Below are 53,697 nucleotides of genomic sequence, written 5' to 3' on the forward strand. Positions count from 1 at the left end.
ACCCAAGCATTCATAGCTGCAGTAGAGGTCACACTTGTAAAATTATGCGGCCTAGACTGCGGGTGCAAATGTTGTGGGGCGACAGGACAAACTATACTGCCTCTGTTTAGGAATTGAATTTTAAAGCAGCAATAATGAGTACTATTTGGTGCCTGTGAACGTTACGCCGGAACTAACGTAAAACAAAATATGGCATGCAGCGAGAAAGCATGTGCTGAAGAAATGGAGACAAAAAAAAATCGGCTGATCCCACACCCATTGGATATCAGTTTAGGCGGAGCTTTCATAGAGGTTTGGGAGTAGCGTTGTTGTTGCTTAGCGGCCATTTAAAAGTAGACATATAACCCAGGTGGAGACGTCCACTGGGAACCACATCTCTCAACATAAACGTGTTGCGCTCTCTCACGAACATGACACGCATCACGATGAAGGAGTGACGAACATGAAACAACTTCAACGACATGAAGATAGCGGTCTGACGAAGACTCAGTGACGACAAAATGCAAGACGACACTGGAATCGCTACAACAAAATTACCGCGATGAAATCACCCCAAAGCCGACACGGCGGCCTGATGACAAGGGGATCTGGACGTTGGATTGGCGACGTTGGTGAAATGATGGTGATATGACGACCATGCAATGACTTGGCCGAAGTGTCGACGATGGTATGACGACGATGGTGTGACGTCCACCACATGACGCCCATTTGGTCCTGACTCGTAAGTGAGGAAGCTGGAGAGACGACACTCTCGTGGTGACGCACTGATGCCGATGGTATGGCGGTGATGTCATAACGGCGATGATGTGACGAAGAAAATGACAACGACGAAGGTATGGCGACAATGGTGTAAAGACGACTGTTTGATAACAATGACACCACGACAAATGCGTGTCGAAACGAGGTGAAGACACCCCTGTCACTACTACAAAATTGCCATGATAGAACGACCACGACAGCTCGCAGCTATCACGACGCGATGACGAAAAGGACATAATGGCAAACAAAGGACGATGACAGATTTATCACGACTCAATGACGACTGCACAAAGACGGCTGCGTGATGATGTTGTGACAATGCAGTCACAGCGAAACAGTGAAAACGGTGGAACGATGGCGCGGACATGGTACAGAAGTAATGATAACAATGGCATGAAGGCAGTGAAAAGACGAAGGTGGTGAAACAACGATGCCATATCATTGTTCGAGATTACGTATGCGCGAACGCGCATGAGTTGCCGCTGGGGTCCACCCTAATTCCGTCCAGTAACGGTAACTTCGGCCACGGTAATTCGCACTATTTTTAGTGTTTGTTTATACTATATCAGCTACCATGGAATTCCTGAATTCTTATTTTATGAGGTGTTAACGCTTTGTCCGGCACTGGTTAATCAGGCTGCCCTCATTCACTTTATATTCCGCGTTTGTTGGCACTTTGTCTACGACCGTAAGGTGCCTTGATTCACATTATGCCTGGTGTTTCCTTACGCTACGTCCAGTACCACACTCCCTCTTAATCTTAATTCACAGTATATCTGGTGTTCTTGCACTACATCACTTGGTATCATGGATAGTCTCAATTCTCACAAAACCCGGTGTTTGCACTACGCATGGTACCATGGCTCAATTTATTATGCAAAGTATCACGTGTCGGTTTGCACTATGTATTTTATGTACCATACAATCGCGGCGCCCCGGTTCGCACTCTATCTGTTCTTTATTTGCACTATGCCTCGTACAGGCCAACTGGGCAACACTAGTCAGCAGCGAGGAGGAGAGATAATAGTACGACGGGAAACCCGTCACGACGGTGGTGTGGCCCTCGCATTCGGCAAAAGCTGTTTCGCAAGATGCATCTAGTAGCAGCGGGAAAGTAGCTGGAAGAGGTAAAGAAAGCTTCGGTGTAATAGAAATGTTCGGAAGAAACGAATGAAATATACTGCAATAATTCATTAGGGAAATCTTCTTGAAGCAGCTGAAAAATTGTCTACGGTTCCACGAACATCCCTAAAAGATGTCTTGTATGGAGAAAAGTAGGCCAATTCATCTAAACGGAGCTTCGAAAGTATTTTGCTTAGGCATAGAAAACTGTGAGAGAACAAGAAAAAGAAATGCTCGATCGTCACAACTTCTCGAGAGATGGGGAACAGATGGGGGCGACAGGCAGGCCCTGTGAAATGCTTAGTTCCGGTTCGCTTTTATGATAGCAGTTTTGATAGCTGGGGTAGTCGGTACAGGTGCACTGATACAAATTACCTGACAAGAGTTGACGCAAATAAGGAACAGGACAGATGTCCGTCTGTCTCCTTCTTTCATTTTGTCCCATCTTGTCGCGCAGTTCCTATCACTGCTTCCATCTATGATAGCGCACACCCATTCCGGAGGATTAGTGAAGAGGTTGGTATTAGGAAATTGGATTTAGTGCCAAATCCGTATATGTGTTCAGGAAGAACTGAATAAAACAGAACATGTAAAAATACTTAGAAAAATTGCTTTAACGCTGCTAAAAGTATGACCACGACTGCGCAAACATCACTGCGGCGGTTTTCAAGGGAGGAGGCTCCCCAGGGAACAATGTCCACCACGTGAAAACTTAAAGCATGTTTGTCGAAACCGTGATTATAAAATGTCTTTTATTGGGATAGCCATTATATGGACACTATTCAGGCGCATTTAATACTTCGGCGTTGGCGTCGCCGTGAGGAGCCGCACAAATTCCAAGGGCGATAAGATCGTGGGGATAAGGGGGATAGATAAGATAAGGGGTAGGCAGAAAGTTAGGTGGGCGGATGAGATTAAGAAGTTTGCAGGGACGGCATGGCCACAATTAGTACATGACCACAATTAGTACATGGTTGTTGGAGAAATATGCGAGAAGCCTTTGCCCTGCAGTGGGCGTAACCAGGCTGATGATGATGATGATGATGATGATGATGATGATGCTGATGATGATAAGATCGTCGCTGCGCGCCGTATCCTGTACATGGGAGGGAAAACGTGCGGGGGTGAGCCGGCGATCGTGGCTCAATCTCGCGCGCGCAACGAAAGAAAGCAGGGAAGAAGCGCACCGCCTTCCGTCGCGGTCAAGGGTTCGGGTGTAGGGAACGGAGGGGGGCGGGGGCCTTTTACTCCGCGCGGCCTGGGCGGCAGCGCGCGCCCGGCCGGGTCGCGTTATCTTGAAAGCCATGTGCGACGGGTACAGAGGCCACGCTGCGCTGTGTTTTCGCGATGAAGTTCACTTGATGGGACAGACTGCGTGAAGGTCAATTCGCTCGCCGCTGCTTCCGCGTTTCCACACTGCAGTGATGTGACAGCGAGTTCCTGCGGTCATCGAGTGAAATGTATTCATGCTTACTTGCGCGCGCGTGACCGCATGTTTGTTAATTTAGTTAGCATGCCTATGTTTACAAGTTTATACAGCCGATAAAAATACTATCCTTACTTCGTATAGCTAGCTGCCCATTAATTAGCTATCGCAATCGATGCTTCGCCTTTCGGGTGAAGCTGCGACTTTTTTAGGACGAATAAAGACGAGCGCCACAATACGAAAACGTGCACATGGTATCCCTTGATTGGGCGCTGAGGGGAGGGCTGCAGGCCAGCCCTGAGAAAGTACAACTTTAAGACAACTTCACGACAACAACAAGTACAAGACAACAACAAGTACAACTTTGGACACTGTAAATGGGCAAAATTACTTAACTTTTTCTGTGACGTGCGCCGTGCTCAATTCGTCCTCTTCGTCTCCGCTAGAGTAGTGCACTACAGACACCGCTGATACTTTTTGTGCGCAAACAAACAGGGACGAAGAATAGGGGCAACACAGCGACGAGCGCTTTAAGCGCTCGTCCTTGTGTTGCCCCTATTCTTCGTCCCTGTTTGTTTGCGCACAAAAAGTATCAATATGAATATGTTCCAACTAGGCCGACTCGCAGTTAGACACCGCTGCCTAGCTCTAACTCGAGGTTCGCGCGAACTTGAGAATTCGAACAAGATGGAACATATGTTACAAGACGTTACAAAAATGCGCGCATTTTGTACTGTTATGAAGAAAAATTTACAATCGATGGCTCATAGGTGCATTATGGGTCAGAATAGCCATGGCGTGGGGTCCGCACTATTGTGGTGGCCTGTCTGGCTTGGGACGGACAGGCCGGCACAATCGCAGCTCAACGCAGAGCTGCGGTAGCTTGACAAAGGTGGTCGCAATGATTGCTGCAACATAAAGAGGCAAAGACGATTCCAGTCGGGTTGTAAGCTGTAGTTGGGGCTTTCTTGGGTGCTGTTGCGCTGTGGTAGGATAAGCCACAAGACACTTCAGAGGAAAGCAACTATAGAAACCGGACAGCGTTTCTACTTCGCCTTTCCGGACATGGAATCCGGCGGCTTTCCGGTGGCTTAAGAATGCCACATGGAACGCAGCAGCTACAATGTCGTCGCCTGCATTTGAGCTGGTCAGAGGAGAAGGGTCGAGGTGGACGATCTCGGCCTTGCTAAAGCACATCGCAGCGTCGTCTATCTTAGAGCCAGCTAGTGTTGCGACCGAAGTGGGAAGCTCGTGATGACGTGGTAAGGCACCCGTGGGAGACTCGGTTGATGTAGTGATAGCGAAAATCTTAACAGCGGCATGTTTTCTTTGCTTAGTCGCATGAGACGAAGAAGCACCTTTTTGAACGATCCCCAACCCAATCAATGTCTTTGGGGTGCTCGAACTAAGACATTGCAGATGCATTGTGAGCGAAATCGCAAGAAAGGAGGAGGCATGGAAAGTGCGCTGGCTCAGCGAAGAGGTGCAGTAGACGCCACAGCTGGCGGACCAGTCTCGCTCCATTGTTTCCGCGGAATGTCATGGGAAAAATCCGCATCGGTGCGAGCACCAACATCTGCAAAGAGCCTTTTAGCAGCTGTAGCATTGCCACGGTGTCGACATGTGAAACCATGCGGTTCCAGTCGAGTGCATCTAAACGCGGTGGCGCGCAGGGGCTTGCATGTATGGCTGACGTTACTGAGAAGCTGTGGGCGGACCAAGTGAGGACTTGATGGTGCCAGAAGTAGAGCAGAAGGTTGTGAGTACTCATGCGATGAATGACACAAGAAATTCACCGTAATAACTCCACTAGTGTCTGAACCACTGAAGAGACATTAGCCCTTACGCATTGCTCACCATTTGCTTGTGATGGAGAAATCGTGCTCGTTCAGCGGCTCCTTCGGAGGTATGAATCGTCCGAGGTGAAGCCGCATGCTACTTCTCTGGTGGGATGGTACGCCGATGGACTCGGAGAAAGTGCTCATAAGATCAATGTACATGTTTTCACTAGATGAAGGAAAGTGAAACCGAGAAAATGTCAGCGGGGAATCTTTCATTTGAAAAGGACGTATCGTCAGAGCTGCGAAGACAAGCGATTCACGTACAGCAGCATCTCCACTGGCACAAACCACAAAGGCAGGATGGCGTGGATGGTGCGGAAACAGCTGCAGACACCATGGGGCTGTGTAGCTTTGCGCTCGGTTCTCTCTTCTGTCCCTTGTGGTGTCCTTGCTCTACTAATCGAACTTTAAAGCATGTTTTGCCAACAAGCTCAAACTAATGTGCTTCTATCTTTGGAAAGCGCCATTTTTCCGGCTGGTCCATGGGTTTAGGTGGGGCTCGGTTGCAGGTTGCGGAGAGTTGGTTCTTATTGGTGCACGTAGGTCGGGCGCCTGTGATCACCGATTATGTGGTGGCCATGGAAATGGGCCACTGTGCTTATGGCGGGAAAACGCTTAGCCATGGTGGAACATGGGCGCGATTATCGGCGGCTTAAGAGCAGGAAAGATGGCGAGCGTGTGGTCGACCACGGAGCGTGTTCTGTGCCACGTGCCTGACCGACTTTGTTATCTTCAACACCGCTGGTGCGCTGGCACCACAATTTAATTGCTGCTTGATGGATACTTTGCCATTTCATATAAAGCGTAGCATGAAAGTGGGTAATGAAAAAAACAAAGCCAGAAACGCGATAACGTACAGAATATGAACTCAAAGAGAGAGAGAGAGAGGAAAGGGGAAAGGCAGGGAGGTTAACCAGTGAAAAAGATCCGGTTTGCTACCCTACGCTGGGGAGAGAGGGGGAGGGGGAGGTAAAGTGGTAACAAGGTAGGGACAAAGAAAGAAAGTCTGAACAGATGCTGATAGTGCTGCAAGTGTTACTGTGGTGTGCGGTGACAGTATGCGGTGACAGTGACCTATTCTGATATGAACTCAAAGAAACAAGAACACACAGGGAAATATATATATGTATATATGGACACTGCGTGTTTTAGCGAACCGTTTCCCAAATATTTAAATATGACCTGTGGCAAAATTCTAGTACATGAGCTGGTCTACCCGAAGGGGCCGACATTACGTACTTACGTACACAAAAAATTAAATTCATAATGAACTAATTAAATAACTAATCGTTTTAACTAATTACCTTTTGGAACACATTGCAATTTATAAATTCTAGTCGGGTAGTACGAAGGGCGGATCCACTTGGAACGTTTCACAGGTTGACACACACAACTCGCTCATATTACACATACTCGCTCATATTACATATATTTCAATTTCGTTACCTCTAATGCCACTGAGTAATTTTCGTTCAAGGATTGGCAACAACTTAAGTAACCAATAAAGCTTGTCATACGCTTGGGACAGCATAGTTCGATTGTCGGTAACTTTTAAAATGTACTGAAGCCATATTTTCTTGCCATCCTGCGATTGGTTTACCTGCCGCACATGACAGCAGTAAATGAAATGAGGGCATTGCAGATCTTATCCTTTAGTTATTGGCAATGTTTCGATACCGAGCTTTATGGCTACGTGACGAAAACGATATATCCTCTCTGTCAATAGATCATGGCAATGTTGGTGAGGCCGCGAAGATTTTGAGAGCGATTTTAGCATCGAATTGAAATATAGAATTTCGTAGTCACGTGTGGTTGCTAAGTCTCTTTTTCTTTTATGCGCGCCAAGCGTGTGACACAGTTTTAAAGTGACGCTCCCATTGCATGTTACCTTTCACTTTACAGGAACTGGTTTTTGGTTCTTGGCTGTTGGCTGGTGGCTGATTGCTTATCGAGCATAAAACTTGGGTCACTGGCTACGTGCAACTGGACACGTGGGACTAGGCACTTGCCAATGGGTATGTGATCAGTCTTGGAGAATCAGACTTGGTCAAATGGGCGAGTGAGTAGAACACGGATAGACAGGAAGATCGAGCAATAAAAGGAGAAAAAGTTGCCAACAGAAAATTGAAGAAGTAGGCTACAAATAAACGAAAGAGTCGGCAACAGAAAGAGCCGAGTGTGAGTAGAGATGTGATGGGAACGAAATTGGCGCAGATTACGAAATGAGCAGCCAGCGTAAAGATAGGTAGAAGTGGAGAAGAAGGAGAATTCAAAATATTGCAGTAAACATGAAAGAAAGCTTCGCTCGTCTTGGATTCATGCACTTGTATTTATTCCGCCAATTTTATTTATAACCTCAAAGATGTCTGTCAGTACTATTTGTGTATTAATGCACAGCTTAAGGATTGAAACAAAGCGCACTGACAACGTAGACAGTCGCCAAGTTTCCCGGTCCAATCCTATTTCCCGGTCCAGTCGCTATCAATACTCAGTCCAATTGTAACATGTTGTGCATAAGGTCAACGTGACAAAAAATTCTCCATTAGCGTCGTCATCAGCCCTTCACTCCATAAGGGCCTTTAGTTTGCTGGCCTTTATTTTTGCTGCCACAATTGAAACAGGGTTTCGGCGTTTTGGGATCTAAAGTGGAGAGAAAGAAAGTGTAAAAAACTTTAGCTGAAGGAGCAATAAACATTGTGTATCAATAAAGACGGTGTTTCCAGTACAACCGGAACAGCGGGCATTATTATTTATTTATTTATTTATTTAGTTATTTAGTCATTCATTTACCCTCAAGGCCAAAGCATTACAGAGGGGAGGGGGCAGAGAATAATACATAGTATACAATATTATGACAAAGCATGGCAAGGCATGGTAACTCCTAATTATACAATGTTAGCTAAGGCAGATTTAAAAAGGGTGTTGTCTGTAATGGAAGCAATGTCGGAAGGAAGGTGACACCAATCTTGCGAAGTTTGAAGTAATAAAGAGTAAAGAAAGGTTTTAGTATTCCATGGCTCGAGTTAACAAAACGTGGCCGTAGAAATGACTGCAGCAATTTGTATTGCAAGACCAGAACTATGGTTTAACTTTTGATTAACAAAATATGAAGAAGCGTAGTAAAGTTAAAGTTCTCAAATACTGCGCTAATATTTTGATAGTCCGGTAGCCTATAAAGTTAAGGTGAACTGGCCAAGCGTTCAACATTATTATTTAACTGAAAATTGCGCTTGAGAATACAAGTAAGACACAGCAAAAGTACTTCAAAGCGCAGCACCTTGTTATTCTATTGCTTTCTTCACTTGCCTTTGTGTTCTGCGCGCCGCTTTCAAATTGTGCGAAACACCCAGTCCAAGATGTAGTACTTATATAGCTTTGCATTTTTTGTAAACTGTGTGATAACTAAAACAAATTGCCCAGTTGTTGTGTATTTTGGGGTTGCATCAGTTTTAATAATCTTCAGAAAGACATAGACAGAGAGAGAGAGAGAGAGGAAAGGGGAAAGGGATGGAGGTCAACCAGAGAAAAAGATCCGGTTTGCTACCCTATGCGAGGAAGAGAGGGGAAGTGTAGGTAAAGTGGTAACAAAGTAGAGGTAAGGAAAGAAAGGAGCAGAGACACACAATCACAATCGGTCACTGTCACGAATACCGTCATCGCACAGCACAGTGACACTTGCAGCACTATCGGAATCGATGTATCACCTTTGGGGGCAAGCAGCGACTTCTATACAAGTGAAATAAAAATGTTATTCCGTTGGTTTCCTAATATTTTACCGTGGGTCATTATAAGTTTGCTTTTGATAGTTGCAACTAACAAGGAACTATTCTGTTGGCTTTCCTCTCTTCTTATCGCTCATATTGAAGGCGAGTACTTTTTTGATCGGTCACTTCGATGCCTAGCGGATATTGATACCAAAGCATGAAATGACCCATTGAGCTGAAAAGTCGGCGTCTGTAGCTGCGAAATGGCGCCTAAATTCCCATCGGCTGCGACGCCACGTCACGAGGGTGACTCCACGGAGCAGAGCGGGCAAAAGGGTGTTGCGGGAGGGGAGAGCGCATGACCGCGACGCCATGGCAACAGCGCGTCTCGACAGAGACGACCCAGCAACGCCATTCCGCGGGGCGATACGGATACGTCATAGGGGGAGGGGGCAGGAGTAGTCACGTGACTCGCACGTGCTGTTGCAACATTCTCGCTCTCCAGAGCCGGCGTAGGGGTCCGTATCTCTCTGTCTCGCGCCTTCTCGGCTTAGGGCCCATTTACGCTCGAGCCGCCCATCGCCGCAAGCCGCACCGCACGCGTGCGGTCGCACGAAAAAGTGCACATGTCGAACACTTCTGCACAAATTTCGCTTTACAATGTGAACGGTTTACACTGTGTAGGCAGTGTGAACGGAAATTTGTGTGCAAGTGTTCGCTATGTGCAATTTTCCGCGCGACTGCACGCGTGCGGTGCGGCTTTCGTCGATGGGCGGCTCGAGCGTAAATAGGTCCTTAACTGCTGCGCTCGTCGGCCGCCGTTGGTGGCCCCTGCTGCTTACTCGGTCTCTCGTCGCACAGGACGTCGGTGGTATGCGGCGTTGGCACCGCAGGCTGCTGCTCCTCGCTGGTTCGTGTAGTACGTACCGCTGTGGTACGGCAATGGCAGCGGAAAACTCAAACGGCAGCTCAGCGGCATTCCATTTGACAATAATGCTTTCGCATTCATTACTCATAAGAACCGCTTAGGTGCCCTCGGATTTATTAATATATTGAGTACGGACTTCGTCACAATTCACACATGAATTAAAAAAAAAACATCTTAAAGCATACCCTGTTGTGCAATCGTTTTGGGCGATAGAGTATGTCTATGAACTTAAGCGGTTTTGGTTCAAACTAGCAAAAAATATGAAAAATAGGCGCCGACAAATCTGTCCGTTAAGCGGTTTTAACCGAGAGCGATAAGTGAAAATAAATGTACCAGGTTGGCAGTATGGTAATGCCTTCTCAATGTAAACCAGCGTACGATTCCATGCAAGCAGCCTGGTGAAATTAGGATCACCTGCAACCCAGGCTATATTTACACAAGTCTGAATTGCTCCCATTCTTATCCGAGCGTTACGAAAATGAGAAGTGGGGTGGTGGAGTGACGGTGACGTTGAAGGATGCTAACGTGGGGTCACATCTACATTGTCACACTTTTCTCTGTACTTATTTAATAAACTCTGTACCCACTTAATATTAGAAAGAGACTAGTTCAATTTGATATCGACTACAAGATACATTCTCTTAATTTCTGCATTCTCAAAGTGTCGTATAAACCTGTTCCATTAGTTTACCACATTACAAATCTTTTTTAAAATTGCTTAATGGGTGCAAATACGTTGTACACCACCAAAATGTGCAGTCATACAGCCTGCTTTAGCGCGTAGAAGGCAGGTGAAGGAGATATTCACTGAATAAATAGGGAATACATAATATCAAACAAATATGAGAACCGGGACACAAACATTTTTCAGGAGAGGAGATGAGTGTACCAAAGATTAGAAAGCAATATTTTTGCTGTTGTAGATAAAAACCGAGCAAATGAAGCCAACTTGTAGTAGAATAATAAATTAAACAATATAACCTAATTATAAGCTACGCAAAAAAGCGTTGGTTATTTGAACTTTTTTTTTCTACCTTGAGAAATCGAGTATCAGTGTTCTTGTTTTTCTGTTATCACGCACCATGTATGGTTGGAAGCCATGCATTCCGAGAGCCACCTAAAAATTGTTATTGAAAAATTTCTGCAATGACCATTATTACTCTTTGCTAACAATTTAAGCGCCTCTCATGAACCATTTTCTTATGGTCTCTGGTACTCATTAACGAGAAACAAAACGGTAACACCCAATTCTTAGTTTAACACAAACCGCATTGCATTACCTGTGATATTGCACAGGTGGGTGAAACATTTATACAGGGGCTTTTCGTGGTGTCCGCGAAATTAGACTGCATATAAAAACTTTCACTTACGGCTACATCTTTTCATGCAGTCTTCATGCGAAACGAAAGCGTTGTCGTTTTTGCCACAACTCTTTCCTTTAATCAGAAAACAATTATTCCTTTTGGGATCGAAAAAGAAGCGATACAACACGAAGTAGCAAACTCCTGGGCTTTGAGGCAGGCTGCACACAACTTTTCGCTGGCCAGGTGCTGCAAAATAAAATGGGAATGGAAAGTGAATCAGTAAAAAGTAATATCACATCACACACCAAAGGGAAAAAGTTATGAGCCATTCCACTCTGGGAAGGTGAATGACCAGCGAAGTGGTTTAGCGCACGACACAGAGGTGACACAAAATTTCGAACAAAGGCACGAACACATTTACTATCCTGATCTGCGGTCATCGTGACGATATAGGCACGTACGCACATGCGCGTATCACCTCTTTTAATGAATGTGTCCGTCAACACCATGAATGGCTCCTACCCCTTTAACCAATGGCTCATATTCCAGTAAACGTGGCTTCCCATTACAATGACAGAGAAGAAGTGATGGACAAAGGTTTAGTGATACGAAATACGTCGAGGTCGGCCTGAGGTACATTCCTCTTGCAGGCTACTCTGCGTTGGGGGAAGGGGAAGAGAAAAAGAAAGATGGAAGAAAAAGGAGCATTGTGGGCGACGATGATGAGGAAAGATGTAAAGCATATATTAAGCTGTTTGGACAACTTAAAGCCTACACTCCAGGTCCATGCTTTTTAAAAAATGTCAAGTGAAGCCTGGATAGCCTTAAAACTCCATTTAACGTCTGTCCAAGGGCCTAAAACACCGTCTTCCGACAGAGGTGGGGTACCGAGGCACGTAAGAACATTGCTCAACTTTTGACGCTCTTCCACGTACTGAGGGCAGTCACATAGCGCATAACCTATCGTCACTTTCAAATTGCACAGTTCACAGTGGTGGCTCGGCGCGTCGCATGGGGTGCGCGTACCCGCGCGTAAACGCCATCACCAGCCTAATTCTGTTCAGAAGGCTGGCATAGCTGCGTTGAATTTTGGGTGGTAGTTTAAAATTTCATGCTGGGGTCCAATCTTTCGAGTAGTCTGTGGTGATTATCCGGATTGTCTTAGTGCTTTTCTGTCTCTGTTAGGATGACACTTGAGAGAAGGCGGTTGGTGTCCGCTCTTCAAAAAGGAATCGCAAGCAGCGGATTTGGTTTTTCGAGTGCCTTCTTCGCTTCGACACCCGCCAGTTCATTGCCGCGTGCACCACAGTGACTGGGAACCCACTGAAATATAATGTCGTGGCCGTTCCCTTCCGCTAGAGTGTATAGCTCGGCAGTCTGAAGAGTCAATACCCTGGAAGAGCTATCCTTAATTACGACTCTAAGTATCTACAAAGCTGACTTCGCGTCACTAAATAATGTCTATTCTTGATGAGGCTCTTCCCAATATAGTGCACTGCCTTTGTGGTTGTCGCTAGTTCCGTGGATGCTGGTGTCCACTTGTTTAGTAAACAAAACCACCAAAATGACTTGATGCCAAGGCAAGACGAAAGCCGCACGAGACGCATACGGTGAAACCGATGCATCTGTCTATACATTCACTGATGAGGCAAGTGTTAGATGTCTGAGGCCCACGGTAAGTTTTCGCAATTTTCTAGAAATTTCTGTAATTAGCCGTGGAGGAATGTCAGCAGGTGCAAAGTATGATGGTATGGCAGAGTCTTGGCATGAAATTGCTCTCGGAAAAGTGTCGATAAAGCGTGGTGTAGACAGGTGTAAGGTGTAGCGGTGACGCGAGCTTCCTGAATTGTGCCCTAAACTGAAGTGCAACGTCGAACCCCAAGACACGTTCTCAGCATCCGTGTCTGAGCTCTTTCCAGCGTACGCAAACATGACGGGCTCACACCTGATAAAACAGGCCTGCTATACCGAATGTAGCCGACGTAGCGAGCCTGGTGAAGCCAGAGTTGCGAATGCTCAAATGGCCCAACTTCATACCGATCAGAAAGCGAAACACCTGAGCAAGTCCAGGTAATTTCTTCAGTGACATTGTAAAAATAGTAGTGAAATTCTGCACTGGTATGATGGGAGGCCGTGGAGTCATTTGTGGATGGAGACGACGATGACTAATGGGTGTGCATTGAGGGGCGCTAACGAGCCAGCGCTGCAAGGGGACGATGACGCTCGAGCCATTGTTGCTGATAGTTTTTTTGAAAAACGGAAACAGCTGAGGAAGAAGACGAGAATTACGAATGCACGAACAGTAGCACGGGTCCGTTCGCTTAGTCGTTGCCGAGAATTTCCACAGCGAAGCTATATCAAATAGCTCAGACCCGGGATTTCATGGCGTCGTCGTGTAGAAACTATCATGTCGGCTGATCCTGGTAGTAGTGCAGAAAGGGTCCAAGGCAGCGCTTACGGGGGTATAAGCTATTCGTTGTCTTTGCGTGACAGACACATTTAATAAGAGAGGTGACACGTGAATGCATGTGCGTACCTATATCATCACGTGAACCACAGATCCGTACAATAAATATGTTCGTACCTTTGTTCAAAGTTCTCTGTCACCTTGATTTCCTGCACTAAACAGCCTCGCTGGTCCTGCAGCTTCACAAAGTGGAACGGCTCATGAATGTTTTAACAGTACTTTTTTGGAAAAGTTGTGCAAACCGTTTTTTTTAAACATCTGTTTTTACCCTTGGGCCTGGGACCTCTTTGAGCCCACAGGGTTATGTGCTATTGAGCTTGGACCCTTTCTGTACTATCACCAGGATCGGCCAACGTCATGATAGTTCCGCACACTGACGCCATGAAACCCCTAATCTGAGCCAAATACAGCTTCGCTCTAAAAGAAAACCCCGAAGGAAAGCAAACCCAACCACACCAGTATTTTATGATTTGCGATAAGTTCTCATGACTCATCAGAATCTTAGTGCATGAACAAACAGCCTCTCAGCCGCACCCCCCGCAAGTGTGCTGTTTGGATTAACTGATTTTTAAGAGAATGTTTACAGGTCTTATAGTATTATGACCTGTTTCGGATGGCTGTAAGTGTTGAATGCTCAATATTATGCTGTGTCTGTTGTTAGATTGCATTTCGCGTCATCAGAGACAAAACATTTCACAACACGTAGTCAAAATTTTTGTGACTCGCATCAAGGTTCCGATAAATTGTGTGTAGCTACGCTTTTAACAGTTGTCGATGTTAAAGAGCAAACTTTGTTAAACACCTAAAATGATAAAAAGAGCAAATAGAACCGCGTCCAGGTTTCCTCGCATGCTTACAATTTGAAATAATAAAAGTATTCATGTGGTAACTACATAATTGGAACCATTTGCGTGGTTGGGCTACAGTGTGTTAGTTATGTAGCGTTGCCAGAAAAATTATCACTTACGTTTGCAAGTCTCGAGACATTTCTGCTCTGTTGCGAAATGGTTCGCACCTCTTCCGCATTCACCGTGGTTGAACATTTTACAGAAGCCATCTTGAGGATCATGATACCAAGCACGCGTTTTTGGTTGACAGCTGCCAGTAATCGTGTTCCTTAAACACAGCTCTTGCTTCTGTCCTGTCGGGCCTGAAGAGAAAGATCGCATTAAAGTCTAGGGCACTTTAAGCTCACTAAATACCTGATTGTAGTAGTTCAACGGAAATACCAAAATTTGTGTTGACACACACACACACACACGCACACGCACGCACACACAACAAATAATAAGAATAGATAAATAATAATAATAATAATAATAACATTAATAATAAATTATATATATATATATATATATATATATATATATATATATATATTCTTTTATCTCTTATTTGAAGAGGCTGAGAGTGACAGTGTTCACAAATAGCCAGTCAGCTTTGTCTCAACGTTAGCCTGGCGAAACCACTCGCTGTCATTTGTGGTCGGAACGGCACACAGCCTAAGCAAAAAAAAAAATTTACCTGCCAGAGGCAAGTGGCTAGAGCACATGTGCAGAAGCCGAACCTGTCTAAAGTGCACAAATTTCTCCTCTACATTGAAATGTAAATGGAGCGTGTACTTACGTTGGCAAGCTTCGTCACATTTTTCTTTCGATATGAACTGGTTGTATCCAACGCCGCATTCGGTGTCCTTGTATTTTACGCATGCATTGCTGTTATAGTGATAATACCAAACGTTTTTTAAGGGCAGGCAGTAGCCGAGGACCGGTGGTTTCGAGCACATCAATTGCGTTGTTTCCGGAATGGCTGTAAAGTTGCACGGAATCACATCCACAAGTCACATCCGTAAGTAATACGTGGCGGGAGGGCCTTCAATGTGAAAGTTTTGATTGGCCATTGACTTTCCTAAATTTTTTTGTCGGGCAAAATTATCAAATCAAAGTGAGACCACAAAAGGACAGCACTCCATTGTTGAAGAATCTCAACTACTGACAACAGGTAGACGACACTTTTTTTATAAATAAAATTTAATTCAACCTGGTCATATTCGCAGCACTAACTTGTCCTACAATATAAGAGTTTTCCTGCTCAGTAGTTATAAATGTCTATCGTATAAGTGTTAACAATGAAATGTTCTCGGCCGGTGCATTTTGATCTGGTAAAACAACCTACCCTGAATGCGCATGCCGGCTATTCATTAAAGATAGGGAACAGTAGTAGCTCAATATTTACCCCTAACGTTTGGCTATATATCATAAACGTGCTCTTGTCGGTAATAAAAATTCTAAACGCAATAAAACAGGTAGGCTATGGAAACCCATGTGACAAAATTTCTGCTGAAGCACTCAAACCGATACATCCCCATAGCAGCTCCCTGATTAGGGTCTTAAGACCTGGAATGCATGTTTCCCTTAGGCTGTGCAGTTTAACACCAGCAGCGACATGCCTTGGGTTTGATGACGATTTGAGCGATAAATGGCCAGAGAAAAACAGGGAAATAAATTATTGCCAAGATATAATGTCTTCTTCGTGTTGCTCCAGGAATTGAGCTCAAAGTTTTCATTTCACAGTACACATACTTCATGAATGGAAAATTAATGAATGTCCTGTCGTCAGCTGTGTTAATGCTGTCGTACATGTCCCACCATATTTGATGTTTTAGGAGGCGCATACAGAATATAAATGCTGCGAGAGGTCGCAAAAGATTATGTACCCTATATTTAGATTATCGTATTTGTTTTTTTCACTCAAAGAATGGCATCGGGCTTCTAAATAAATTAAAAAAAATTATTAGCTTGACGCGCAGGAGCTATTTTCAAAAATATAGGCAGAAAAGATGGCCGCAGTCGGGTAACGGCTGGTGGCTGAAATGTAACGAATAATAGACGCGGGCGCACTCCTCAGTAGCTACCGTCATGAACATACGCAAGTGCACAGTGTATTTTTCTTTCTATCAAGAGGAGGTGAAAACAAGAAACCAGGTTTTTAAGGCACCTAGTGACGCAGCAAAAGTGATACGCATCCACATTCGCAAAGTATTGATGGCTGTTAATATTTGTCATTCCAAGCAACAGACTTCGTTCCGAAGCTCACATTTTTCGGAGAACGCCGTTCTTTACTGCACGGAAATGAAGGAACTAAGGAGAGGTTGGAAAAAACAATTCTAAACATCTTACTGAATTTTCGAACACCAAGTTAGCTTAAAGCGTGAATCTCACATTTTCCTTCAGCAAGTCAACGTTCAGTGAGTGGCATAATTAGGAAAACAGACATGTTAGCACTTGCAACGACCCTGTACAGTGATGACAAGCATAGTTAATTTTATGCTCTAGCGTTTGAATACGGTAAATCAAGGTTACCACGGGCGGAGTTAAACTATGACTGAAAAAAAAGCACGGTCTCTATAAAAAACTCTCTTATTTAAAATGAATAACCAACGATATCCGCCCTAGTCATAACAATTCTAAAATGAGTATTTGAATGGCACCGTTGAATTAAAGAACTAACAATACCACACCGTGAACGCAAGCCACGACGATGAGGACGAACAGGCCAGATAGATGCTTCATTGCGATGCGTATGTTGCGACGTCACCTGAAGAGTGCTGCCGCCTTGAAGAAACGGAGACGTTGCACTGCCCCGGATTCGTCATACTCATTGTTGTACGTGTATTCTTCTCGTCGATGGTCTTGAAGCACTGGTTACTTTTGTTGACCAAGCCATGATTGTTAACGAAGATTGAAGAGTTTCAGGAAGTGGCCGCATTTGCATGTACTGATGCTGAACAAAGGATATTGCGGGGCAACGTTTGTGCATAGATTTGCGTAACGAATGCATAGAGAACTTTTTTCCTTTGTGAAAACGTCATTGAAATGAGAATGCATGAGAATACATGGCACTAACCATAACGACGAAAGTTATATACTTAATTCCATTCGCAGGAATGAAATTCAATGCGCAGGAGAGTAACCTAGAAATCTGAGAACAAAAAAAAAAGAAATAGGACATACTCATATGCTGCTTAACTCTGCTAATTGCAAAAGTGGCTAGAAAGCGATTGCTAACACAAGTTTGTAGTTGACACTAACAGGCCTTGTCATCGGCCATTCGGGAGAGCTTCACTTTGCATATTTCTAGACTTCCGTGTGCGAGCTACCGAACTTCACAGCTAGCTTCGGTGGAGGATGTCTTGTTAAAAAAAAAAGTCGTCGCAAGCAGAGAACTACAACGAAACAAAAGGAAAATAATAAAATGTCATTGTGTATGTTCACAGGGTGGCCCATTGGTTTAAATGTGTAGCCTGAAAGTATGAAAATCAGTCCGTAAGATGCTTCTTGAAATGTTCTGTAGGAGTTGCGTATAAAATTATTTGAAGAATTGGCAAGTCATACATCTCCCAAACAAGGCGGCGCTTACACGAGCGCTTGCCCGAGCACGCCATCTCAATTAAGAGTGGCCCCGGATCGAATCTGCCGCATCCTTGCAAAGCTTACATGTATGAACCATTGCTGGCGAGCACAGACATAGTAATAAAAAGCAGGAATAATGTGGCACGTGAAGTGGTGGAAGTGTTTACGTGACGCAGCGTGACGTAACGTAGCGTAACGTGATTTTAGTAATGGATAGATCTGCGTTACTTTGTTGTCACTTTAGGTGAGCGAGTTTCGTTTTCTTGGTGATAAAGTAGGCTAGTTTTAGTGTGCCCGCTCTGAGTTGTAGATATATTGCACGGCTTAGGCATTAATGTTTCAGTTAGAAGTCAACACTCGTCCTGTGGTTTCCTTTCCTCTGGGTTTGTTCTGTTACGCTGTCACATGCCAATAGAACCATGTCAACTAGCCCAGCGTTCCACCTTGCTGGAATTTAATTTTGGTTGTCATAAGTTACGGTAATTTTGGTGTCAAACTGTTAATTCATTCATTGTACTGTTGTGTGCATGCGTGATGCTAAATGTACTCAGACGTCAGAAAATTAGCTATATTGCACAGATGTGCATGTCCGGGTCTATTCTCTGTTCGTGTCTCTCTTTGCGCCAAAAAACGTTGTTAGGTTTGTTGAACAATGGCACATACCCTGTGAAACATACCCAGTGCCCCAAGTTCGCGGGAAAGATGTTCACTGAAGGGTGACGCATATTCATATATAAAGTGATGTGATGTGGTGATGAGCACATGCCCACTCGAGCGGCAGAGGGATTCAACGAAGAACAGCACTTACCTAGTATCGTACACCAAGTAACCAAAGTTGGCGGGAAAATAGGTAAATGTATTAACCGACATGCAAGCAGATGCGGAAAGTGCGTGAAATTTCAAATAATGCTAATCATAAATAAATTATTCTTACGTCTTTCCCCATTTTACGTATGTGCAATGTTTGTATCCCACAAACACAATTGTTGGCGGCACGCTTTGCTTATGCCGCCTGCTATGCTGTTTTGAGGCTATGCCAGAATGCGTTGTATGTGGGTCCACGTTCAATAAGATCTACGCAACAGACACATTGATGGTTGTAGGGGTGATATTGATACAGGCTGGATACAGGCTCTCTCAACATCGGCTACAGCATTGCCTGTTCCCACCTCCAATGTAGAGACGCCACCGCTTTCAGTGTCTGCGCCACTCTAACTATTGCACAAACGAGCGTTATCGGCACCACCTAGCGCGTTGGTTTCCGCGTGTGCCAAACAATGGTGCATTTATTTGGTGCATACTTTTTTTTAGGCACTTATTTGGATACCAAGCTTCCTTGCCTATTGCCCTTATTCCTATCAGCAGCTGTATTTATGTATCAATGTGTTGATTAATTTATCTCTTTGTTCAATTACAGTGGAACTTGCAAAGGAGTGGGTACAATATTAGTAAATGCAGTACAACAGCAGCCCTGTATACATTATCTCTATGAAACAGCTTAATGTATTACCTTGGTACATTAGAAGGTATGTGCGTTTGGAGGAAGCAGCAAGACTACTGCAGGTTTGCAGGTACTGCGCGGTTATAAATCATTTCACGCCGAAGAGCAGATATGGGCTCACGGGCAGCCCTATATCGATAAAAAAAACTAAATTTGGAAGGAATGGCCTCCCGGTTCTTGACGTGAGGTTGTTCTCGCCTTTGTTTATGGTGATCCTTCTCTTGCAAGTTTCGCGTAATACTTCTTTTTGGGAGTTTCTCCACACGTGGCAAAATTATAAGCCGGATTCTTCAGACTTACAGCGCTTGAAGTTGCTGTAGCGGTCAAGGACAACTTTCCTTTTTTATTATGCGTGAAGCTTTTATTCGTCCAATGAGAGACCACATCAAACCCGACGTCACACAGCTTGTGACGATGCGCGCACCTCCCCATGGGACCGCTCGATGGCTGCAGTTTACTGGGCGCCTCCTTCTTCCACTCGCCGGTGCGAGTATAGTGCTCAGAAGCGCTAGGTTGTCTATACAGCGGGCGCAGGCCTCTGTATTTGCAGGTACAGCAATGACCCTCGAAGGTTTCAAGCGGAACACTAGTGTAACAATCCAAAGGCTCTGCATAGGCTACACAAGTATGCGATGCAGAAGTGGCGAGGTATGAGACGATGCAACGGCCCGACGAGGTACGCGAGCACACAGACCGCGAGGTTTAAGACACGCGACGCGAGGCAGAAGAGCGGTGGTGTGCCAAGCGAACGGCCACTGAGCGGGCAGCCGAGACGAAGTCGCACTGATTGGGCGACCGCCACTTGTGAAACGCGGATGGGTACTTTCAAAAGTAACTTTGTCGGATAGGAATTTTCCTTACGCGTTTAGGGTCTGTGTCCGCCTATGATTCTGACCGTCGGGGTGTGGCAGACCCGTGCGCTTGCGGCGCTTCAGAACGAGTGTTTGAATTTACCGCGAAGACGTGAGTTCTTTTGGGCTTTGCGCCAGGTGGAGCAGAGAATGCTTCGCGTTGACTCAGATAATCATACCGAGGATGGTTTCTGGCGTAATTCGCCTTTGTGTATGGCGTTTGTGGTAACTGAGTCTTTAGCTGAACGGAAGGCACAGACCGAACGAAGGACGAAAGGAACCACATTTACCGCTTTCACTGCTCTCTCAGCAAAATAAATTGGCACGCATACGACGCGTTCTCTCAAAGCGTGACCTACAGCTCACCACTATCGTTGAGAAATCAAGTGCTCAATCGTTGCAATCTACCGGAACTAACCAGCAGGGTAGAAACGTGGAGACTAGCAGTAGGCGTAAACGTAATGTACAAGCAGATTTTACTGTGAGTAAATGATAAGTGAGTAGTCTACGCATATCATTGAAGCAATATTAGTGAAGCCACAGATCTTGTAGGTGTACAGCCTTATTGTTAGCAGCCTTCGAACAAGACCTAAGCAGATGACGCGCGTTCCCGACCGTTGTCTCTACGACACAAGTCCCAGCACTCCGTGGGCGATCGAAATGGTGTATGTAAGCAGTAACGTGTATATAAAACAGGGTGCATGCAAACAGTGATGTTAACCAGTTTATTTTCTGTTTAACGCTCCTATACCTCCGAGGAAACCGAGATTGATCAGTCACTCTGACAACGCAAGCGCAGAGACCTCCCGTCATGTCCGTCTGGCAGGATATCCTTTGTCCTGTCAGTTTTCTTCGCGATCAATCTTCCCGCGAACCCGCTTCGTCTGTTACAACCCCGCTTCGTCTGCTCGGCGAGACACTGACTACAAAGACAGAGGAGAGCGAGACAAAGAAGCGAGGTCAACGTGTTGCAGAATCTGCATCCGCGCCAGCTGCCTCGTTGGAAGAAACTGACGCATGCCTGCATCGCTCGCAATCCCACCGTTGGCACTCTGTGTTTCAGTCTCCATAGCGACAGCTTTCTCCGTGCTAACTCCCTTGCGATTATACCGAACATCTTCGCTTGATTAACCACCAGTAACTTCGTGTTTCAAAGCGATGCAGCATTAAGAACCTTGCGTACAACCACTCTAAGGGAGAGTCTTCGGCAACGCTTACGAAACAACGGATAGCGCGTTGACGACGAATCCAGTGGGGACCAACATGGCAGTATTACGATAGCAATCGCGCAGGGATATTAACAACAATGGAAAAACTCGTGATGAAAGCAGCTAATGAGGAGACGCGATGTAGCACTTGCCTTGAACGCAAGGTTAACATTTTGTTGGCGATTTCAATAAAAAGGGGTGTTAGAAGCATTGTGAATGAACATCAGCGTGTGATTTACTTTAGCTCCATCGATTTGTACTACCATACACTGTGTGAGAGAGAATAACTTCGACGACATAAATGATGAATGCATGATGCAGGACAGGTTGTGGACCCAAGGTCGAGGTATCGCTTCGCAAAAGTGCCCGAATTGCGATATTTGGAAGCATAAGAACATTTTTTTTGTTTTATTTTACTCACTGCATGTTGTCTTTTGCACTGTGTGTTGTTTTGAATTTCGTTGTGTGAATCGGGCACAGCGATGCCATTGTCGCCATGGCGTCATCGTCTTTTTGTTGTGGTCGTAGCGCCATCGCCTTACAGTTGTCATCTTGCCGTCGTGGTCCAACTATCGTGGTCATTCTTGCATTGCCATGAGTGGGATGCATGGGATCGAGTGCAACATGTTTATTTTGAGCGAGGAGCTCCCCGGCAAACATGTGTCCAATTCTCTATTCTCAAATGTATTTATATAAGCGCGATAAGCAAGAACACTGTTTTCGGGAAACAAAAAAGAAACAATGAAGCCTTTGCTTCCACACATTCTCACGACGCGTGGGATTCACATTTTTTAACTTGCTTCGATGAGCTGGGTAATTACGCACATATTAGGACTGTCAATATATAGTGGCATTTCTTCCAATTGATGTAAACCGCATCATGCATCCCGCATACAACCGATTCCGCATAAAAATTTTCCAAGTTTTTCGAATGTACTGTGCATGCCTCCACTTAATCACGCTACACGGCATATCTTTTTTTCGAGTACGCAGATATTGGAAAGACCTCCAACTCAAGCAGAACCCGCAGTGTATTAGCAAATCTGCAGAAATGTTCCGCAATGAAAGCCCGTGCTCCCATGCTCTGTCATTACCGCCGCGGTCTTTTTGGCTAATAGTATTCCTACCACAACTGAACTTGATAGGCCCTGCCCACGACTTAGGCACCCAAAAGCCCAAGATCCTTCTTCCAACAAGAGGACAGCTTCTGTGGTATTGAAATGCGTCAGCACAAGCTAGCCATAATTCAAAAAGAGAAAGATACATTTATCTGTATTAGCGACTTTTGTCCGGACATTTTGATACATATATTTGCCTTTTTTTTACTGCGCAAGAAATACGAACACACTAGCCCAGCAAGAAGCAGTGAGGAAGAATACTACAACAAAGGTGACATTCGGTGAATCACATAGAACTCGTTGCTGTAGAGAAGATGGCGGTGTTAGCTGTGACCTATTAAATAAATTCAGTTCACTAGGACTCGCTGAAGTCGTTGACGTTCTCAATGCAATGCCACCACTTTTGTTTCTTTTAGCAGGAAAAGACAGAGTCGCTAAAATGCGAAGTTGTTGAAACGCTCTCGCAAGGCGGCCCTCCAAATGCAAGAAAAATCTCCCAAACGTTACCACTGAAAGGCAGTGTCCCGATATCGTACCAGAAAGCGATACCACTGCGCTTCATATATAGTGGACCGAATAACTAGGCCTGTGCACAGCATCTGATGCTGGTGCTGATTACAAGACCTAACCACCATCTGTCACGATATAGACGTCATGTGCCCGAGAAATTAGCCGCTAAAACACAGCGAACATGATTTTAGTGTAGGTGTTTCGGTACAGTTTCCAGAGTATTTCATAATAATAATAAGAAAGACAGTCCGTGCAAGCATGCAGCGCTTCAGGACGACACTGGCGAGGTGGTTAGTTTTACAAGTGGCATTCAATATATTTATTTTTTAAATTACAATATTAGGGCGCACGGCACAATAGTGTCTCGCACTCGTATGGGTGGTGGACCTGTTCCGACTCTAGTTATGTGCTCGACCATTTACAGTAACCGCCGATCCCAGCGGTCGTCTCGGTAGCTGGGCTATCTTCAGGAATACACATACGCTGTGCTCTGCGAGTTGGGTCGCCTACAACAGGACGCCCACTGCCTGTCTCCTTATCCCATTGATGTACCGCATGCTTTAGTGGATTCCGCACCGATCGGTGTTCTTTTGCTCTTGGTCTTGAAAAGGCATTGGTGCGTAACAACAGCGCGATGAATCGTTGCGGCAGCTGATCCGACGCCTGCTTTCTGATCCGTCCGACCCATCCCTTCGCATAGTTGTGCTGCAGAATGACACCCAGAATGGCACCCCGATGGGCACGAGCCGATAATTGTCATTCCGTCACGTCTTCGACACACTGTACTCCAGCAACTGCACGACGTTCCCACCGTTGGGCACCTTGGCGTCTCTCAGATGTATGACTGCTGTAGGCGAAGTTTTTTTCGGGCGTGCCCTTAACCGCTTTGCTCGCCTCTATGTCGCCCCATGTGAGTCGTCTGAACGCCTGAAAAAAAAAAACAGCTATGCATCTTGTTGGTCTGCTGCAGCCTCTATGCATACCGACCAACCCTTTCGTTCGCGTTGGTTTTCATTTTCTCGGGTCATAGCCTGTATCAAATGCGGAAAATAAGCTGATTGCCATGGCTACGGACAATACCACCCACTATGCCATTACTAGAGCCCTACCCATCAGCTGCGCTGCAGAAGTCACTGACTTCTTGTTTCCACATGTTATCCCTCACCAAGGCGCCGTTCGGCGATCGCGGCCGATACTTTCTAGCCAATGTCCTCCGCAACTTACGTCGATCATACGCAACTGAAGGCAAGCTTTCTACAGCCTATCACCTGCGAACTAATGGTCTTACCGAACGCCTGAACAGCACAATGAACCGTCATGTATGTTTCCTCCGATCAGCATGGCTATGACACCCATCTACTACAACAAAGGTGACATTGGGTGAATCACATAGAACTCGTTTGTCAAGTTTGCTTGCAATTTCTCGCTCCACGACACAGCTGGCTACTCACCCTTCTATCTCCTATTCGGTGACCATCCGACGTTTACTTTATAGACTGTTTTCCACCACTTGGACACCCCGATATAGTGTGCTCGTGACGCCATAGCCACCGCGGCACAAGCACGCCACAATGCCCACCTTTGTCTCTCCGCCTCACAGACACGCCAGAAGTTCCATTACGACCGACGTCATCATGAAGTGGACAGCTGATCAGGTGCCGCTGTCCTAGTGCCGTCTCCATCTAAATGTGTTGGTCTTTCAGAAAAACTACTCTCGCGGTTCTCCGACCCTTGCCACATACTCCACCAGGTGACTCCTGTCACATATGAAGTGGCTACTCTCGACGCAGCCGCGCCAGCGCATTCCTTTGACGTCATCTGCGTCTATCGCCTCAAACCACACCTTTCTGGGACATGTGAACCGCACCAATAATGCGCTTCTTCCGCCCGGTGGTAATGTAACAGCGTGTAATGTTGCAAGAAGAGGAATTGTATTCAGGTCTGAAAGACAACGCGGAAGCTGTGGGACTAATGCTATTCGGCATCTGTTGGCTCAGCCATTAAAGAACTACTTAAATATACTTACGCTTCTTCCCGTAGCAATACGATCAATACGTTAAGCACATATTTCATGCATAACTTACAAGTATTAAATCACTCAACCTACACGGCCATGTATGATAAATGATCTTCAGATTTTTCTATACAACATACTACGCCTCCTTACTCTTTAAAGTACCTTGATAACATGTCCTGGACTGAGTTTATATGGCAGGCTATGTACAAAGAAGCACCTCAATTTATTTTCACTCAACGTTTTACTATGATTTACTACTAGGGTAAAAATAGCTTTCTAATGTTGTCACGTGGTAGTGACGGCGAAGAAAGAATCAGTACGGTGGAATACAAAACTAGCTTTTATTGGGCGAACCTGTGCCCACAAAACAGGCTACACTTATAGCACAACGAAAGCGGCGAACACAGTCGGCGATCGTCGAAAATCTGATCAGCGGGTCAAGCGCGTCGGCTTTTATAGAGCAGTCGTCGAATGTTCCAGACTAATCGTTCGGACCCGCGTGCCATCCACAAAGTTCTACACCATTCGCGTTACGCGATGAAATCAGATAACACATGGTTCGGCGACAACAGACAGCGGATAGAAGCATCGATAACTTTCCAGAGACTTCGGATACATGCAGGCGCGTCCCGCGCTGTGCGATAACATTTGTTAGGTGGCGAAACCTGGTCGCTCGATAAAGATAAGTACAAGTGTCAATACCCCCCTCCTAAAAAGCATCGACCCGATGCTGCAAACAAACGAAGGTAATAAACAAAAGCACTCGTAGCAAAGAAAAGAACAAAAATGGCGAAGTTTGTCAGCGTCCGTAAAAGGGTTTAAGGCGCACCAGGTGGACCACTTCAGATCGTGCGCGGCGCCGCTGTGAATGCGAAATGCCGTCTGGCACGACCTCATAGTCCAGAGCGTCAATACGTCGGATCACCTTGTAGGGTCAGAAATAGCGTCGGAGTAGTTTCTCACTGAGTCCTCGTCGGCGTATCAGGGTCCAGACCCAAACACGGTCGCGAGGTTGGTACTCGACGAAGCGTCGTCGGAGGTTGTAGTGTCGGCTGTCGGTCCTCTGCTGGCTCTTGATTCGCAGGCGGGCGAGCTGTCGGGCTTCTTCGGCGCGCTGGAGATAGCTAGCGACGTCAACATTCTCTTCGTCCGTTACGTGCGGCAGCATGGCGTCGAGCGTCGTCGTCGGGTTCCTGCCGTAAACCAACTTGAACGGCGTGATCTGTGTTGTTTCTTGCACCGCCGTGTTATAAGCGAATGTTACGTACGGCAGGACGGCAACCCAGGTCTTGTGTTCGACGTCGACGTACATCGCTAGCATGTCGGCGAGGGTCTTATTCAGCCGCTCCGTAAGACCATTCGTCTGCGGGTGGTAAGCCGTTGTCCTCCTGTGCCTTGTCTGACTGTATTTCAGAATAGTCCAGTACTGAATAGTCCTAGAATTATTAGTCCTAGAATTAATAGTCCTAGAATAGAATTATTTCACTAGCTTCTGGCTAGTGCTCTGCGTTTTGCCTTTCCAGAAAGCACGTCTATGCCGCAGTTACTTCCAGGACTGATTACAGGACTGACGCCTTGCACATTGATTTTAAAAATGTTTTATAGAGGAACATTTCTGCGAGCGTGGACAGATTGCTTTTATTTCGGCCCTTTTACTGCTTGTTTCTTCTGCTCAGGTTGCGGTTCCGTCTTCTCTTTGCATTGTGGACAATTCCTGGGTAATCACGTATCTGTAGTTGAGGGAATGAAAGAGTTAGTATGTCAGCGCATTCGAAAAAAAAATCAGGACACTACCGGCGATGTTGAAGGTTTGCGTCAAACCGAGCAGTACATTGTTATCACATCCACCTTTTCTAATGTAACTGTGGGAGGCAATGGAAAGAACAAGTTTTAGCGTGCCACATCTCACGTGCTTCATTTACTTCAATTATACTAAATTTAAAGGTTTACGTAAACGAATAGGAAGAGACTGAGAAGTCGTCCCGACATTACCAGTGCTCGATTCTTTGAACTGAAGATATTCAAGTCACCCTCAAGCAGAAACAATAGGAATCATGGAACTTTCTTTACAGTTCTCACCGCTCGACACTTCTGTTGTGGTGGGGCCGAACTGAGTGTTAAGGGGATGCTGAGAAATAATCCATGAACAGGCCACAAAATATAGTAAATATTTGCTTCTAGTAATTACTTGCGTTTACGACGTTGATAAAGGAAGAAAATTAGGCAATTTCTCGTTGGGTAAAATTCTTGTTAACTGCTAAGTGGACTTCTTATCACCTCATGCTCGAATAATGAGCACCACGTGATCCACAGAGTTTAGCACATTTTACGTTTTGTGCACTGTTTCTGTCACACTGGGACAAATAAACGGCTGCCAGAGACGCGTTGCTCGAGCTAATAGACCAGCATTTCGTTATCACCTTTCCTAATGACAATTATGAAAAATGGAAAACAAAATCTTTGAGTTAAAAGTTTTCTGAAATAGAGTTCAAAGTGATAAATTTATGCCAACACATACATAAGAAAGCAATAAATTCTAGTGACCTAAGATTTCTGACATCGATTTCAATTGGGAGCGCTAAAAATTTGCAAGCAACGATACACTTTAAGTCATCAGCGAGTCTTGGTTTTATTAATCGAACACCTCTGGACCAACTGACTTATCGAAAATTTGAACAGCAAATGAGAGTTCGCTGAAGTTCTTTGAATTAGATTTGAAGGGATCTGAAATGCTAACCAGTGTACGTTACCGCAGTAGCACGCATGTTTCGTTAGGTTAGGTTTTTTTAGTTAGGTTAGTTAGGTGATTATTGTCTCGTCAGTGTGCTTCGTCAGACTGCTTGTTCACCGAAATGATGGCAGAACCCAGGATATGAAAGGAAGGTAAAATGTTAAGTTTTCAAGCTCAGAGATGGCTCGTGCACATGAGTGCCGTGGGCACCATGTTAAATCTGTGTTGCGCTTGAAACAGAAAAAGCTTTACATAAGTAAGCGATGAAAATATCAACAGCCCTGCGATTGGCAGCGAGAATCTGCTTGCACATTAGTTATATTCGCACTCTCTCTTTTAGAATGTGTCACAATCCTTTTTAAGTAAGAGAGCTGAACACCAGTTGCTGGCCGAATTACTATAATCATTGTGGGAGTGGCTTGTTGGGCTAGTTGGTACATGGTTATAATAGAAGAATGCGAGCAAACTTGAAAGTTGCAAAAATCGAGAAGCAGACAAAGACAAATCGACAGGAAGGTGGCTAGTTTCCTGTCGCTTTGTCTTTGTCTGCTTATCGATTTTTTCAACTTTCAAGCTTGCTGGCATTATCCTAGTATATAATCTTTATATATAAAGCATGCACTCCTAATATTTAGGCTGAAATTTCATCAGCTATCTTAAATACCTTAAAATATTTAAATGTTTCCAAGCCTTGCTTAACATAAAAGCCAACAAACAATGACACCAAGGTCAACATAGGGGAAATTACTTGTGCTTAATAAATGAAAGAAAGAAATAATAAATTAATGGGAATGAAAGTTGATAAAAAAGAACTTGCCGCAGGTGGGGAACGATCGCATAACCTTCGCGAAGGGTGTGGGAATGTTCGCCACTTGCGGCAAGTTGCCTTTTCATCTACCTTTATTTCCATAATTTTTATTGTTTCTTTATCATTTATTAATCCGAGGGTATGGGATCGTTCCCCACTTGCGGCAAGTTTTTTCATCCATTTCATCCCCAATAATTTATCGTTTCTTTATTTCATTTATTCAGCGCAACTAATTTACCCTATGTTGTCCTTGGTGTCAGCGTTTGTTGGCTTCTCATGACATGACTAATAAAAATCGGGCCCCTCGGTTACCCACTTGCTTCTCGTTTAAACCTTCCTTAAGAATTACATGGCAATCAACGGCTGTAAGCGATGATTTCTTATAAGAAATTTGGAGGCTGGTCACTTAAGATATTGCCAAACGTCAAGAAGTTTTCGTTTTACGTGTGTTACTGTTATCTAAATATGCATGCTGCGGATGTCGTATATATCGAGTCGTTATTTATATTTGAAATACACGCAGGCGGTTAGCGCACTATGTGTGGTAGAAGAATATGTGATGCAACATTACCCCTAGGTTACATGAAGGTTTTCGAAAATAAATCACGTCAGAAACATTGAAAATTGGCGACCCAAAGAATCTGTGATAACATTGAAAAAGTTGCAGTTTATAGTGTCAATATGAGAAACTCGCGGTGATTTGGCAAACGCCGTAATATTCGACACTTACAGCTGCACCTGTCCATGCAGACTTTGTAAGACCTAAATCCATTAGCATTTTTTGCGCACCACCAGCCCTTGAAGTGATAGCAGTTGTTCTTGCTCTGGTCAAAATACCAGTAAGTGTTTAAGCCAAAACAATAGCCTGATCTCGGCGTGTCGCTGCAGACGAGTGTTGGATTCTTTACTTCTGCAAATGAAAATAGATGCATCAGTGACATTAGCGCAAGGTGCCGCAATATTCAGAAATGAGTCATGCGAATGAATCACAATAATCTGCTATCGCAATAAACCTGGAAAATTACGGTGAACAAACTTGATATTTTTCGGTGCACGAAACAAAACGCAATAGTTCCGCTAGCTAACAAGGCTTCCAGGTGAGACACATTAACTGACTCCGTATCAACTGCCGGGACGCTGTCTCAGATAATGCCCCTATCTATGGCTACGTCGCCACCGAAAACGTCGGTAACCCTCCGGTTCATTCCCCTGGAATGGCCACGTGATCTCTGTTAATTTTGTCAGTGGGGATAAGCTTGAGGTCGAGCCCCTGATAAGCACGTACGCGCCTGTCGTTAATCAAAATGAATCGGCTCCAGTCCTTACACTGAGCAACGTTAACTTTTTTTGCGCTGGCGCTTCTGACTATTTGTCCCCAGTGGGTCTCTACTGCCACTACGTCAGTTTCGCCTTCACCCGGCGCTCTTAGAGTGTCGCATAGCAACGTCAAGGTGTTGTTTGCAACATGTAAGGCTGCACATGTGCCTGAATTATATTTTCTCTTTGCTAACATGCTTCTCTTTGCACGAGACACTGTTTATTGGGTTATTTTAAATTTAGGTGCGACGTCGAGAAATTTATGTATGTTGTAGGTGTCTTTTTTTGTTGCAGCCAACGGCTCTTTTATTCGCGGGGAACCAATTCAGCAATATGATTGGGCGAAATAGATTGCATGAATGGGCGCTTACACTATATGCGCGGTAGATGGCGATGTCGAAATGGACATTGAAAGATTCACTAAATAACTACCTCTAATCTCCTTTTGAAGGCATCTTGAAATTATGAAACTGGATTAGAGCAACAGCGAAGGTATAGCCACCCACAGGATAAATCCCTCCAAACATCTCCGCTACTAAGATATTTCGCCCCAAGATCTAATAATATTGCCGCCAGCATTGCGTAAACACAAGACGACCGCCACATGCCAACTGCGTTTAAAAGAGCCGCCACACCGCAAGCGTCAAGAAAAGCACCGCAAGGCACCGCTGCGCCGGTGCTGACAGACCGGCGGCTCGTGCGCGAGAATCGGACTGGCACGCGACAGGAGGCGACAAAAAGAAGAGAACGACGTTCGAAGGAGCGTAGCTCGAGAACCGTTTTGTGGTTGCTGTTGAGTATTCAGTCGAGTTCTTTTGTACGGGCACAGGTTCGCCCAGAATAAATCAGTTTTCCTAGAAACGGCTGTTGTAACTGTTGGTTACATATCTGGTGGAGGTGCGGGGTATGATTCCAAGCCCCACACACGCCAGGGAAGGTAGCCCGGATCCCCGAAGTTTGGAGCCAACGGAATTAACGCCTGTCCACCAACGCACGAGCCGCCGCATACGAGGTGAGGCCCCCGAGTTTGGTCCTCTCGCCGATTCACCAAGGGCAGCGGCGGCAGTCAGCCTAGGTACCAGTGCGATGGCTACCCAAGTAATCCCTCCTCACGTCGTCGTTGACTCGCCTCGGACGCCAGAATCTTTTCACGGAGACACATTCGAGGATGCCGAGGATTGGCTCGAAAACTTCGAGCGTGTCGCCAGGTGTAATGGTTGGGACGAGATAAAGAAACTGCGGTATGTGTACTTCGCGCTAGAGGAATCTGCACGCACGTGGTTTCAAAACCACGAAGCGTCGTTATCATCATGGAACGACTTCCGACGAGAGCTGTTAGCTACGTACCCGAGCACGGACCGCAGAGAGAGGGCAGAAGCCGCTCTTCAGGCGAGGAACCAGCGGAACAATGAAAGTGTGACCATGTACATTGAAGACATGACCCACCTCTTCCGCCGAGCCGACCCAAACATGGATGAGGACAAGAAATTGCGGCACCTAATGCGCGGTGTGAAACAGGAACTCTTTGCCGGCCTGGTTCGTAATCCGCCCCGCACTGTAGCCGAATTTCGATCAGAGGTGACGACGATGGAGAAGACGCTGCAGCAGCGTGCGAGGCAGTACAACAGAGATGTATGCGTCGCATCATTTGACGTTGGGCCAGGAGCCCTCCCCAACAACATGGACGTCCTACGCGAAATGGTGAGGTCCGTCGTCAGGGAAGAGCTGCAGAAACTGCAGCTGGCCCAAAGCCCTCCTACGGTGTCCTCACTTGCTGACGTCATACGCGAAGAAGTCCGGCAAGTAATTTGTGAGCCAGAGCCTCAGGTACGGCCCCATGCACAGCCAGAGCGTCAGCCGCGGATGTCGTACGCCCAAGCTTTACGTCAGGACCTAGGACGCGCCGACTTTGGACGAACGGCCACAATACCCCAGGTACTCCCTCGCAATGTGAAGCCCTTGCCAGAAGGAAGCCCACGTAAAAGTGATGTATGGCGCACTGCAGACCGGCGTCCCCTCTTCTACCACTGTGGAGAGGCTGGTCACCTATACCGGGAATGCCAGTATCGCCGAGTAGGACTGCGTGGCTTCTCTATGAATGCGCCTTGCCCTCGAAGCGGTGAGCGCCCTTATGAGATTGAGGCATTTTTATCTACGCGCCAAACTGTTCGGAACCCCCAGCAACACGAACCTCGATCAGCAGCGCCTATGCGTTATAGGTCCCCCAGTCCGCGTCCCGCTTCCATTTCACCGAGGCGTCGCTCCCAAAGTCCGCGACGGGAAAACTAGAGCCAGCGACCTGTGGAGGCAAGGCCGCTGACACCCGGAACACTGAAGGCCCTCCATCGCCAATACGACAAGACGACGGCAGTGACGAAACGACGGACAAGTGCAGCGATGACGCCGTTACTTCCGAGTTGCGCGTCATCATCGACGACTTCGAAGTGACTGCGTTGATAGACACTGGTGCGGACTTTTCAGTTATTAGCAGTGGACTCGCCAGAAAATTGAAAAAGGTATTGACCCATTGGACCGGATCTCTAATACGTACAGCGGGGGGACACCTAGTCGACCCCGTAGGAATGTGCACAGCAAGAATCAGAATTAGAGGCTTTACATACGTCAGCAGCTTTATTGTTCTCCCTGAGTGTTCCCGTGATCTGATACTGGGCATGGACTTTTTGCGAACGAATGGCGCAATTATCGACTTGCAAGAATCACGCGTGTTGTTTTCCACAGAAAATGCTGTTACCATTTCTGATACAGAACAGCCACATATTTCCTCTCTCCGTATTGTGGATGAAGACGTGACGGTGCCGGCACGGTGCAGTATGACTGTCGTTGTAAGGAGCGACGTATTTCGTGACTATGAGGGTCTAGCAGACGGAAATATCGGGCTGCTACTGGAAAAGCAAATATGCGTGGCAAGAGGCCTAGTTCACCTGCGTAACGGATATGCGGACGTCCTTTTGACTAACTTTGGCAATGAGGCACAACAAGTGGCGAAGGGAACAGCCATAGCGTCTCTTCAGGACTATGCACAATTTGCGGATGTGTCCACCCTCGATGCAGCATCACCAGCTTCTGCCACTTTAGACAGTGTCCTTACTTCTATCGACATCGACCGACAGCTGTCATCACTACAAAGAGATGAGATTGTGAACTTGGTCACAGAGTTTGCAGAATGCTTTTCGACTTCATCGAAAGTGCGTCGTACTCCCGTCGCAAAACACCGCATTGTGGTCGAAGAACCTGCAAGACCAGTTCGCCAACACCCGTACCGAGTAGCTCCAAAAGAAAGAGAAGCGATAAGAAGTCAAGTACAAGAAATGCTCAAGGACGATGTAATACAGCCATCCAATAGTCCGTGGGCATCTCCAGTAGTCCTAGTCAAAAAGAAGGATAACACCCTACGATTTTGTGTTGACTACAGGAAACTCAACCTCGTCACGAAGCGGGATGTTTATCCACTCCCCCGCATCGACGACACCTTGGGCAAACTACGCAATGCTTACTTCTTCTCTTCTCTGGATCTCAAAAGCGGGTACTGGCAGATTGAAGTGGACGAGCGAGATCGCGAAAAAACAGCGTTTGTGACACCGGATGGTTTATACGAGTTTAAGGTGCTTCCATTTGGTCTGTGTTCTGCGCCAGCCACATTCCAGCGGATGATGGACACTGTTCTCTCCGGACTGAAATGGCAGTCGTGCCTCGTCTACCTTGATGATGTGGTGGTCTTCTCCACTACATTCGAGCAGCACGTGCAGCGACTGAGAGCAGTTTTGGATGCTATTCGCATGGCGGGATTGACCATAAAACCCGAAAAATGCCACTTCGGCTTTCGTGAGCTCCGCTTTCTCGGACACATTGTCAGTGCTGAAGGCGTCCGCCCCGATCCTGAGAAGATCACTGCAGTAGAACTGTTTCCGAAGCCAAGAGACAAAAAAGCCATTAGACGTTTCCTGGGACTGTGTGCCTACTACAGGCGTTTCGTAGAAAATTTTTCTAAAATTGCCGAACCACTCACGCGGCTGACAAAAGAAGATGTCCCTTTTGTGTGGGAGAAAGAACAAGAAGACGCCTTCTCTGAACTACGACGGCGTTTGCAGAGTCCTCCTATACTTGCCCATTTTGATGAAAATGCCGAAACAGACATCCACACCGACGCGAGTAACGTTGGTCTCGGTGCCATACTTATTCAGTGGCAGAATGGAGAAGAAAAAGTCATTGCGTACGCAAGCCGTACCTTATCGAAAGCCGAGACAAATTACTCAGCTACAGAAAAGGAATGCCTGGCGGTTATATGGGCCATCAGTAAGTTCCGGCCATACTTATATGGCAGACCATTTCGAGCCATCAGCGACCATCACTCAATGTGCTGGCTGGCGAACCTCAAGGACCCTTCTGGAAGACTCGCTCGATGGAGTTTGCGTCTACAGGAGTATGACATCACGGTCATTTACAAGTCCGGTCGCAAGCACAATGATGCTGATTGCTTATCACGCGCACCAATCGAGGCTACGTCACCTGAATACGAGCAAGAATTCCCATTTCTTGGGGCTGTGAATACGACGGAAATGGCTCATCATCAGCGTACTGATCCGGAATTACTCCTGCTCATCGAGTACCTGGAGGGTATACAAGTGAAAGTGCCTCGAGTTTTCGTTCGCGGATTGGGTTCGTATGTCCTCCGGAACAACGTCCTCTACAAACGAAACTTCGAGCACAGTGGTGAGACGTTTCTACTTCTCGTACCATCATCGCTGCGAGCTGAGATCTTAGAAGCTTGCCATGATGATCCTGCAGCTGGCCACTTGGGCGTTAGTAGGACTCTGGCGAGAATCCGCCAGAAATATTACTGGCCGAAGTTCATGAATTCAGTGCAGCACTATGTCAAATCGTGCCGAGATTGTCAAAGACGAAAAAGACCGCCACTCAAACCAGCAGGTTTTCTGCAGCCGATACAGCCACCAACAGCGCCATTTGAACAAATAGGAGTGGATTTACTTGGACCATTTCCCGTTTCAACCTCAGGAAAGCGGTGGATTGTGGTAGCAACCGATTATCTGACCCGGTATGCTGAGACCTCTTCTCTTACAAAAGGAACCGCCATTGAAGTGGCTCACTTTTTTGTCACACACATAGTGTTACGACATGGCGCACCTAAAGTACTCATAACAGACAAAGGAACAGCTTTTGTTGCCCGTTTGATGCAGTGTGTTATGAAACTAACACATACTGCTCATAGAAAAACCACAGCGTACCATCCGCAAACAAACGGCCTGACTGAACGGCTCAATAGAACGCTCGCTGACATGACCTCAATGTACGTGGACATCGAGCATCGGACATGGGACAGTATTCTACCATATGCTACCTTTGCGTATAATACTGCAGTACAAGAGACGACACATTTCACGCCATTTGAACTTGCTTACGGTCGGACAGTAACAACGACACTAGACGCGATGTTACCTGTAAACAACAGCAGTGAAGACGACCCTAACGCTAGTGAGTACGTAGAAAGGGCAGAAGAAGCACGGCAGTTGGCAAGGCACCGTATCATACAACAGCAAAACGTCGACGCAAACCGGTACAACCTAGGGCGAAGAGAGGTACAGTACAACCCTGGAGACAAAGTGTGGGTATGGACGCCAATACGTACGCCCGGTCTTTCGGAGAAGCTATTGCGCCGTTACTTTGGCCCCTACAGAGTACTTCGCCGGCTAAGTCCCGTAAACTACGAGGTAACTCCTGAAGGCCAAGTCTGCTCCACACGACGCAGGACTCGCCCAGACGTCGTACACGTAGTACGAATGAAGCCTTACCATGAAAGGCATTGACAACCGGAATTTACACGTACTATCAAGCCTAGCACCAGCCATCCCCTGACCACTGCCCTTTTCAAGCAGTTGGCTTCTCTGTAGGCCTTTTCTACGCATCGGGACGATGCTTCTTCGGAGGGGGCTCATGCCGCCAGCATTGCGAGAACACAAGACGACCGCCACATGCCAACTGCGTTTAAAAGAGCCGCCACACCGCAAGCGTCAAGAAAAGCACCGCAAGGCAACGCTGCGCCGGTGCTGACAGACCGGCGGCTCGTGCGCGAGAATCGGACTGGCACGCGACAGGAGGCGACAAAAAGAAGAGAACGACGTTCGAAGGAGCGTAGCTCGAGAAACGTTTTGTGGTTGCTGTTGAGTATTCAGTCGAGTTCTTTTGGACGGGCACAGGTTCGCCCAGAATAAATCAGTTTTCCTAGAAACGGCTGTTGTAACTGTTGGTTACAATATATTGCAATTAGAATTAGGATCGTCCAAAACAACTTGATGTGCGACTTTTTTAAACAATTAGGTGGAAGGACAATATGCGTCGTAGCACACTTTAAAGCGGAGAATACTAAGGCTCTTGAGAAGCCTCACTTTAATGAAGTTATTCCAGAAATCGTTGTCCTATTTCAAACCGCTTGTGGGATCGATTCTTTTCCCGTCATTGCGTTTTTTCGCTACATTCACTTCAGTCACTTAACTTCTACTTGTGCCCTTAAAATAATAATTAGAAAGGTACTGAAACTGTTTCATTAAAAAAATTAAATTATGGGGTTTTACGCGCCAAAACCACTTTCTGATTATGAGGCACGCCGTAGTGGAGGACTCCGGAAATTTCGACCACCTGGGGTTCTTTAACGTGCACCTAAATCTAAGTACACGGGTGTTTTTGCATTTCGCCCCCATCGAAATGCGGCCGCCGTGGCCGTGATTCGATCCCGCGACCTCGTGGTCAGCAGCCCAACACCATAGCCACTGCGCAACCACGGCGGGTAAACTGTTTCATTACACAACTAGGTATTGTGACTTCTTAAGCAGGCAGTTTATTCCGTTCCAGAAGTTTACCGAAAAGAGGTAAGAACGCTATTTGTCTCGGGACATACTTTAGTCATTCGTTCGAACTAGAAAAATTGCGTGAGGTAACAATCGGTGTAATTGTTTAGAAGATGGAGCAGCATTTTACCAAACATGTCGGATAGACGGGGCTTGATAACGGAATACCTAAACATTTAGTCCTATCCATAGAAGCTCGGTAACAAATGCACCAAATATTTTTATCCATCGAAGTTTCGTGCTTTTCTTTGACGTTGGTCTGCCAACAGTAGCGTGCTGCTTCTGTATGGCAGAACTGAATCACAGTATGGTGCATAGCACAGTCTGTTTCATTTAGGCGCTAAACGTGCATTTCCCTCTGTACATTGACGTGCACGCGAATAAAGGAACGAAGCACACGAATTTGCATGGTGTTAGGCCATTGAAGGCCGTGACCAAAAGTCGTCTTTGCGTTTGACGACAGCTAGAGCTCCTGCGCTGCTAGAATCATCGGTGAGTAATGCAAATCAGCTACGAAGGAGGAATGATGCCTTGACGGCAAAAATGAGGAGCCATCAGTGGCCAAACCGGGACTGCGGCCGCGAAGTTGAGTACATGGTTCAAAGCTGCAGTTGTCGGTTGACCTCCGAGTCATTTTACATCGCTCCCACAAAGCACCGGACATTCCTAACAGCATGATGCCGCAGTCCGGTGAGTCACGTGGTTCCCGTGGAATCTCGTGAATCGCGTGAATATCTGGCGACGAACCCGCACCTACACGGTAGTCTGAATAATTTTATGTCACAATGAGCTCAAGACATCCACACAAGAAATATGGATGGTTAGCGCTTACTTTTATTGCGGTGTCTGGCCACCTAAGTGTCATACCAGCCTCTTGTTGCTGGGCTAAAAAAAAAAAAAACTGGAGAGCAACACAGCTCACCTTTAGCCAACAACGGGAGTCAGGCACCTCCATCGCATTTATAGCAATTGTCAATCGTAGAAGACTCGGCCATTGTAACTAAACATTAGTTTATAGCAAGTGCAGCCTAGAAGTTTAGTTAAAAATAAATTTAATAACACTGAGAAGTAAATAGGAAGCTTTAGCTTGTGGTCTGCTATCTAAAAGCATTGGAAATGCGAAGTCGGTTTTTTTTTTCGACTACTGCTGCACTAAATGCCATCAGGTTTGTTGCATCGAAGCGGAGAAGTTAAGCTCTAGCGAATGTTGCAAGCATATCAATAATTTACGCTCTCAGTGTAAAAAAAATTGTTCAAAAGTGCAAATTTTGTTAAACCTACTATAAAAGTTTACGAGGATGTAACTCTGCAACGAAAAACGATATCCCAATTTCATAAATTGCATCTAATAATGCCTATAAAGTGGTGAAAATTGGTGAAATATAGGTGGCCATGAAATATAACTTTAATAAGTGGGTAGGAGTATTGCGAAACTGTTGTAAACATTTTAAGAAATTCCCATAGGACGTACATCATATTAAAATTATTCGCTTTATGTGCTGTGACGGATGAATTTTTACGGTATTGCGATAGTTTTTGTTAGTGCGGAGTCCCGGATATGTAAATTTCATGCTTCTATTTCTATTTCAGACTTACTGATTTTCCTAAATTCTTGTATCAAAAGTTCTGGCCATAATCGAAATTCGAACAGTTACTGCAGATTTAGGTCCTCCCTCGATTGCAAGAAACGTTATTAAATGTCATTTGTCTAAGAAACTAATTTCCGCGTTTTGCATACACTTAACTATGCGGCATAGGTGTATGACCTAAAGTAAATCTTCCTCTTAAATCCCTCTACTATACTACCTTAGATTAAGAACCGCTCGTATTTCAATTTATGAATGCTTATTTATATCTATTGGCTTCGAGCTAGGTAGGCAGGCGTCCGACTTGCACTGGGTCAAGGCTTCTCCTAATATATATATATATATATATATATATATATATATATATATATATATATATATATATATACACACATATATATATATATATATATATATATATATATACACATATATATATATATATATATATATATATATATATATATATTCCAGTGTCTTACGGATGGGCCAAACCTGGACATGAGAGCAAAACACACCGGCGCTCCGACAAGTAGGCCTAGATCCCAAGCATTAGTGTGTTGTGCCAACGCAGGCTTACTCATTCAGTAGTCGGGTGCATTGGGCATATAGCAAAGCACAACCGACAGTAGCACTTGCGTCCACGGCAGTTTCCACTAGGCCACGTACTCGGGAATAAAACGCACCAACATTACAACTACCTTTCAGGTGCATCATACGTCGCGTATCAACAAGTTGCTTATGAAAGTGAAAGCGTACCAGTTGCTTTCTTAGCTCGCGGCGGCCAATGCTTTAAGTCGCACGTCAGAGAGCATTGCCTACGGAATAGGCCAAATTCCGTAGCCAACCAGGTTGAAGCGCATTTTCTTCTTCTAGAGAGCACAAACAAAATGAGTACAAACACGCATGACGCAAAAACGGGAAAATATTGATGTACAAAGCCGACGGTGATTCTGTGGTAGAAGTGTGTCACCGGTCAAATTTTCCAACCTAAGCCTGCTCGCTGTTGGCCGTATCTAGACAAATTTCATCCTGAAATTCTCTTCCCCAGGCATAGCAGCATGTCAGCGATGTCTATAAGCGGGCTAAAATCTCTTTTTTCGATAAGCACTATCTTATCTCCTAAGCCGAATTTGGATCTATAAAACGCCTGTCAATGGAATTAGCCCTACTTTAACAAAAATAATTTATTCTATCAGAGTTTGAAAACAAGAATGTCGTGCTCAACCTTCACATTAATTTCACTAAAGCATTTGATTGCATCCATCATTCCACATTACTTGAAAAGCTTGGAAATTATGGCATTCGGGGGCACTGTCTAAACCTCACGAAATCTTGCCTAGATAATCGCTATCAATACGTCCAAATAAATATTTGCCACTGAGATTTAAAACATGAGCAGAGGCATTCCTTAAGGCAGTGTTGTTGGCCCGTGTTTTTTCTATAGTTAATATAAATGACCTTGTAAATATCCACAGAGGTTCGAAATACATAACGTACGCTGACGATGCTACCATATTGTTTGCGTCACCTGAACATATTAGCCTTCAGAATAAAGCTAACGTTGCTCTAAAAGCTCCGCAAGAATAGCCAGCACCAAAAATTATACCAATTAATGCAAACAAGAAAAAAGCTGTTATTTTCAGGCCGAAATCTAATTAAGTAAACTTTAGTCTCATCACCCTTATTTATGCACGCGAAACGATCGAAACGATAAGTAGTGTGAAAATACTTGGATAGAAGGTATTATCTTGCCTTTTTTTCCGTTTTAACTTCTGCGACTGTTTAATACAAAAGTGCGTTAGTTTTGCACCTTTTGTATTCTCTTATGTGTACTATCGCTGCCTGCTTTGTGGAGGTGACTGCAATCTTCGGTGAAGTTGCTTATTTTTCAAGCGACTTCCTTCACACGAAATCTGCGTTGGCATACACACATTGAATTGGCTTTAGGTAAGTTATCCCGTGTTGTTGGTATGATGGCGTGCCAGAGAAGTTTTTTACCTTTCAATATATAGCTTCTTGTTTACAATACACTCTTTCTTTCTTCATTGTATTACTGTTTATTGGTGTGGGTAAATACGACATGTACAAATCTTTAAAAGAATACATACACTTATATAAGAAGCTTGGTTGAACGCTTTTTGATCTACCATATAATTTCCAAGCTTCCGATTTATTTTTGAAAGCTTATGTATTGCGCGCGTTCAATCTTTGTAACTACAAGTTTAGTCTGGCGTTCAAACGGGAGGCTAAAAGATTGAGATTTTCCTGATTTATATAATCTAGACAAAAGCATGCATTCATGCGCAACGTGTTACACCGAACAGTGGTAGGTGGTCACTGCGCGGGCAAGTTATTTTATGAAAAAAATATCATGCACACTTTAAACACTTTTAAATTTACTACATATTATCGCACCATACATTCTTATATTTCTACAGGTTACATTTATTACATATTTATTAAATAAAGTTACAAACATCTTCAGTACGAGCACTACGTGAACCTTTCATCAGTCCTTTCTCACATGATGGATAAAGAGTATTATCTTGCATTTTTTTCCTTTCCTAACTTCTGTGACTGTTTCATACGAGAGTGCGTTAGTTTTGAACCTTTTGTATTCTCTATATGTGTGTTATCGCCGCCTGCTTTGTCGAGGCGGCTGCAATCTTCGGTGAAGTTGCTTATTTCTCAAGCGATTTTTACCTGCAGCCTCCTCCATCGTTGATCGAAATAAACAAGTTAGTGTGATTGTTAACTTTTCATAATATGGATAGCGGCGTAAAACATGCCCTTGTTGGAAGGTATTTTGTTTGCTGATAATACTGCTCGACGCCCAGTTATGAATAAAGTTTTTACTTACGCAGGCACACTTCTTTGCACTTTCTTTCACTTGCAAAATAGTTGCTGCCTGATTCACACGTGCCATGGGTGAACATCTTGCATTCCCTTTTTTTATAATCAAAGTACCATGCGTATCTTTTTGCTTCACAGTCACCGGTAACTGGTTTTTGCAGGCACATTGGCGGCACTTTACCTTTGGACTCTGGAAACGTGCACGGACTGATTAGCGATATCAGCACCACAACACGAGCAGTCACAGACCACTAAACAGGAGGTAACATAAGTGCTTGCTCTCAGTTGCAAAGCCCGAAGTGGTACGTGTCTGGGAAAACGAATCAATTTGGTGCACAGAATAGAGCATCAGGGGTGCGATCTTGTACGCGTTCCAAAATAGAACGGAGGCGGTTCGTTCCACTGAGCCAAATACGATTCGTCAATTTGAACCATGCCGAACGCCATGACGTCAATTGCGACGTGATATCTGCTGTCAATCATTCCGTGTCGTCTGCTATCGGAGGAATGGAATGGAACATATCGCCTATTTCGTGACGTAAAGAACGAACCGCCTCCGTTCTATTTTGGAACGCGTACAAGATCGCACCCCAGCTTACTATGTCACTTCTAAGGTGACATAGTAAGCTGGGTTCATCGTCAGTTCATCGAAGGTGCTAAGATTAGCACAAGCGCACACACGGTATCTGAAGTTCATTATCATCAGAAAGCAAGCAACGGTACATTTTTTGTCGCACATTAGGAGTGTTAACTGCATCTAAAAGTAGGATGCCTATTACAGCTTAATTTGGCTTGCGCAACCAGGAGATCCTCATTGAAGCATCTACATCAGATTCTGGTGGTTAGTGAGAAATGTAAAAATAAATGGCTTATTAGAGGACAATGGCCATTTTAAACTGGAGGCACTACCATCTGCAACTGAGTCCAACCGCGTGTAAATGGTGGTGTCCGTGCCACCTGCAGATTTGTAACTATCCTCTTATAGTGTTATGGACGCCTGTGTATGCTGGGTTTTAACTTCATTATTAGTGAGCGTGGGAAAGCAGTACTTATAGAGTGAATGTAAGTTATCTGTTTCTCTCGCTTGCATATATTTGACGCTTTGTTTAAATAAGGGGACGTAGACAAGGCTAATAATTCGACAAAATTTCATTCTGGTCTGCTTTTACGTGCACTGTCCATGCATAATAATAATATTCCTATACGCTAAGTTAGCCTGCTTCTCCAGAGCAAGTCAGATTTTAACGTTGTGTCATAGTTTAACCGAATCAGCTTTTCTTGGTGCTCAGGTACAATGAACAGCATTGCCCAAGGCTTCTGTAGGAAAGTGAATGAATGGGTAACGTCTTGTGAGAACCCATTCTCATGTCAGAAACAGAAGATAAAAAACATGCAATCCGATTGCGGTTTTTGAAAAAGCATCTCTATGCGTAACGTTGATTGGCTTGGATATCACAAACACCAGCTGGATATAAAACTGTGTTCGTGCAATTCATCCATCGGGTTCTTCTTTTGCTACCACAGACGTGCGGAAGAAGGAAGGGTGCTTAACTGTCCTTTCTAGGTATGAGCTTTGAGGACGTAGAAGCACGGTTCCACATTTAAAGACATCTTGGGCCACATCAATGGCCCTCACATATTCCTATATAATTTATTAATTGACTCCATTCTTCTTCCGATAAACTTGCTGAATGTAGTAAAATAAAGTGAATAAATATGTACCTATTGGACTATGTTCCGTATCATGCACCGACATCAAATCCTTGGAGCCCAAATCCAGCCACCCTTTGAAAAGAACCCGCCACAATAAGAGGATAATCATAAAATTTATATTTTAGTCAATTACGGCTAGTAGGTATTATAATCAAGCTTTATGATCTTTAATATACCTTTACCATCATCATATTTTTGAAAGTTATGAATTTTTAGCGAATTATACTCCGCAGTTTGACGTGTTGTGGTTCTTGTCATCGCTGCTTGCCTCAAAAAGTAGCTGTCCCTGCTCTAGCCGCAGGAATGGCTTGTGCCTTGGTACCAGGTACGCTTCCAGATATTAGTTTTAACGTCTGAGTCACTTGACGCAATGATGCAACACTCCGCAACACCAGCAGATGGCGTTGCCCTCCGCGGATCACGTATGACGCTCTGCCGAACTTCCCACAGTGCATGAACGCTTTTGGCCATCTACTTCGACAGGGGGCATCCGATGCAGAGACACCAAGAATCTCCAGAAGATGACAGGATTAGCAGAACCTCTGGCCCTAAAATATCACCCCTGCCGAAGGCTCACTTTCGTAGTGAAAGGTACGCCACCATGACCCAGGGCTGGTAAAGAGTTAGGCAACACGTAAGGAGTTGCAAACTTCAGCGCTTTACATATCGTATTGCGCCATTTTGCCCTGACAGGTTATGAAAACTTCGCTTACACCAATTCACACAGAGCGTGCTGTCTGCAATGTCTTGTGAAACGGGTTGCGCAGACACAGTGTAAGGGACTAAAATAACTGAGCCAGTCGTGTTCAATGTACTGCAGCCCACTAACTGGGGTCTTCTTTTCAGAGGACAATGGGGCAATACGAAGTTTTCAAACTGTGAGTGCTAAACTAAATGTTATTTCTGGGTCATAGTGTGATATTTCATTTCACAATAAGGAACGTGTAAAGGATTAATTTTAGTTAAATGACGCCTGTGACCAGTGTTTCTTTGTAAATCGAATTCACGGACAGGTTAAACCTGGACGAGAGTTCCTTCTAATGGATCCAGCCATGGTAGCTGCACGCCCATTGAACGGTATGAAGAAAGGCTTACTGAAATAGTCAAATTAACAGTAACACTGCAAGTAGTTTAACTTTGTAAGTTCTTGGCCGAATGGTCGTATCTAACGCGTTCTGTCGAATTAACCCTCTGGGCAAAGATACTCTGCTAAAAAGGTTAAATTTAATAGCCGAATCAACGCCCGCCGTTTTAGCCTTACGTACAAAGAGCATATTGCTTATATTTGTGAATTAAAAGCATTTTATTCATCTTCAATGGGGTGATTGCGTTGCGGCTAAGTCTGTTAGCGATGAAAATTCCCGAATGTTCATTAGTCTTCAAGACTTGTGAGGAGTTCCGATGTTGACTTCTCACCCGAAATTATAATGTGCTCATTTTCAACCAAGAGCCAGGAACACTTTTAATAATTACAGCAAATTATAAACAGAACTTAGTGATGTAGTACGCTCGTGTAGCTGCAGGGTAGCACAGTTCAAACTGGATTTGCCGAAGTGGTGATCACACTGGCTTTATTTCGTTAAACCTGGAGGTTTGTAAAATCGGGAAAGGAATATTTCGGTCCTTGCAAATCTAAAATTGTAACGTAGCAACACGCAAAAGATACCGCGGCATGGTATTTGCAACTAATCCAGTGATCGGTTGCATAAACTGTAAAATAACGAAAGGAACCACCGCCACCCCTACTGAGGCCGTGTTTAGTCTATAGTTCAGTGCATGGACGCGTAGTGCTGCCTCGTCAAAGCAAAGGTGGCACCGTGACTAGGGCCCTTAAATGTTCTAACGCGTTAGCTTAAGAGGGCACGCTCGAAGGAAAACTCGTCTATGTCAAAATTAGAATGAGATCACCTTCTTTTGATTATGTTATTTGAGGAAAAACTTCGCTTAATCGAGCTTGGACAATGCAGTTTCATCACTTCGGGTTGATGACAACGTTCAACCCTAGGGGTACCTTTTAGATTTTTTCGTTAGATCGGGTACTTCGTGAAATCAGGTTTTGTTTGATTCAGTTTTAGCTGTCTTAGTGCTAACCCGCTTGGCCAAGAGGCACTGAAACAGGGCTTTTTTTCTTCCCCAAGTCTGACCAGACACTGCTTTTGGCAAAGCCCTTCATTTTGAAATTATATCAATACAACTGTTTCCAACGATCTACACGCATATGACCAGATTGCAAGGGGCATAATTTATTAACACCAGGGTAGGCAATTAATCATGAAGATTGAATGTGCATTCGGCACCAAAGTTTAAACCACATCAACAGAAATATTAACGCTGCATATATTTACTGCGTATGGGACATTTTCCCGTCCAACTGCCTTAAGAAATCCAAGCTTAACATTGTCGCATCTGGCACGTTGCTGTCAAATTATACTCACGTGCGCACGTGGCCATGCACTTGCTTTCGGATGGAAACCTATTGGGTCCTCCACCACACGCGCCCATGGAGAACATGTTGCATCGGTTGTGTCTCGGCTCAAAATACCAGGCCTGATTTAATGGCTGACAGAGGCCCAGGACCGGTGGCTTCGTACACATGGGAGGTGTTTGCCTTGGCGGATTTTTTGGTGGTGGTCCTCCTGGAGCAGCTGTAAAACAGAATTGACGTAGTAGCATCAGTGACCACTTGAATTGGAAGCAACAGTGCAACTCCCTGCAGTAGTAAACTGTGACCGGAAGGACATTTATGGCGATTAGGAGAGTCATTCAGTCCCTGCAGGGCATCTATCATAGAATTTTTTTCACAGTATATGTATTGTGCAACACTATATCAAAATACGTACACGTGATAAAAGGTGTACGTATGGAAAAGAGCAGATTGGGTGAGGGAACAAACGCGAGTTAATGACATCTTAGTTGAAATCAAGAAAAAGAAATGAGCATGGGCAGGACATGTAATGAGGAGGGAAGATAACCGACGGTCATTAAGGGTTACGGACTGGATCCCAAGGGAAGGGAAGCGTAGCAGGGGGCGGCAGAAAGTTAGGTGGGCGGATGAGATTAAGAAGTTTGCAGCGACAACATGGCTACAATTAGTACATGACCGGGGTAGTTGGAGAAGTATGGGAGAGGCCTTTGCCCTGCAGTGGCCGTAACCAGGCTGATGATGATGATGATGATAAAAGGTGATCCTCCTTGAAATCCGCAGGGATCCTGCTGAGCCCTATTGTTCATGTGCGTCTGGTGGCGAGAGCGCTGCCGCTTTCCGCTAAGTTCCAATCAATCTATTCCAATGTCCCTTTAACTTACGTTCTCGGTGCATTAATAATGGATGGAAATTTAGGTGCAATGTGCTCGCTGCGCCCACCAGTAGCCCAATGAGAGCGGTCTTTGTCACAAGAACGCTTTGGGCAGATAAATAAGGAAACGACCCGGGCTTTGTCTCACCAACGCCAGTGCCTGGGAGGACGGAACGTGCCGATTCCCGACAGTTACTCCAGGGATTACTCTTCGAAGCAGGCATTAGTCTTCGAGGAGCTTTGATCTTAATATGTTTCTCTAAACTCGAAGTACGTTGCCTCGACAACATTTGCGCAGCCTTCCACATCCGCGGCTCTGTTGCAGCGTTGACGTTTCAGTCTTCGCCATGTCGCGCTTATCAATGTGTCGCAATAGTTTTCATGCAGAGCACTCAAAGGCAGAGACGGGATGCTCGGAGGTCAGGACTGCCGGCCCTCTTCCGCCACCGGTGAGCAAAGCACAATTTTCGAGGGAGCCGAATGAATGACAATCCACTTAAAAGGCACTCGATTTGATTTGCTACACAAATGCATCAAATGGGTGGCCCAAAGGCCCACCGGCGGTGCAAGAAAAGTTCTGGCAGCCGCGCTCTCCGCGTATCGCTTTTCAACCGCTCAGCACTGTGCAATGTGCAAGCAAGAACGTGTAACACGGGCCTAGTTATAGTATTGCATCTTGTACAAAACCGCGCAAGAAACAAGGACTGAGACGCACGCCAGCTAGTGCTTCGAGGGCTTCGAGTCGCGCGACAATTTTGCGTGCATCCGCGGATTTCTTTGACCCTCGGAAAAGCACTTCTATGTAGCATGTATTTAGCAACAGAAAGTTGTAGCAGCAGTTTTTCGTGTTGCTACAATTTTCTTATCGACACTGTGAATATATTTACAACATTTGCGTAGTCGATTTATTAATTAAGACTATGTATTCAGGCGGAAGGAAAAAGATAGCTTGAATATCTCCAAGCGACGACAAACAGTATTGTCTTTGTTCTGTCCAGCTACATTGCATTCGCCTATTTTTAAACTCTGGGGGAAGTTAGCTGGGACACCTTGTATAATATATGCTACAACGATAGCAAAGGTGAGAGCATATCCGGGATACGGCAGGACACTTTGAGCTTTTATGTCAGCAGCAGCGTTCTGCCATATTTTTTTTTGTGGTGGGCGAAGAGATAAATATCGGTCAGATTTGCTAGTACAAGCTTATGGTGTGACTGAGTATTTATGTCGGGAAATATAACATAAAAGATTTTGGCGCTTTTACTCTAATTCGGATTTCTTACCCTTTGTTTTTCTTACTCCAATTCAAAGCTGTCCAAAATTATTTCTACTTATTTGAGTGCCCAGCTAATACTGATACTAATTACTCATGCTCAATCCGTGCTTCAAAAGCTGACTACAATGATGGACCCTTAATACGACACCGATCTCGATGACTTTACGCGGGCCTTTTTACTTAGTCTCACTGCCAACATTATACTGCTTGAGAAAATTATCTACTAACAAAGTTTTGTCTGTATACACAAAAAATTCAACCTTGGCATTGGGGAGTTCTGGAGTGGTGATGTGTGATAAAATTAATTACCTACCATGGATATAGGTCACCGTTACGAGAATAATGATGGAGCCGCTTAGAAGCGCCATTACTGGGTGTCTCACACTCAAAAGTGTACTGCTCTTCTAGACATATTTTTACGTTTGCTCAAGCGTATCTGCGGCCATTGTTCGCCTGAATTATATTCTATGATAACCTTGCAGCCGGTCAAGAAAGCCATGCTCAATTCCCGGACAAAGGGGCTGACAGTTGTAATGGCAAATTTCCTTTCAAGTTTAAATGCGTAGAGGGCTGATGACGCCAGGGGCTGATATGTATTCGGTCATTCAATGTATTCAGTCGTTCTCTCAACGCTTCTGACAGTTCTTAGGTAGGACATTTTATTCACGTGTATTGTGAGCAACGTTCAGTGTTTCAGGAACAAAGACAAAAATTCAGTGCAGAATGACTGACAGATGGGCAAGTCTGGTGTCCAGGCATTGCTATAGAGAAAACACTTATTTTTTCAGTCCTGGTGGATGAATACGTGAATCTGTCATGCGAGAAAAGCATAAGATTTATTCGCGGCAAGGAAAAAAGAAAATAAGCACTGATACAACCGGGGTGGATGCTGCAATTCTTACGCAGTGGTAGGCGAAGCAAAAGAATACGTTTGTTTCTTCTTGCATAACCGCAATAAAGACAGTGCTGCCTATACCGAAACGTTGGAACTACGCTTGGCAGCTGTACCAGAGCAGCATCGCTTGTCGAAGATTTAAGCATGCTCTTTTTCAGACACTGAAGTCGCCTTGCAATGTAGGCATAGGAACTTCGTACATCCTCGCGAACGTTTTGATCCTGCGACTTTGTGTCCGTAGTTACTTGAGCTACACAACGTTGACGATTGCGGAACGAACTTCACATTACAATACTCGGAGTGCACCACTGTTTTCCATGAACTTCGGCTAAGCATAGCTGCGGCTAGCCTCGTGCTATGTAAGAAGAGCAACATCAGCCCGCATTTAGCTATCTCTGACAGCCTTTGTCGCAAACAGATTAAGGCCTTTAACGTGCTTTACCTGGCCATTTACAGTGCTCTCCTGCAGTGCTCACCTCCACCTTCCTTTTCCTCGCCATCTTGCTTCCCTAAATATCAGCAACAAATTAGCGCGCCAGCATATGACTAAGGAAAGGAACGAAAGAAAAAAAGGTCACGCTGGTACTACCTGCCAGTTTTGCTATACATACATGTCGCCGAATGCCCTGCAATTGAGTTAAACGCAGGCGAACCCAGTGCCTACAAATGGGCAAAGGTGGTAGACTGACTGCGACCGCGATCACTTGTTCGGCGAGGCAATAGAAGTGTCGCAATCACTATAGGTTGATTAGCAGCCACGGTGTGGCGCTCCTGAGCACGAGGTCGCAGGTTCAAATCCTGGCCGCAGCGGCCGCAGTTTCAACGCGGGAGAAATGCAAGAACCTCTGCATCGCCTGCATTGGGGGCGTGTTAAGGATCCCTGGGTGCTCAAAATTATTCCCGAGCCCCCCCTACTACGGCGAGCCTCATAATCAGATCACAGTTTCGGCATGTAAAAATCCAAACACTCGTTTAATACAGGAACCGCGCGGCAAAGCTGTTGCTATGGCTTTTCGTTACCTGTGGCTTCTAGAAGGTTGCACAGGTAGTATATAATAGGTATCACTTTACCAGGTGAGCCACAATATTTTCTTATATTACTCTGTGCATTTTGCAGCTGGTGTTCTCATTTTGCTTTTTCTGTTACATAACAAGTTCTTTATATTTTACATTGAAAGAAATTTTGTATTTAAAGTTAGTTATCTGTTTTGTATTACAGAAAAATTCAGTTTTTCTTGTTTTAAATTGCTCTGGTGTTCTATAATATATTCTGTTTTATTTTCCAAGAAATGTGTGTGTAAAACAATTATCCACTTTGAGGCACAGAAAAACGTTGGTTTTCTGTTAATATTTCACTGTTGCGTAACTTTTTTTTCTGTTCTACTACGCATAAATTTGATGTGTAAAGATAATTTTTCATCGTGATGAACAATGGGCGAACCAGGACTGTCGCTGAAGCCAACACTTGGAAAGGCACCCCTCTACATGTGGGCAGCTGCCGCCCTCACGAAAAAAATTTTCTTTGTTGAGCGTTGACAGCAGCCGATATTACTTGTTCAGGCACTGTTTTTATCACCTCTAGCCTCAAATTTCAGTGGGAACTTCTGCACTCGTTGATATTTCTGTTGCGCATCACATATACATACAAAAGATGAGATATCATGTAAATATGCAGCTGGTCTCAAAACGAAAATTAGGCTGTGTGGTCAAAGCTGAAAATATTAAACTGTAGCGCAAATAAACAGTCAGGTGTAGCGCTCGTCTTTGTCTCCATTTTTCTTGTACTGAGTTACCTTGCACTGCTGTTGAACATGGCCAAGACTTTTGTCTCAGTGGCTGTAAGAAATAATTTGTAATTTAGGGTATTGTTGGACAAATCCATTTTTATCCTTTTTTACATAAACGATCACTGGACAGATCACTATGAAAACGGGAATAATAATAGAACTGCTTATGCGCACTAGGTTCAGAAAACAAGCAGCATCAATTTTTCTTTAGGTGTTACAAAAGCTTAAAAGTTTATTTACCAGGCTATAGATAAGCTACCGCCTGTCATGGATTGCACGCGTACGTGAAGACGTAGGAAGAGAAAACAGTGTATGTCCTTTGAAAGCAAGGCAAGCGCCATAAATAAATACGCACATCTTTACGAATAATAGGCCCTGATGGCCAATTTAAGAAGCATGCCTGACCTTGTCAGTGAATTTGTTTTGCATTAGTCACGGCATGTATACATGCACAAATTTTCGACGCACTAGCATCAAGAAAGGTGTGCAGTGTGTCTGAGGCATGGTGGTAGGTGGGCACTAGGTATTATGTCAGAGTGCCTAGACATTGTGAAGCGCACGTTGAAGACATGTGCGTGTTTTCGAAACGAAGATGCAATCGAATGCTTTTTTGATGTAAAAAGGAACTGTTGTGGAAAGACAGATATTGTTTTAACCATCGTAGCTAACTGGCAAAATATCAAAACTCTTTTCACCGGGAAATATCTTAACATAATTGCACTGCAACGTTTACTGTTTTTTCGATGAAGGAATTCTGGGGTGTTACGTGCCCGAACCACGATGTTATTATGAGTCGCGCCCTAGTGGGGGACTTCGGATTAATTTTAATCCCCAGCGAATCTTTAACTTGGCCCAAATGCACGGGGCAGAAGTGGGCATGGGCAGGACATGTAATGAGAAGGGAAGATAACTGATGGGCATTAAGGGTTGCGGACTGGATTCCAAGGGAAGGGAAGCGTACCAGAGGGCGGCAGTAAGTTAGGTAGACGGATGAGATTAAGAAGTTTGTGGGGACGAAGTCCCCTTATATTCTACTGCAATATTTTTGTGTCGATATCGTGAAAAAGATGTGTGCTGTGTGTGTAATGTAGGAAATACAACTTACGGAGCCTTTTTCTGGCCCTGTGATGCGCAGTTCTTCTTTTCTGGAGCGATCGGGAAACTGCCGCCGCTCCTTAGGTGCTTGCCGCTCCGTCTCGCTAGAAGACGTGTCCATTGCCTTTTCCCGGGCACTGGACACTCACTCTTTCTAGCAGTTTGTTCACCTTGAAGGTCTCGCCTCGGGAGCGGAGACCCTGGAGGCCACCACCTCTGAAGTCGGTGCGTCCTTCTGGGACGGTGGTGCAGCGCTGACTGCAACCACCGGGGGTGCCGAAGACGTCGCCACCGGCTCATTGCGTGCGGGCCGCACAGCCACTGAAAGTCGTTGTGGCGTCGCCCGCAGAGGCGCCACTTCGGCAAAGCTGTTCTTTGGCAGGTACAATACCCGCCATCATGCCTGTTTGAACGATATATTCTCCTTCATTTTAATAGTAACGATTTCTTTTTTCCTTTTTCCAGGATGGGCAGGACCGCGAGTATGCGGCATGCTCCCCGTCCCACTTTATTCAGTGTGGCGTATTCTTGCACGATTCAGGTGTGTGTCCAGAAGCGCTGCAGTTGGTGAAAGTCAGTCGATCTCGATAGCTCTGTAAGCTATAGCCAAACCTCTGGCATTTAAAACATCGCAGGGGATTTGGGGATATACGGCCTGACACTGATCTTTACGTAGCCTGCCTTGATCGTCTCGGGCAGTACACTTGAGCCACATGTTCGGGTGAGATCCTTGGTAAGAATTTCTTTTCCTTCAGGCTTTATCTTAACTACTTTGGCAGTAATGCCATTTTGTTCGCTTCAGCCCTCTAAGAGCTAAGCCTCACTGAGCTCCATCAAATCATCGTCAGAAATTACACCACGACTAGCATTCATAGTGCGTTGTGGCGTCACAGTGACAGGAAAGTCCCCAAATGATGCTAAGTAATGTAGTTTCTCATGTTTCATATCTTGGAGTTCAAAAAGTAGGTCGCCGCTAGCCAATTTCGTAGCTTTGTAGCCAGCTCCTATAGTGTCGATCAGACACTTTGTAACGAGGAAGGGAGAGATAGCTGTGACTGTCTTTTCTGGTTTTAAGCTGTTTGAAGTGGTGGCGTGGAAAGTTTTTTTTCTAGTAACCGGAAAACTGAAGCACTTATTTAGTGCGTCCCCTTTTATGGGGGCGTTCGGTTAATGCGGGGAAAGAGCACTACGTAGAAATATGTTTTCGGCAGGAATGCCAGCCACCCACCCTGGAGGCCTACAAATGGACACTGCAGTACCTGTCAACACAGGTACCACAAACGCCCGCTGCACGTTCCAACTATAATCAAATACGTAAAACCAAGGGTGGTTATGAAACACAAGGTAGACCCTTGCCGCCAGGAATCTTTGAAGTAAGTGGAAGAGAAAAGAAGACAAGAAAGATTAAAAGTTAGAGAGAAAGATGACGGTTGGAGAGGAGGACAGGAAAAGGCGATGCCAATTTACTCCAGGTGGGTCGGTCTGAAGGCGTCGTCTATGTGAAGCAGAGGCCAAAGAGGTGTGCTGCTTCTGCCAGGGGGCCTTAAAGGTCCGAACACCCGGCATTGGCTCAACCTCAAGGATTCCCCTTTCCCTAGGCACGGCTAAGCCGCACACGGCTAGACGCGGGAGGGTCCAGCCCTCGTTTCCTCGTGTACGTGGTGTCGCAACACACCGAACGCCTGCTTACGCGGAGGCCCCTGCGGAGAGTTACGTGAAACAATGACACATGCTGTCTTTTTACTTTTGTTTACTAAATCTTTGGCTGCAGTTCCATTTATGCAAAGTTTGATCTTTTGTTTCTTATTTTTGCACTCCATCATTCATACATTTAGTTATTCTTCGTCAGAGTCAGGAAGTGAGGCTAGCAGACGACATACGAGCGATTTTTTGTGGACACGAGCTTGATTAGAGCATATCGTCGCGGCTTGGGTACTACCACCTTCTGCGCTGTGCTTTTAAAAGGAGGAGATATTAGACTAAGGTGCACAGTTCGGTGTTTCCGCTACTTGTTTTCAAAATGAAAAGACGTAGTCAGTGGCCAGGCAATATCATTTCCTTAAGGTACTGCACCAAACCCCTCGCACCGCCGCTAACGAAGCAAAAATAATCAATACTGGATGCCAGGCGCCCTCTTATGCAGCTGGTTCATATGCCAGCATTAAAACAAATAATGTATTAGACAACTTCCGGTCACCTTCCGGTCACTTCAATAAGCTGAACACTTGATCGTAGCTAAGAACTAACGTCGCTCAGTGAGCTTTGTTGAGAACTCACGCACGCTTTTC

General features: G+C 45.1%; 2 protein-coding genes across 2 annotated transcripts; both read right to left on the reverse strand.

Annotated features, from left to right (window-relative positions):
* Positions 1-7,456: 7,456 nt before the first annotated feature.
* LOC135920970 (inter-alpha-trypsin inhibitor-like) lies at positions 7,457-17,230 on the reverse strand. The gene is made up of 5 exons (XM_065455257.1): positions 17,072-17,230; positions 15,178-15,360; positions 14,519-14,701; positions 11,151-11,330; positions 7,457-7,788 (listed from the first exon to the last, which is right to left on the reverse strand). The coding sequence occupies exons 1-5, from the start codon at positions 17,121-17,123 to the stop codon at positions 7,703-7,705; spliced, it is 684 nt and encodes a 227-aa protein (XP_065311329.1). The 5' UTR covers positions 17,124-17,230; the 3' UTR covers positions 7,457-7,702.
* An 8,260-nt stretch (positions 17,231-25,490) lies between these two features.
* On the reverse strand, positions 25,491-48,104 carry LOC135920976 (amblin-like). The gene is made up of 5 exons (XM_065455263.2): positions 47,946-48,104; positions 45,496-45,705; positions 41,355-41,537; positions 29,438-29,617; positions 25,491-26,898 (listed from the first exon to the last, which is right to left on the reverse strand). The coding sequence occupies exons 1-5, from the start codon at positions 47,998-48,000 to the stop codon at positions 26,891-26,893; spliced, it is 636 nt and encodes a 211-aa protein (XP_065311335.1). The 5' UTR covers positions 48,001-48,104; the 3' UTR covers positions 25,491-26,890.
* Positions 48,105-53,697: the final 5,593 nt, after the last annotated feature.

The sequence above is a fragment of the Dermacentor albipictus genome, chromosome 7 (genome assembly GCF_038994185.2).
Source record: "Dermacentor albipictus isolate Rhodes 1998 colony chromosome 7, USDA_Dalb.pri_finalv2, whole genome shotgun sequence".
Taxonomy (NCBI): Eukaryota; Metazoa; Arthropoda; class Arachnida; order Ixodida; family Ixodidae; genus Dermacentor; species Dermacentor albipictus.

What these genes read in the sequence shown, in the direction of transcription:
- LOC135920976 (XM_065455263.2), bottom strand. Translation starts at nt 48,000, where the DNA reads ATGGCGCTTCTAAGCGGCTCCATCATTATTCTCGTAACGGTGACCTAT. An exon ending in GTGCATGGCCACGTGCGCAC is followed by an intron (nt 41,538 to 45,495) that starts GTGAGTATAATT and finishes GCACGTTTCCAG; the next exon opens with AGTCCAAAGGTAAAGTGCCG. An exon ending in GTGCAAAGAAGTGTGCCTGC is followed by an intron (nt 29,618 to 41,354) that starts GTAAGTAAAAAC and finishes TTTCATTTGCAG; the next exon opens with AAGTAAAGAATCCAACACTC.
- LOC135920970 (XM_065455257.1), bottom strand. Translation starts at nt 17,123, where the DNA reads ATGAAGCATCTATCTGGCCTGTTCGTCCTCATCGTCGTGGCTTGCGTT. An exon ending in CGTCGTGGCTTGCGTTCACG is followed by an intron (nt 15,361 to 17,071) that starts GTGTGGTATTGT and finishes GCAACTTTACAG; the next exon opens with CCATTCCGGAAACAACGCAA. An exon ending in CTGCATGAAAAGATGTAGCC is followed by an intron (nt 7,789 to 11,150) that starts GTAAGTGAAAGT and finishes TCTCCACTTTAG; the next exon opens with ATCCCAAAACGCCGAAACCC.